The 69,195-nt window shown below is 29.2% G+C and overlaps 2 protein-coding genes across 2 annotated transcripts; both read left to right on the plus strand.

The window, feature by feature from the left end:
• The first annotated feature begins 29,082 nt into the window (after window positions 1-29,082).
• Window positions 29,083-30,312, plus strand: LOC129919229 (uncharacterized). Its single transcript, XM_056000084.1, has one exon. It carries the CDS (start codon window positions 29,083-29,085, stop codon window positions 30,310-30,312), a length of 1,230 nt encoding a protein of 409 aa, XP_055856059.1.
• A 13,089-nt stretch (window positions 30,313-43,401) lies between these two features.
• LOC129919231 (uncharacterized) lies at window positions 43,402-44,233 on the plus strand. The gene is made up of 2 exons (XM_056000085.1): window positions 43,402-43,618; window positions 43,755-44,233. The coding sequence occupies exons 1-2, from the start codon at window positions 43,402-43,404 to the stop codon at window positions 44,231-44,233; spliced, it is 696 nt and encodes a 231-aa protein (XP_055856060.1).
• The last annotated feature ends 24,962 nt before the right edge of the window (window positions 44,234-69,195 follow it).

Consider the following 69,195-nt stretch of genomic DNA (forward strand, 5'->3'; position numbering starts at 1 on the left):
TAATTTCGTTCCTCTTAAAAGTGACTAACTCCAAAGTAGACAACTGCAACAGACAATATATTTCAAGTCATTATTTGGTAAATGTATAATCTCCATGGAAATACCGCATCCATCACTATGCCAATGGCACTACTTTACATCCTTTCTAACATCCCTAGTGTTTAGAATATAATCTTAACTTGAACGCGTTTAATGTCATCTAAATCCACATAGCATCGTAGATGGTTGAAGTGAAGCATCTGTTAAGGTTGCATCATATGCATCCAACCAAACCCAAAGGCATGACAGCGCTTTTTCCGTTGCAACGTTATAAGAACTTTCAGATGAGAGAACAATTTTCAACCCATAGCGCTCGTTTCAACTTTACACGCTCTGATGGTTGCATTTATTTAAATATCTTATAGAGAATCCTTTGGGTACTTGAGTATTGCAAAGCATAAACGACTTATATTGCCAACGATGACAATAAACCCAAAACAATGACACCATGAGTGGAAAATCTGATGGCGAGGATTTAGCTCATGGTGTATTTTGCTCCTTTTGGTCTTATGAGTATTTTTGGTTGAATTTTTTAGTATACGGATAATCTAAGAAAAAAAAAACAACATTATTCACTTTAATTTTGGAGCGAACATCATTTATATATCTGAATGAAAAACACCTGAGACCTGACAGAAAAAATATAATTCATAAATTTACTTTTTAAATCATTTTTACTGGGCTCTACTCAAGAATGAAATTAATATTTAATATTTGAATGACCCTCAATACGCTTCCCATTAACAACAAGGATATCAAAACAATCGTATAGTATATATTGAACAGCACTCCCAATGTTGTTCGACAAGATGTTTCCTTATCACTTCCCAAGAACGAAAAACTCATATAACATTACGTTCCAATAAATCAACTTACATATATGAAGCTCAACATGGATATAATTTCCATTACAAAAAAATAAAAAAGACCTTCTCAAAGTACCCTCGTTAATTGAACGTATGTCCTTCATTATACGAAACAATAATTTTTACGTTGCACGAAAAAGTCATAAATAAACAAAGGACTTCCCCTTTTATTTGCTACTGGAAACGAATGCTCTCCCACCCAACCTTTTCATCAGAAAAGGGAAATTATAAAAATGAAAAGAAATAAATTTTGCAGTAACTGAACCGAAGTAATGCGAAACATAAGCGACGGAATGCATAAATAAAAGGTCAGGTTTTATGATACTCAAGCCCCCATATATTTCACTTTCGAAAAAAAAAAATTGAAAGAGTTGGAGGACAACAATATCGTGACGAATGGATGTCAGGAATTCAATGAAAAACTTGAAACACACAGGTCATTGCATTAATAAATAGTTAATTGAAAGGAATGTGTTTTGTTGAGTGAATTAGTGGAGCTTTTTAAAAAGAACGATGTATTTTTAAATGCTGCCTCTTATCATTAACTTAAAGAGTGATTTGCAAACCATCTGCAATATTTTTCCAGTACCTTTGAAGTTAAGTTTTAGTTAAGTTAATCAAGTCGGCAAAATTACCGATCGCGACGTCATTGATAAATTTCTTGAAGAAAAGTAAAGTTTACCATTAGGTAGTGTCTCAGGTCCAATTTTGAAATATAAATTTCAAAATACAAAATGCATGGACGAAAACATGGATTGAACAAAAATAAGCCTACGTGAACCTAACCTACAAGAAAAATAATGGACTGTCTTTTTGTATTAAAAGTAGAGTCATTTCGTCGGAAAAAAACAGCTTAGAAATGCAAATGAACCGAGCAGGCTAAATTTTTGATAATGTGTAGAAGGTAGAGCTGTAGCAAATCGAGTAAAGAAACGTTGTTTCGTTAGTGGGTACTAAAGTAACGAAACATACGAGATACGAAACATATGAACGAGTAACGACCCCATTCCAATTTCAATACTAAATCATCCGATACATGAGATACGAAACGAAGTGATACACTCAATTTGTCGCATTTAGCATCTTGTAGCGATATCGTTACCCTAGTCAGAATGCTAACTCCAGATAATCAGCCCTATCGAGGTATACGTTCGGAGAAATTTTTTTTTCCGAATTTTTGTTCGAATTCGGAAAATTTTCCATCGAGGTATCCGTTCCGATTGACATATCGGAGAATCTTCCTATGAAACATGGCTCCCATCAACGCATTGCGATGAAGTGTGTTCAGCAGACTTTTTAACAGTTGTCCTTTGAATTTCATCGGAAATTCTCCGACACAAAATAGGAGAATATCGGAATATTTTCTGAAAAGTTGAATTTCACAGAAAAAAAAAATTTTAAAATGTAAATATAATTTTGATTTTTTTGTGTAGATTAATAAAAAAAACAGCGACAAAGCCTCAGCAAGAGAGGTTGGTTGAAATTAAGAAGACTTGAGCATCACACTTGAGCCGCAACCAATGTGTTTATGAGCTTTGTGTAAATGGTCTTCAAATGTAGCTTAAGAATATACAAAAGTTTTTTTGTTTTTCAAAAAATTTGTTTATTTTCAGTGCAAAATTTTCAATTAAAAAAAGCAGAGAAAACAAGGTTTTTTCATTTGCTACATTTCTTTTTATACCTACTTACATTTTTTAAGTTCATGCATTTTTGATAAAATTCGAAAAATTAGAATATGAAATTATTCATTTGCTATTATACCTTTTTTCTGAATTTGCTTGAAATTCGGTACAGACTATTTTTTTTTTTTTTTTTTTTGTAACTTTCGAGGTTTTTTTTTATATTTTTAATATACTCAAACGATTTCTATTAAATTTGGTGAACGTAATGGTCTTAAGTATTCTAAAAAAATTGAGTTTTTAGTTTTTCTCAAAAAACGGACTTGCGGATTTAAGCAAAAACTGACATTTTCGTAATTTGTTAGAATATTTCTTCAGCGTCTTTGAAGTTAAGTTTTAGAATCGATCACTCACTGGTTTGGTTGATCAAGTCCACAGAATCACCGTCGGCGTCATTGAGGCTTCACACAAAGATTTAAAAAAAAAACACGGTACAACCTATACTGACACAATTTAATTACATAACTTTAAATTGAAATCAATTTCCTCCTCAAAACCTCATTTTAAAATACCAATAAATCAGCTTCATATTAAAAACGATAAAGTTCACCAACAATTTGAACCAATTTAAAAAGAAAAAATAATATTTTTATTGTCCTTGTTTAGCAAATCCACTTATCAAAATTTTTCATCAATATTCTAATCCACTTTCACCATAATTTGATGGAAGATAAATAAAAAACTCAATATTCTATCCACTTATAAAACCATTCTAAACGAATATAAAAAAACCCCATTAACTTTAAATAAACAACAACCCAACTTAACTTTGAATTTGCTTAAACCGTTCTTATGTACACACAATGTAAGTATAGAAAAACAATAATAATAAAAAAAAAATAAAGATCAATATTTTGAACTTGAAGTGTCCATGGTTTTTCCAATAAATTTAACTCACATAGCCTAGAGTCATAAATCATTAAATGAACCACAATATCCTTGGAGAACTAAAACAACTTGAGTGTTGGTTGTTGGTTATCACTTTTAACCTATAACAAGAGTGGCATTGGCACGTGTAAAAATAATAACATACTACTTTTTTGTTGGAGTCTTTTGTTTACTGGTGCGCGTTGCGGAGAAGATGTTTGTCTTTTTTCTGAAAAGGTCAATTCATTTTATTCATAAATCACATCGTTATTTCCTTTGAGGTCAGCTTGTGAAGGTTTTGAACCCACTTGTAAATTAAAAACAAATTAATTTCAAAATCATTAATATGGTCGATGAAAGGCATTTTTTAATTTTATAAGATGTCCTTATCAGCTACAGTTCTGAGTTGTAATCAACAGTCGACAAAGTAGAAGACATTGACAAATATTCCAGGGAAAACACCACAAAATTTTCGAAGTTTTATTGACAAAAAATAATTTTATGATGAGTGGGTGTAAACTATATGAACAAAGAGTAAAATCCTATAGATTTTTCAAATGATAGTGATAATTTATTGATAATATGTAATAATATTGTAATTATTTAAAATGTTAAATATAACAAAAGAAATTTGTATGATAGAAAAAATAAATGGAGGTCAGTTAAAATTTTCTTTTGAGTACTTTTTTTTATTGAAAGTTAACAAAGTTTCAATTTCAAGTTAAATGCTCTCAAAGTCATAAAGTCTAATCGAGTCACACAAAAATGCCCTCAAGGATCCTTAACATAATCATAATCCAATTAACTGTATCTTGAATTTCCTTAAAATCAAAATGATACACTTTACCCTTTGCCATTTAATTTTAATTGCCTTTCTTTCAAGTGTATTCGCTTCGGGGCTTAAATAAAAGATAACAGTAAAATTCACAAAACAATTTAATATTCATGCTCAGAGAGTATAAAAATGTTTAAGAAAATAACAGAGTATAAATTCTATTATCCATAAAATCTGATATTTATTGTAGAAAGATGGAAGGTCAAGTAATATTTTATAGACATAAATAAAAACTTTCTATATTATTTGTGTTGGTTATTAAAAATGTTTAAAAATAAAATTTATTTGACTAAAATTTTAATTCAATAAATAACCAGCCTTTATTTTGTTCCTTTTAACTCCTTAAAAAAAAAAAGGAAAAATAAACCGGAAACAAAAATTAATTAAACCTCTCTTTAATATTTTTTTTTAAATAGTAAGAACTGGAACTTTTTAATCCTAATTTTCAAGAAATTGACAAAAGTGAAACAAGGAAAAAAAGGATAACAAAAAAAAAGAGTGGATCGGTTTTGTTTTATTTATTGTTTTTTTTTTTTTTGTTGATTCCTTTAATAGCTGTCCAGTATATCTTCTTTATTCATTGTCTTGTCTGTCAAGAAACAATAAAAATAACCCAAATACGAGGAAGCACAAAATTAAAGCTATATCCTCTTGCAGAAAGAAGAGATTCTTTTCTCAATGGAACAATTTTTTTCTTGCCACACTCGCAAGCAAGTGTGCTTTTGTTTGTTGATTGTTTTTATTTTATTGCATTTTTCACATTATTGGGGTAAAATAAAAACAAAAAACGCTGTCTATATTTCATGTCTTGAGCTTTTTTAAAAGAGATATTGATTTTCTAAATTTCTTGTTCAATCAGATTTAATTTGAACCACAAAACAAACTAATATGTATGTCCCAAGGAGATTTTCACCATGACATTGCGGTAGTTTGAACTTGAAATGTTTGTATTTTTTTTTTCACTGTTATTAATTTTTTTTGTTTGATTTTTTCTTAATTTAAGCTCATAAAGACCAATTTATTTGGTAAAAACGATTGTATAGCGGCTGTGGGCCTAATGTTATCCAAGATATTCCTTTTTAAAAATCGTCCATTATTTTGAAATTCAATAGTTTTTTTTTTTAATAAATCATTTTTAGTTTATTTTCATATTTGACTTTCTCGTAAACGACAAAACCGAACAAAACAAAAATAATAAAAAAAATGTTGTGACCTTTGACCCCTTATAATGGGACTAGCGAACAAAGGAAATTCAAGACTTTTCACAGATTGTAAACCACATAAAAATCAGCCTGTTACAATTTTTTTCCTTTCTTCGACAATTTTCTAGAAAATTGAATGCATTGCAATAATTTATTTAGTATATTGAATGTACCAAAATGTTAAATATGCGGATTAAATAGAAAATTCTTAACATGGTTAAAGAATTAAATATCTATTAAATTCCGGTTGAATATAAATAGATCGTCTAATTGAATGACTTTCTTATTTAGTAACTGCACGAATTTTTCGATCTATAAACATATTTTTTTAAATTATTCTTACAATCCCAAAAATGAAAAACATACGTGATTCAATGTTTATTTGAAACAAAAATTCAAACTTGTGAACAAATTCACAGTTTTAATTAATAATAATAACAAAAATCAGTAAAAAAAAAAACATTTTACGTTGGGCGCCATTTAATTAAAATACAAATTTGATAAATATGAAAAGTCTCAATAACATTAACATTATTTATTTCAACAAATAAATCAGAAAAAATAAAATAAGTATTGGGCGCCATTTAGCAAAACAAAGCCTTCTAATCCGGTTTAAGTAATAAAGATCCATCAACTTATGTAGTACCAATATTTTACTCAATTTTCGAAAAGTTTGCAGCACATTAACGACATCTATATATTAGCTAGTTATAACATTTTGAAAAAAGGTATTTTGAAGGTAAGTTAAAAAAAAAGACCAGCAACAACTTACCTTAATATAACGGATCATTAATTTTCATCATAACAATATCGTTTATATCCTTCCATAAAAATGATTAAAGCGAAAGTAAGAAAAAAAAAGAGAGATGTAATGAAAATGATTCAGAACATCGTTAAGCTTAATGACACTCAGAGAACTCTTCCTTAACTGAAATGTTAAATTGCTTAGAAAAAAAATTAACTAGTGTCATTTTCATGTCTTAGGTGTTTATGTAATTAAAAAGGGGGTGATTTTTTTTTTCATTCAATTTCCACGGCTAACTTTAACACTCGAGGCTATCAAATCCAATAAGCGCATCCTATAGTTTGGTTATTTTAGCAATAACAAAAACAAGCCCCCAATCTCATGCTACTGCAAACGACACATAGATACATTTTCCCTCGTAACATGCTTCTAGACACGTGCAATTTCAATCAATATAAATATCGTAAATCGAACTGTTCGACCGATGCACGTAGGTAATTTAAATTACTAAAATAAACCCCTAAAACCTTGCCTTAATTGCATTTAATTTTAATTCAAATATATTTACAATTTTTACGCGATGGCAAAATAAATAATTACAACCAATAAAAATAATAACAAAACTAATAAAATGGTTGGAATAAATTAACTGAAAAATTATTTTTTTTTTTAACTTGTGTGAAATGCAAATGTAATCACTTAATACCAACATGTAAATCGATTTAAACACGAACAAATTTTAATTGAACACAAATTTTGTTGAGCTCTATAATTATTACGCTTTATTCAGCTATAAGCAGATTAAAGGGTGCATGAATAATTATGGAAATCAAGTTTCATTTTCTGTGTCTTTTTTTTTTGCTAGTCATATGAATCTATCGAATAAAATTTTACTATTAACTTTATAAATATTTTAATGTTACCAAGTTTAAACAAATTAAATTGACAAATGAACGCACGACTGCATTGGCATTTGAATATAAATCAGAACGTTATCCTAATAACATCTATCTGCCATTTTTTAAAATAAAATCTAGTCAACTGGACTGTAGTTTTAACTTTCATTAAGTACTTAGAGAAGTGTTTGATTTTGGATTTGCTTTTTATGACGGCAAGCAGGGCAAAAAGAAAAAAAAGGATAGTTGTTAGCCAACTACATTAAAAAAAAAGTTACACATACACCACAGTGAACATTTAAGTTTAAATTTTGAAAATGTAGCAAATGAGAGATTAGTTGGTTAAGTTTCCTCTGTACTTTAAATTTTTTATGAACTTTAATACCAATAAAATACTATCAACAAAGAACAAAAGTATTGTCCAAAAAGAAATAAGCTGTCATATCACTAAGTTTACAAAATTTTTTAGTCCCGCTTATAAATTTGTTCTGTTTCCTTATCCGTTTTTTTATTTATATCCAAATATGCTCAAAAATAATAAGCGTTGACAAAATGTAGCAATCCATGCCATCAAATAAAAATACAAAACAAAATATTTAAAAAATTTGAAATGGTAACGGAGTTACGAATAACAGAGTTACGCGCGACAGAGTTACGGCCGTCAAAGTTACGCGAAACCGAAGTTACGAAAAACTAGTGTAACGAATTCTTAAGTTATGTTAAGCTATGACATGTGATTTTTGGGTTGGCAACAATTGCGAGGAACGATATGGAATTATGGAAACATAAATAAGAGAATATCGATATGTAGGTGTAATATTAGTTGGACAAATAAGAAGTTAATTTCAATTATGTCCCCCAAACTTACATAAGTATACTTATGTTTTTTTTTTCTATTTCAACGTTTTTGCGATCTTCTTACAAAAACAAAACCATATATGTAGTTCTGACCAATGAGAAAAATGTTAATCTCTTGTTTGTATTTCCATAATTCCATATCGTTCATCGCAATTGTTGCCAACCCAAAAATCACATGTCATAGCTTAACATAACTTTAGATTTCGTAACTCTAGTTTTTCGTAACTTCGGTTTCGAGTAACTTTAACGCTCGTAACTCTGTCGCCCGTAATTCTGGTATTCGTAACTTCGTCGGTTTCTAAAAAAATTTCATTGTAACTTTGTCCTCAAATACTGACAATAAATGAATTCTTTTTTTTTTTTTAGTTTACTATTGTTTTTCAAAGTATAAAACCATACGATTGTGTTCAATTTTTGTTTTGTTCGTAAGTAAAATTAAAAAAATAACTCAGTGTAACATCAATAGGTCAAGAAAATAATGTAGGTACTATTTTCCTACTTCGATGGATTATAAGTTCACCAATTAGTTATGTACTCAACCTTCCCACGTGGGTAAAAAATTCATACAAAATTCTGGCCACATAAAGATGTAGTATTCAAAATTCTGCTGAATTCTCCACTTTTTAATGGCTTAACTCTCTAAATGACTTTTACTTCTAATTTCAATAACTTAACTGATTTATATGGTTGTTTTTTTTTTTTTTTTTTCTATTTTAATTTCATCATTTTAGTTAAAGCTGAGCCACTGTGACGTATACGTAACATTTTGTTCTGTGGGAAAACCTCTTAAATATTTAATATACATTTTAAAAAAATAATAATAAACATCTCCATGACTGGTTACTGAGTACATAACTTCAGCTTATTAACATATACTTATACATATTTTGTTCCCATTTCTTAGTTTCTATAAGTATGTTATATGTGTCATCGCCGTTTCCTAGTATATGAAGACCCTTTTGCTTATTTTTTTTAATCATTCCTTCTACCCTAATCCAAGGTATGCTCTATAAAAGCATCTACTATTAGTCCAGTGCATTTATGATGTTAATATATGGGCGACCCAGCAGATTGTACCACCCCCAAATTTTTTTTTGCTCATTCGATAGATCATTGGCTGAATATCATTACCCTGATTTTTCGCACTCGCGAAATTCACCTTTCGGCCGCCATCATGGATTTTAGTTTTTGCTGAATATCACGATTTCTATTTATCCTACATAAAAGTTGTATATACAAGAAACGTAGGCAATTAAATTTCGCGTCTTTTATGTTAAGAACACTTTTTCGATATTCTGAATATTAAAAAAGTTACAAGCCAACAAAGTAAAAAAAACCAGTAAAAAGTGACAATTTTAAAGTTTTGAGCACTTTTTATCAAAATTATGAAAAACGTATCGAAAAAATATTTTTCGCCTTAAAATTCTCTACAACTCTGCTAGACAACTTTTTTTTGTATCGCTATAATTAATAAAGTTATTAATACTTTTTTGTTAAAAAATACCCCTTTTTTACACAATGAAGAGACTTACATATAAAAAAATTGCAGGTCCTGAATTTTCTCTTGTAACATAAAGCTATAAAATACTCACTAATCATTTGAAATTCAAAATTTGGTAAAAAAAAAAATTAAGAAAAAAGTAAAAATAAAAAACACAAACAAAAAAGAGCATTTTTAACAAAAAAAAAGTATTAATAACTTTTGTATTTAAAGCGATAGAAAAAAGTTGTATAGCAGAGTTGTAGAGAATTTTAAGGTAAATAATCTTATTTCGGAAGGTTTTTTCATAATTTTGATGAAAAGTGCTCAAAACTTTAAATTTGTCACTTTTTTCTGGTTTTTTTACTTTGTTGGCTTGTAACTTTTTTAATATTCAGAATATCGAAAAAGTGTTCTTAACATAAAAGACGCAAAATCTAATTGCCTACGTTTCTTGTATATACAACTTTTATGTAGGATAAATAGAAATCGAGATATTCAGCAAAAACTAAAATCCAAGATGGCTACCGAAAGGTGAATTTCGCGAGTGCGAAAAATCAGGGTAATGAGCAAAAAAAAATTTGGGGGTGGTACAATCTGCTGGGTCGCCCATATATTAACATCATAAATGCACTGGACTAATAGTAGATGCTTTTATAGAGCATACCTTGGATTAGGGTAGAAGGAATGATGTCGACCGAAAGGTGAATGATGGTGACCGAAAGGTGAATGATGGTGACCGAAAGGTGAATTTCGCGAGTGCGAAAAATCAGGGTAATGATATTCAGCCAATGCTCTATCGATTGAGCAAAAAAAATTTGGGGGTGGTACTAACTGCTGGGTCGAATTATAAATGCTCTGGACTATATACCAACATCTTCAACCTTCCATAAAACTACAAGGTACTTCAGGTGAGAAGTATCTGCATAAAAGTAAATACTACAGACTACACGAAGGATTAATCCCTGTACGAATACAAGAAGAAAAGGAATCCAAACAAAGACTGAAAACACAATCCTGCACATACCTACCAACATAAAAAATAAAAACAACAAATATGAAAAAAAAGAAGGGAATAAAGAAAATATGTAGGTAGAGTAGAAGAAGGTATGTATTTTCCATATTTTTCTACCGCTATGAAAAATTTAATGGGTGCCACAAAGTTAAGAGGCTTTTGGCTTTCACACTCCCACAACTTTTCCTCCAAAATTGAATTTGAATACAAAATTTTGAGAAAATGTTCTCCAGAAGGTATTTTAGTGTTAAGTTTCTCTTAGCATTTCTATCTGACAGTCTTCACGTCCTTTTCAACAACCTGTTGCGTTCTTTGGGAAGATTATGTATGGATTTGTTTACTTAAACAAAAAACGAAAATTTAAGTTTTTGCCTCTCATCTATGAAAGTATTGATTCCTCAACATTTTTTGTGAAAAGAACGTATTACAAGAAAACTATTTTAAGTATTCGATCCTTCGTTTAAAGTTCCGCTGTGTGTCACCGAATGAATTTAAGTCGTATACAACTCACAACACTGCTTATGAAAGATTGTTGAATTTGATTTTTTTTTTTGCTTTGATGAACAATTTTCGATGAATGAGAAGAGAGTGTTCATTCAAAATGTCTTCATTTTTATATGCATTTTTTCAGTGTTTCTCTTTTGTATTTATGTTGGTACTCTTTTTCGAAAGAGAGTAGAAAAATAAATTTACTGAGCGAGCGGTATCAGCGTTACCGTCGAAAATTTTTGAAAGGTCGCTAAAAAAGTCGCTTTTAGAAAAAAAAGGTCGCTAACCTGAAAAATTGAAAAAAAGTCGCTTTTTTGTCGAAAAAGTCGCTATTTAAAAAAAAAAAGTCGCTAAATCGTTTTCATATGTTTTTACATAGAAAAATAAACATAAGTTGTCTTGAAACAAAGTTTTCATTAACAATAACGAAATTAGAAACTAAAAAAAAAACAGTCTTCATTTTAGGATCTTAATAGGCTATTGATTATGTAGTTTAGAAAGGAACTAAGACGTTCACGGGTTTTTATTGCAGGAATCGTTGAATGGGTTATAAATACGGTGACCATATTTCTGGAAGCCAAACCCGGGACACATACAAAATTCATTGGATCGTTTTGAAAATATTGATTTTTCCAAAAAAAATTCAATATTTTTTAAATAAATAATTTTTCTCCTTATTTTGATATCAAGAATGATTTTTTGGGAGCGTTTTCGTTGAAATCATTTAAGTCGTTTACGAAATCAGAAATCAAGAAAATGGTTTTATAATAATGTCTGTTAATAACTTCTAAAAAATCAATATTTAATCAAAATCGGGAGAGCTGGTGTAGCAACCAGACAAACAGAAACTAGAACTAAATAATTGACGAACATTTAAAAAAACTATAGCCTAGTCTAGAGGCGAAACGAAAATTTTCATACAAAACCAACACAACGAAATCATTAACAAAATTTTGCTTTTCGTTTCACAATACGGAGGAGCTTAGGCAACGAAATTCTTATCCATTTATTTGTCCTAGCAATTTTTCTTGCAGCAAAAGTTTTTTGACTTAGGAGACTTAGAAAAATTTTCGTTTTGCTTCAGCAGCGTACTAGGCTTAATGCTTTATCCGAAAAATTAGATAAATGTTAATTTCCAACCACTGTTTTCTTGTTCTTGTTTTCCGTACAAAGTTTTTAAAATATTGAATACAAAAATCAGAGCATGTGCAAATACGGGACAATCACGGGACAAATTACAAAATACGGGACACTTATACGTCCCGGGTTTCTTAAATAAAAACCCGGGACAAGCTGTAGAAATACGGGACAGTCCCGGGTAAACCGGGATGGATGGTCACCGTAGTTATAAAAGAAGATAAAATTGCGGAGTGCTATTAAATGAGAGGGTGGAAACTGAAGATAGGGGTGCAAAAGCCCCCTTTTTGGTTTTTTCAATATACCTCGTAAACCAAGCAAAATTTTGATATATTGCATATAAAATTTTTTATAGAGAATTAAATTTCCTATTGGAATAATGTTTTTTAAAAATTGAAAAAATTGAAAATTGAAAAAAATTCCATACCACAGTAGTCGAAACAATCATAAAAAAAATATCAAAAAAATCGAATTTTTGAGTTTTTTTGTTTTTTTAGTTATACATTTTTTTTGGGTTGAGATAGACATAAACATTGCTCCAAAGAAAAAAAGAAGATTAAATTGCCTTCAAAATGCTGTGCTCACTAAATTTTTTCATTGAAAATTAACATTTTTTTTTCATTGCATTAACATTTTCTATATCTTTTTTCAAAACTATGACCATATATAAAAAAATGTTTGCAAAAAAAAGAAAAAAATGTGAATATCAGTCCCTTTTTCGATTAACAAAAATTAAAGGTATGATATTTGACTAAATTTTTGTAATAATCCAGTAGTTTAATAATTCCATTGTTAGTATTTAAGTTTATTTCTAATGTAACCATTTAACATATTAAATAAATAAATAGGCATTATTATCTTTCAATTAAGCCATCGAAACCTAAAAAAAATATTTAATGGAATATTTTTTACGAATTTTTAAAAATATGTTACATGAGAGTAACGCTGGGTCCAAAAGGGTTGAATAAAAATAAAAAACTCAGAACGAAAAAAGAAACACAAATTTGAAGCTCTAAATGTTCAAAATTAAAAAAGAAATACAATTTTTAGAAAGAAAAAAAAAAGTCGCTATTATGAAATTAGTGAAAAAGTCGCTTTAAATAAGAAGTCGTCGCTTGGTCGCTAAGGCTTCAAAAAGGTCGCTAATAGCGACTAAAGTCGCTTAACGGTAACGCTGAGCGGTATAACATTTTGTTTTATTTTAAGCAGATTGCGTCTAGTCTGCAAACTCATATTGCAGGCTGAATGAAAATTTAGGGTGGTTAAAAATAAACAAAACAAAAAAATCATAGTACTACATATCCTGCATTTTAAGGGAGACTGCTTCCGACAGAACGTATTTATTTTAAGAGGGTAGAAAACTATAAAAAAAATTCTTTAAAAAGGAATGAATTAATTTCTAAAAATAGCAACGTTGGAAAAACAGTCCATTGAAATGTTATATTAACCTTGCATTTTGGGTAGGACAAGATTTTTTTGTTTTGTGTATATAACCTGGAATATACAATCTGAAATTTTGATAAATGATACACAAATGATATACATCCACAGTCTTTTAGTTTCTGTCCACATAAAAGAATGTTAATTAAACAAAAACTGGAGAATGTGCAAATGCGAGACAAAAACGGAACAAATAACAAAATAATATACCTTAATAGCCCCGAGTTTTTTTCGGAACCAAAATTAACGGTAAATGTCATATGATTTGAATAGAAAAGGTTATTTTTCTCAAAAACGTGTATTGTGGAAAAAAAATCAGCTTTTGAAACAAAACACAAATTTTTGAACCGTTATCAACGGTAAATGCATAGAACCGTTTTTTTTTTCGATTTTCTCATAAACTAGTCGTTTAGCTGATCATTATTGAAAAATGTTTTATAGAAGCATCTGAGTAACCGTAATATTAAAATGTCTAAAAATTTTAAAAATTCAGTTTTGGATTGAAATAAAATGCACGACTGGTGTCGCATGTACTTTCTCTGATGCTAAAAGTAACTGTATTTTTATTCAAGAAAATTATTCAGGAAAATTTAAAATTTGATAATTTTCAAGAAATTTCATAATAAAAAAATTAAATCTGTTTTTATAATTAGTTAAACACCGTTTTAAATGATCTTTTACAAAAAAACCAAGTATGACATTTTATTCCTTGTATAAAAACGAATTTTTAAAAAACAATTTTCGAATATCGTTAGAGCCGTTTTTTTTTAATAATTATTATGTATATAAATTTTCTAAAATTTTTCAAAAAAAAAATTTTGAAGAAATAAATAATTTACACATAAAAACAAAATTTCGAAATTTTTCACTAACTAGATTTTTCAAACAAAAATTTTTAAATATTTTTTAAAAATCCAAAAATGTGTTTTTTTAAAATTTTCTTAGATTTTAATATTATCTTTACTTAATGGGCTTTTGTACGAAATTTCGTTGAAATTCGAACCCTAAACTTGCAAATGAAAACGTTTTTTTTTTTTTTTGAAAAACCAATTTTTTGAAAACGGGTTGATAATTTTTTTTTAATTTTGTTTTTATGTGTGGAATAATATTTTTTTCAGAAAAGAATACAACATTTTTTCAAATTTAAATTTTGAATCTGTTCCACAATTTTCGAAAAAGAACTCTAAAAATACTTTTTGATATACATTTCTTAATCATTCAAAATGATGTTTTCGTAATTTTAATAACACTTTTTAATCTTTTTTTTACATTTCTTATAAAATGAATAACAAAAGTGCGACGCAGTCTTGCATTTGATTTTTCGTTGAAAGTATCTTCGTTCAACAAAGTTCACAATTTATTAAAAAGAAGTCAACATTTACTCAACCTAGATTATTTTTTAATTGTTATTCCGAGAATAACATTTTAAGTTTTAATTAATTCTGTATATGTGTTAAGTTTAAGACTTATCTACAAACAATTTCTTGGCAAGGTTATTTTTTTATATTCAGCATGGATTCAAGATTTGGATAACATAATAATCCTTTTTGTAATGATGATTCATTCTTTTTAACATAACTTATTTTTTTTTTTTTTTTGTAGACACGACTAAAATGAGAAAATCTGAAAATGACTAAAGTTTACAATATCTTTTCTTCTTTTTCGTCGAGCAGCAAGATGTAAAAAATTTCTACTTTTTCATCTATTTTATTTTTTGATGAAAACTTTTTAATCCTAGCTACAAAAGACAAAAACCCAAACGCGTAAAAAAAAAAAAAAAAAAATGTGTAAAAAAGAATGGACTTTAGCTAGAAAATAGTGCATATTATAATCTCAAAGTTTGAAAGGACGATAATACTTTTCTTTTGTGTGTGTCAGAAAGTCGGTCTCGGTGGTGAATGTTAAAAATTAGAATTTATAATTGAGAAAGTTTCACTCTGGCTATATTTTCCCAGCTTTTTTTTTCAAGTGATTAGCAAGTTTAGGTCCTTTTGTTAAGTTTGAATTCATTCAGATGAATTATGAATATGATCTGCATATTTTTTCAAGTGGTAATAAATCTTAAACCTTATATCCTTCAAATTCTTTAAGGACCACTACTTAAGCATGATTAAAATGGGCGAATTAAATTGGGTGAAGGTAAAATATTTTAAAAGCTAATATTCGTAAATTATGGTCAGAAACGCCATATTAAAATACAAAATTTCAACTCTATGTTAAATGCCACACCCTCTCAGCAGTAAAAGCACCTATTAAATCGATTAATCTTTCACCATTTACCACACGAATAATAATTCCAACAGAAAGTCATTAGGACCTAACCGAAACCAAAAAGGTGCGGTGAACAGCTTGGTCTGTCATTAGTCACCCTCAGTTTTGACCATTTTAGTTTCTATAAATACTTTCGGTTTGCTAAATGATTAATATCAACAAAATAATTATGTATGGTTAATGCATTTACCTGTCATTTTATAATTACTATGAATTAGTGAGGTAATCACACATCACAAGGATCACAGAGTTGACATAAAAATAATTGTGGTTAGAATTTACTTTTTTTGTCGTAAGCTCAATAAAATAAGTAGCACACTCTCATATTCATTTAATATGCAAAAAAAATAGAATTACAAAACAAAATACAGTACACGAAAGAATAATTTTAATTTAATTTTATCATGAATTTTATAAGAAACGTAAAAAAAAGTAGTAAAAGTCGATTTTAAAATTACAAAAACCCATTTTTTAACGGTTTTTATACTCAAATCAAAATATGCAGTTCAATTTCTTATGTAAAAATAAATGTTTGGATTTTTTTTTTATGAACATTTTTGAAGCCGTTCAAAAAAAAAAAGTTTTTTGTAGGTTTACAAAAATTTTCAAAAAAAAAAAAAAAAAAAATGGTATGCTATTTTCAAGACATTATTTTTTTCACATATTCAATCAAAATTTCATGTAAATTCATTGATCCGTTTTTAAAAACTAGATTTTTCAAAATAAAAATTGAAATATGTATTTTTTGTTTTAAATAACTAATAAACTAACTAAACTAAGGCTACTAAAACATTTTTTCCCAAATATTTTCATTTAAATCGGTCCTTTAATAACGGTCCAAAAAATATTTTTGAAATATTAAAAGTAGGACCTATATGCCACAGTTCAATTATTTTTTTTAAATCAAAATCATTACTTAACCATAAAATCTAAGTCAGCGACTATACAACGAATCTTTTAACTTTCTGTTTTTTTTTTTTTATGTTCAGCTTTCAAAGGGTACACTATGGCGTATACGTATTATTTTTGGTTTTTAATTTTTCACTGTTTTTGTTGTTGTTTTCAAACTATTTGAACAAATCGCAACCAAAGCTTAAAAACTTTTGTTTTTTTTAAGAATATTCCCAATATTTTAAAATATTCCTTAAAAAAGATCCAACTATTATGCATATATTAAATTAACATATCCAAGTCATGTAGACCTAAAACCATACACAACAAAAATAAAAAGGGTTAAATAAAAAAGTTATTTTAACCTGCCTACCCGACTTGTTGGTGCTGGTGGTAAACGATTGGGTTTCAGGTCAGTTTGAACAAGTTTGTTTTGAAGGAAATATTTTTTGCCTGGTCACATTCTCATGGTTTTGTGGTTGTCCTAAAAAATAAATGGAATCTGACCACAAACAAAAACAAGAATCATATGAAGGATTTAATTATACCTTAATATTTTAAAGTAAACTTCTTCAAGGTTAACTGTACTTGAAAAATCAATTTTTATTTAAAAATAAAGAAGACATTCAAATCAGTGACAAAAAACTCTGGTCATGGCACAACAATATCCTTCTAAAAAAATATCCATCTAAAAAAAAAATACAACCCACCAGTCGTATTCTCATTCAGCTTAGGTAAAAAGTAAAGTGCTGCTAGCATTGATTTGGGGGATTTTGAGAGAATTACTTGCAATCAAAACAGTCTGTTGGTGAATGGGAATCCTTTTGTGGCATTACAAGTCTGGATTTGAATCGAAAAGTTAAATAAAAAAAACCAACAATCTGTAAAAATCTATTGCTGCTGACGACACGCAGTCCTGGCTCTTTGCACATTTTTTTCACATTTTTTTTTTTTTTTTTTTACTGGAAAACTGTATCCAGTCTTTCTGCGGATTTTTGAAGGCAAAAAAAAATCTACGTAGCTTCGCGTACATTTTTCCATTAAATCGTTGATTGTTTTCGTTGCCATGGTTTACTTCTATTTTTTTTTTGTACCCGACTATCCTCCAGACCATGAGGACCCAAGGAATCATGGTTTGGACAAAAAGGTATGCATGTGAAAATGAATGTTCATATGTTCCTTCATAACTTTTCAATTTCTTACAATAATTTCACAAGTGAGGTATCATTCAAAGCGTCTTGATTGTCTGCTGGTTTTGTGACAAAATTTTCATTGAACAAATCATAATAAACCCAGTGTAATTTATAATTTGCGTTGAATGTTTTCCTTTTTAAATCATATCAGAATTTATTTTAAGAGGAATAAAAGTCTCTGAAAAGTATCTATCCATAATGCTCTAATTGGCTCATCGAAATATAACAGATACAAAATTTTACAAAAGATTCACATTTCACCATCACTATCCTGTCATAATTGTTAAGAATAAAATCAATATATTCTCCCGTTTTTCTGCATGTTTTTATTTGGAAAAACAGAAATAAAAGATAGGTATGCCACAATTTCAAAGTTCTGTCAGTTCAGTGCAAATCATGAATGAGTTGCAATTTTTGTTTTCAACGACGATTGCGGGCTTTTGATATTTTTTTTGTGTGTGTCATTTCATTTCAAAACAGATATGCTGGTTCATGATAGCACTTTTCAGGTGAATAAATAAAAATGATTGGTTGACCTTTTTTTAGGGATTTCACTGCAGAATTTTTTGATAACGAAATATAAACAACAACAAAAATTGTGAATTTTTACCTAGATTTGTATCCTTTTCAAAGGACATCAACTCAGACAGCACAAATATGTATTTTTTTATAAGTTTTGGATGCGTAGTTTTGTTTTTTTTTTTTAGAGGTTTTTGAACTCTGCAACTTTAGAGGTCTCTGTAGAGTACAAAAATGTGTCTTTTATAAATTTTAGATGCTTATAGTTTTGATTTAATGGGGTTTTAAATTTTGCAAAGTTTGACTCCATGTCTATTTTTCTGAAAACATAGCATTGTTTTATGCTATTTAATTACATTTATCAATTAATTGCAAAATGAATAAAGAAATATACTCGGGGTATTAAATTTTCAATGCGAAGTTATCACTTCGATGGTTTGATTTAGTAAATCTACAATAGTTTATAGTGATTGATTGATTGAACCTCGGTCTGCATTGAAGTGGAAACTGGCAATAATGGAAAAGATATTATCATGGTGCTTTTGCAAAAGATATAATTATGGTGATGTAGTTGAAGTTGATTGATGATTTGAAATCTATTATAATTGATGAACAAATAAAAAAAACCAATCACATATTAAAATTTGAAGTAGAAAGTTGTGTTCTAAATAGTTTTGCTCTAGTTGTAGTGGATGCTGAAAACAAATCTGATGTTGCCCAGCATTTTTTTTTTTTTTTTCATAGCAAAAATTCGCCAAAATAAGAGGAGTATGGAAAAGAGTTAGAAAAATTCAAATCGAATTTTAATAAATTAAAAATATTCTCAACTACACTTTTAGCTGAAATCGTGTAAAAAAATGTCCTTAAAAGCTTTTTAATCTACTCTGTGTTTTTTTTGTTAAAAAAAGAGGTGGTATATTGCCATTTTCCATTTACTAATAAAAACCAATGAAGCACAATAGATTTCTATTTTTTTGTGAAAAAAAGAGAAATTCCCAATTACCCTTTATCAGTTTATTTTGACAGCACAGTCATTGATGGAATTCGCTTCTAACTAAAATGTCATTTTTTTTCTGAAAGTTTCTGATGAAATAGGCATTAAACTCTTGTTTTTTTTCTTCTTTCTCTAAAATTGTTACATTTTTTTTGTTAGAAGGGGAAAAGTGTATGAAAAAAAAAATCAAACTGAAAAATTGTGTTTATTTCCATGCAATGAAAATATAAACATTTTTTTTAGGTAACTTTCAATAATAAAATGTTTTAAAGTGTTTGACTTTTTGTGTTCTTTTTCAACAAAAAAAAAAAAACAAAAACAAATCTTATTTAAAATACAATAAAATGTAATAATAGCTCAGGGAAATTAGTCAAAATATGGGCATGAAATCGCATTTTTCGCGGGACAAAATTTTTTTCATGGAATGTGTTCGGGTGGTTGTCCTTATCATAAAAGTCAATTTGTTGGGATAATTGGAGGTTGGGAACAGCCGCCATCTTGGAAAAGAGATTGGTATCGTTTTTATTGAATAGCTCCATTGTTATTCATTTTAACAAAAACTGACAAAGGTAAGACTTATTAACAATAAAATTATCTAAAAACTCAGATACAAAACAATTCCGTGAGTTGATTAAATAAAATTTTATAGTTGGTCAAAGTGCGTGTTTGTATCGCAAGGTTGGGGCAAAATGACATTTTTTCATATATCTGACGAACTTTTGATTTGTTTGGATAATTCTGCAAAAATGAATTATAGTATTTATAATTATCTATAAAATGAGACCACAATCGTTATTGTGACCATCATATTTTAGAAGTAATCTAACTCCGAAACTCTCCATGTACTAGTCAAAAGTGAGAAAAAAGCTAGTTTTTTGCTAGTAGGCCGAGCAAATTTTGGGAGTAGAGGTACAACCAAAATATAAGTACGCAGTTTTGCAGCCATACGCGTCTTAATATCGATTTCAAATGTCTGACAACTCTAATTTTGTGCTTTATACGGTTTTCGGGGGGTTAAATAACTTAACTTTTCCACTTAATGTGAATGGGCTAAATTTATACTATTTCCAATTATAAATATAAAAGCTGATGCTCTATCATTTTTCCTAAATCTGGACACCTCAATCTCTGCGATCGGATTAATAGAACTCACGATATAAGCTTTTTGAAGTTATACTTCTTATGGGAGGGTGGGTATGAAAATTTACTTTTTGACAAGAATGTCAAAGGGATTATGACGCGATCACCCTGGGTAGCAGGGCTGTCGTTTCACCTTTAGAGTAGGCAGTACTTTAGTATTTAAAAATGCAGTACGCCACAGTACGGCAAACATAAAACACACAACACGTTGCAAGTTACATGTTTCATGTGGCAAGTTGCATGTGGCAAGTTGTATGTGGCAAGTTGCGTGTGGCAAGTTGCATGTGGTAATTTCCATGTGGCAAGTTGCCAGGGTTGCAAAAAGCTCACATTTCAGCTCAGCTCAGCTAAAATTTGAGCTAGGTACCATAGCTTAGCTCATTTGAGCTGAGCTGAAAGTGAGCGCCCCAACTTCTAACGCCTATGTCTCGGAATTTTGAAGAAAATAAAAAAAAAATTTTGATGCCAAAAGGTAGCGGGGTACAACTCTCATGGTTCACGCGTTCTCAAACCGATAGAACTTAAAAGTAAAAAAAAAAAAATAGGCACGATTCTGAAAAAATAGACATGATGTGGCGGTTTAACATGGAAGGCGATTTTTTTAAAATCTGACAATGTGCAAAGCGTAGGCCCATGACACAAGCTATCATTTGGCATCACTCCTAAAAATTGTTCTCAAGCGGTTTAGCTTCCAGAAGCGTTCAAAGATTCGGGGATTTTTCGAAAAAAAAATTTACCCCAACTTTCAAACGCTATTTTCTCGGAATTTTGAAAAAAGTCGAAAAACCGGATTGTACCGGAATTTTTTTTATGATAAAAAATGAAATATATTTACTAATAAAAAAAAACCAAGAGAAAAGATCACGAAAAATTATCTGTTTTATTTATAAAAATATCCATGTGTTAAAATAATTCCATTAATAACTAGAACCAAACATCTTAAGCTATGGTGTTTTATAAAAGTTTAAAATATCTTCATATTTCATTATACTTTCCAAATAAAAATCAATGTATCCTCTCACCCATCACAGCTCAGCTCACTTTAACTTAGCTCACCCAACAGCTCAGCTCAACCATCAGCTCAGCTCACTTTCAGCTCAGCTCAAATGAGCTGAGCTATGGTACGTAGCTCAAAAGTGAGCTAGCTCAAAATTTGAGCTGAGCTGTGAGCTGAGCTCAGCTCACTTTTGAGCTTTGTAGCAACCCTGCAAGTTCCATATTGCTACTACTAGCTAGTTCTGAAGCACACACAATTCTCATAAAATTACAATATCGCACATTTTATGCGCAATTCATTTACTTTCGTTAAGCATATACCGTACGTTCTGAACCGCACAACATGAGTAAATTTCACAGAATAAATTGAAAACTACATGGACGCAAGGAGGATGAAAGAATTAATTTATTGTTCACTTGATAAAAATGTAAAAAAGCGAAGTGTGGATTAATTAATTTAATAATAGAAATTAAAAATATCAAATGAAATTCATTTACATATACTGAATGAGAAGTATAACTTCAGTCGCCTGTACATGTGTACACACACTCTTTTTTAACTAACCATATCACGCTTTTCAATTCAAATAAACAAACAAAATCTAAACAAAAAAGCCTCTAAAACCATAATCGCATCAACGGCTTATATCTTGAGTTCTATTGGTCACATCCTCAAGATTGGGGTGTCTAGATTTAGAAAAAATAATAAAGCACCAGCTTGTATATTTATAATTTCAAAAAGTATAAATTTAGCCCATTCACATTAAGTGGAAAAGTTAAGTTATTTAACCCCCCGAAAACCGTATAAAGCACAAAATTAGAGTTGTCAGACATTTGAAATCGATATTAAGACGCGTATGGCTGCAAAACTGCGTACTTATATTTTGGTTGTACCTACCTCTACTCCCAAAATTTGCTCGGCCTACTAGCAAAAAACTAGCTTTTTTCTCACTTTTGACTAGTACATGGAGAGTTTCGGAGTTAGATTACTTCTAAAATATGATGGTCACAATAACGATTGTGGTCTCATTTTATAGATAATTATAAATACTATAATTCATTTTTGCAGAATTATCCAAACAAATCAAAAGTTCGTCAGATATATGAAAAAATGTCATTTTGCCCCAACCTTGCGATACAAACACGCACTTTGACCAACTATAAAATTTTATTTAATCAACTCACGGAATTGTTTTGTATCTGAGTTTTTAGATAATTTTATTGTTAATAAGTCTTACCTTTGTCAGTTTTTGTTAAAATGAATAACAATGGAGCTATTCAATAAAAACGATACCAATCTCTTTTCCAAGATGGCGGCTGTTCCCAACCTCCAATTATCCCAACAAATTGACTTTTATGATAAGGACAACCACCCGAACACATTCCATGAAAAAAATTTTGTCCCGCGAAAAATGCGATTTAATTTACTAATTTCCCTGGGCTATAAACGAAACACTCACTTTAATTTTTCAATTGAATACATTCATAATCAAAAAAGACAAATCCCTCAGCTGAAGCCTCATACTATAGGTAAAAAAAAGTTAACTTAAAGTTAAAGACCAACATAAATGTGCATGTGTAGGTAAGATATCCTATTCTAAAAATCTTTTCACAAAACTCTTAGAACTTTTTACCTCTTCAAATATCATAAATCATTAATGTATTTTTCTCAAAATTCAAAATCAATCATGTGTTTTATGAAAATAAAAATCTTACTCTCAAGAAATGAAAATAGATATAGACTTATGAAAAGGATTTACATAAAAGCTTGCCGAAAATGTTGAGCCAATTGGTCCCAACGTTTCGCAGAAATTTTCCTCACAAACTTTATTTTGATAAAAACGCGTATAAAGTTTTGGAAACCTTTTAAACTAAGTTTACCAACACGCTAGTTTCTCCGAAACTGTTTGCTGAATCAATCTGAAATTTTCGGAAAAATTTCTTTAAATATGTTTAGGTACTGTACATTCAAAAAATGCAAAAAAAAAAAACAAAATTTGAATTTTTCAAAAAATTAACTTGTTAATACAAGGAATGATTTAAGAGTTGTTATTAAGGATGACTGGTTTAAAGTTGGGCAAGAAGTGATTCATATTTAACGTAGTTCGGCAGTAATAAAGATAAAGAGTATCCAAAAACTTTAAACGCATTTTTTTCGAAACTAGTTTTTTTCCGCGCCGTGCAATGTAACTCAAAAACTAATGAAGCTATCGACTTGAAATTTGAACTTAACTTATTGGCCACAACATGAACCTAAAAGTTGAATAAAATTTGTACAGTAAATATTTTTTTTTAACTACTTCTTTGTAAAAAAAAACATGGTTTTTTTCGTTTTTTGATTTCTAATTTTTATTTTTCATTTAAAAAAAATAAATTTAGGTTCATGCAATGCGTACTAATATCATCTAACGGAAAAAAATTTCCTTTTTGATTTAAGATGATTTCCTGGACCTGTGTATTGCACGGCGTAAACTAGAGGCGTCAACTTTGAAAGGCTCCAGAGCCGCCATTTTGTTATTTTTTCATTTCAAAAAAAATTTTTTCAATACTTAATAATGTCAGTAATATCTTGTCTTTTTCCAAATTTCAATAAGTGCTTTCAGTTTTTCATAAAAAAATATTGAAAAAGGTGTCGTCCAGAGGGATTTCCCCCCTTAATTCATAAATTCTTTCAGAAAAAGTGCTTCAAATTCCATATTTTGTTTGAACTGCTTACTTAATTTAGTCCAGGGCTGTAAAAATATCAATTAAAAAAAATGCATTTGTAATTAAAAAAAAAAAAATATTTATTGCAAGTGAAAAATATTTGCATTGAAAAAATATATTTTGCTTAAAAAAAAATTTGCATTGAAAATAAAATTTGTATTGCAAATAAAATTTAAAAAAAATTTATTGCAAATAAAAGATTTTCTGCATTGAAAAAAAAAAAACTAAAAAAAAAATATCCATTAAAAAAAATGCATTTGACATTAAAAAAAATATTAATTGCAACTAAAAAATATTTGCATTGAAAAAAATATTTATTGCAACTACAAATATTTTGACTTAGAAAAAAAATTATTGCAAATGAAAAAAATTTGCATTGAAAATAAAATTTTGATTGCAAATAAAATTAAAAAAAAAAAATATAATGCAAATAAACGGTTTTCTGCATTGAAAAAAAAATTCTGCATTGAAAAAAAATGCAAAATGTGTGCATTAAATATTTTTTTTAATACTCGTTGAATTTCTTATAATTTTGACTATTTGACCATATATTAGGTATTTCAACTAAAACATTGAACCTAATGTATGGTCAAATATTCAAAGTTGTATGAAATTTGACGAATATTAAAAAACACTTTGCATTGAATGCTATGCAGAAAATTTTGTATATGCAATATCTGTTTTTTTTTTCAATGCAAATATTTTTTTTTATTAATGAAGAGAAAATGCATTAATAATAAAATGATTTTTCACAACTTTGCTTTAGTCACAGACAATTATTATTTTTGGTTATCTGGAAAATGTCAAATGCCATCTCTAAAATACGGACTAGAAGTCGATAACCTTACTCAAATGCTGAAAAACATTAAAAATGCTGTTTTTTTTAACCAAAATGTATGCTATGTACTGTACCATTGTACATCACGAACATATCCAGCTGTTCAATAATAATTGTGGCAGTGCCAAGACTTACGAAGTGTTCAACTTTTCCAATAAAAATGTTAAGTGTAGTTGAAAAAGAAAATCGCAAATTTTTTTTACAAAACAAAAAACAGTTCGGAACAAATAAAACTCAGAAGCTACTTGTACATTTCAAATAAATATTTTAAATGCATTTATTTACTTGCACATCTACACACAGCAAGAAAACTAATTCTTTCATATTAACTTTATAAATTTGTTCAATTTTTCAATATAATTGCACAAAATTTCTGCAACAAAAATCAAAATAGCAACCAAATACGCCAATCCTATCACTACCAAAATCCATTTCAAGTCCTCCACTCTTAGCGGTTGAAAGTTCACATCCTTAGTAAAATTCAACTTTTTAATTCTTCCAATAGCAAGCAATTCATTAAATGATTTTTCCATCCAAAAATCCATCAATCCAGCTGATTGTATTTGGAAAATATGATTGTTTACCACATTTCTGTAGATTGAATTTTCATTTAAACCAAAACATGACATCATATTTTTTACAAAAAACAATTCATCATACCAACGAAACAATTGTTGATTAAAAAAAATTTGCAGATTTTAATAGATCTCCCACTTGGCACTATTTAATGCATGACCATGATTCGTATTTAAATCAGCTCTATATTTTATAAAACTAGTTTCGATTTCAAACAAATTTAAAAAGTGGTTTAAATCAGGTCTTAAATTTAACAATTAATTCAAATTTGTTTTATAAATGTAAATCTTTAAGCCAGATGATCGAAGTTCATCGAATGTTCTTATCATTTTTTCCGTTGGAGATTCAATCATAAAAGATCAAAAAAATGCATCGTATAAAGTAACTATCATAATTCCTAACAACAAAATCAGCGAATAGATGATTTTTGAACTGTGCGAAACGTTATTTGCTTCCAAAAATGACTCTCCAAGAATTCCACGAAAACAATCAATATTAATGAGGAAATCAAACAAGTTGAAGGTTAAACAAGATCCTGATCTGACGCTAGAACCTACTGCAATTAATATAGACAGCAAAATAAATACGACGATTGTAAGTACAAAAGCTTCCCAGTGGAAAATATAGGCAAATACTTTATAAATAGGTATTTTCGGTTCTATGGGAAGCATCAGACACCAATCATAATGGATAATCGGATACGAGTAAAAGATTGCTGGAATTGTTACGCGCAAAGCAAAACCACCCAATATCTCAACTGTTCCATTCACAACACGTGGATAAAAATCACGAACTGAAATTGATGTATCAATGTTTGAAGTATTCAATTGAGCATTGTGTTTTTTAACAAAAGAATTGAAAAATTGTCCAATAAAACCACCAATAACAGTGTCTCCGTTAGCATTTCTTGAGATGATCACTCCTGGTTCTGATCCAACGAACCAAATTGGCAATGTTGCGCCATGAAGATTCTGCATCCGATTTGGAAAAATATCTGATTTCTGGTTCAAAATGATTTTTTCAATTTTTAAATCTTCAAAAGGACTGTAACTAAAGCAAGCCGAAGAAGTCGAAAAATCTTGAAAAATCGCTATTACGTTGATCATTCTGTTTTGCCAGCAGAAACCAAAAATACTTTTCAGCTCGAAATTGTTTCTTGAAGAAGTTTTGAGCACGAAAACCGTCCTGGAGAATCGAAGGTGTTAAATATATTGCAAGAGTTGTTGTTTCAATAATAAATCACTTGAATCAAATTGAACAATGTTGAGGAGGTTTTCATTATATTTTTCTTTCAAGTGAAAAGTAGAATTCCCGGTTGACATCAGAATTATAGGAACACCAAGCACAATTGAAATATTTTGGATAAATTCATCATTCAAATAAATATTGGAGAAAAGTTCTCGAGATGACCTCAGCAGAAAAACACTTTCAAATTGTTCCACTTTGTTCAGATTTTCAATAAAATTTATAAACTTTGAATTAAATGATGCTTTAGCTTGGAAAATTTCCGAAGCAAAAAATGCAACAAAAAACATAAGATTTGTATTTTTATAATACATCAGGCGGGCACAGTTAAAAGACTAAAAGACACAGTCCGAAGACTAAAATGAAAACAGCTAGATGAACGGTTGGAGTACCTACTCAAGAGTCAAGTATTACAATTTGCCTACGTCAATTTTTTTCTTTCTTTGGAAAATTTAGCTTCCACGTGTCGAGCATTAATTGAATTTTATATTGTTCTGAATTACAGCTATTAAAACTAATGAAACTACTACTTTTAATTGAAACAGCAGTAAATTCATTCTCATTTAGGTAATTTTTTTCTACATTGAACAGAATTGATTAAAATTCAAAGTAAAATTTTCTTGAAACCTAAAAATTAATTTAAAAAATGAACTCTAATCTGATAGAAGAATAATGTTTATATAAAAAAAAAAAATTACGTAGGTATGTTTTTTTCAAATATTAAAATGTGTTTTTCAAAATGTTTACTTTATTTTAATATTATAGTCAATTTTTATGTTCTGACGATTTTTATATTGACTAAATGTTTTTTTTTTTTTTTTTTTTATGAAAAATCAACGGTGCCTGGTCATAACCCGCCGAAAAACCATGGTGTTCCATCGATCAAAAACGGCTCTAAAGTTTTGATTTAATTTTTTGTGCATAGTACAACACATAAGAGCCAACTTTTGAAATAAAAAAAATATTTTTTGTAACGTTATTAACGGTACCTGCCATAGAATGCTGTTTTTGGTCTCTGAATATCTCGTACAACATTAACCCGATTTTAACCAAAATTTTTATACAAAAGCGTTTAGGTTAAGGTAGGTAATATTAAAATTTTAGAAAATTTTGAAAACGGATTTTTTCGTTTTATGTGTAGAATTTACCTACACATAAAACGAAAAAATCCGTGATTTCTTTAAAATGGCATGCCAACTTTTTATTATTGAAAAATGTAAGCAAATTTGTATATAAGATTATATCAGATTAGAGTTCATTTTTAAAATAAATTTTTAGTTTTCAAGAAAGTTTTACTTTGAATTTTAATCAATTCTGTTCAATGTAGACAAAAATTACCTAAATGAGATTGAATTTATTGCTGTTTCAATTAAAAGTAGTAGTTTCATTAGTTTTAATAGCTGTAATTCAGAACAAAATAAAATTCAATTAATGCTCGACACGTTTACGCTAAGTTTTCCAAAGAAAGAAAAAAATTGACGTAGGCAAATTGTAATACTTGACTCTTGAGTAGGTACTCCAACCGTTCATCTAGCTGTTTTCATTTTAGTCTTTGGAACTGATTTTTTAACTGTGCCCGCCTGATGTATTATAAAAACACAAATCTTATGTTTTTCGTTGCATTTTTTGCTTCGGAAATTTTCCAATCTAAAGCATCATTTAATTCAAAGTTTATAAATTTTATTGAAAATCTGAACAAAATGGAACAATTTGAAAGTGTTTTTCTGCTGAGGTCATCTCGAGAACTTTTATCCGATATTTATTTGAATGATGAATTTATCCAAAATATTTCAATTGTGCTTGGTGTTCCTATAATTCTGATGTCAACCGGGAATTCTACGTTTCACTTGAAAGAAAAATATAATGAAAACCTCCTCAACATAGTTCAATTTGATTCAAGTGATTTATTACTGAAACAACAACTCTTGGAATATCTTCAACACCTTCGATTCTCCAAGACGATTTTCGTGCTCAAAACTTCTTCAAGAAACAATTTCGAGCTGAAAAGTATTTTTGATTTCTGCTGGCAAAACAGAATTATCAATGTAATAGCGATTTTTCAAGATTTTTCGACTTCTTCGGCATACTTTAGTTATAGTCCTTTTGAAGATTTCAAAATTGAAAAACTCATTTTGAACCAGAAATCAGATATTTTTCCAAATCGGATGCAGAATCTTCATGGCGTAACATTGCCAATTTGGTTCGTTGGATCAGAACCAGGAGTGATCATCTCAAAAAATGCTAACGGAGACACTGTTATTGGTGGTTTTATTGGACAATTTTTCAATTCTTTTGTTAAAAAACACAATGCTCGATTGAATACTTCAAACATTGATACATCAATTTCAGTTCGTGATTTCTATCCACGTGTTGTGAATGGAACAGTGGAGATATTGAGTGGTTTTGCTTTGCGCGTAACAATTCCAGCAATCTTTTACTCGTATCCGATTATCCATTATGATTGGTGTCTGATGCTTCCCATAGAACCGAAAATACCTATTTATAAAGTATTTGCCTTTATTTTCCATTGGGAGGCGTTCGTTCTTACAGTTTTGATATTCATTTTGCTGTCTATTTCAATGTCAGTAGCTGTTAGGATCAAATCAGGACCTCATCGAACTTTCAATTTGTTCGATTTCCTATTTAACATTGATTGTTTTCGGGGAATGCTTGGAGAATCATTATCGGAGGAACAAAACGCTTCTTGCAGTACAAAAATCATCTATTCACTGATCTTTTTGTTAGGAATCATGATATTTACTTCATACGATGCATTTCTTCAGTCCTTCATGACAGAACCACCAACGGAAAATATAATCAGATCCTTCGATCAATTACAATCATCTGGCTTAAAGATCTACATTTATGAAACAAACTTCAATCTTTTATTAAATTTACGACCTGATTTGAAGAAGTATTCAAATATATTTGATGTTGAAAGCAATTATAAAACATTTTTAAAATATAGAGATGGTCTTAGCACAAAGCATGGTCATGCATTAAATCAAGTCAAATGGGAATTTTATAAAAATCAACAAAGTTTTTTTAGTCAACAACTGTTTCGTTGGTCTGATGAATTGTTTATTGTTAGAAATATAATGTCATGTTTTGGTTTAAATGAAAATTCAATCTATAGAAATATATTGAATTCACATATTTTCCAAGTACAATCAGCTGGATTGATGGATTATTGGATGAAAAAAGCATTTAATGAATTACTTGATATTGGAAGAGTTAAAAAGTTGAACTTTACTATCAATGAGAGTCCTCATCCGCTAAGAGTTGAAGACTTAAAATGGATTTGGATACTGATAGGATTTATGTATTTGGTCGCTACTTTAAAATTTGTTGGAGAAATTTTTGTCTTTAAATTGAGAAAACGGGAACGTATTTAGACAAGAATAATTTATTTTTGTTGATGTGTGTTAACGTGTTTACAAATAAATAAATATACCTACAAAATAAAAATTTTGTTTTGTTCTGTGAAGGACTAACGATTTTTTTTATACAACACATTTTTTTAGTTGACCAAAAAGTATTTAATTTTCGAAGAACTTTTTTAAACAGAAGTTTTTGAAAAAAAATTTAACTTATTTTTTTTTTTTTCAAAGTTCAACATTTAAATATAAAGTTGTTTTTTTCTTCATTCAACAGCCCTAATTGTTGAAGGTTAAATAGTGAAAGTTTGAAGGTCTTATTTGTCAATGTCTTAGAGAAAATCAATTACTTATTTCAATACAGAAATTCAGTTTTTATCAAAAAAAAAATCCAATGAAATTGAAGTTGTTTTTATTTTTTTTTTTTTTTTTTAACTGTAAAAATGTAGTATATTATGTATACTACATTTTCCTCTTCGGAATTCAACTAATAATTTGTATGGCCAAAAAATTTTCAAAAATAAATTCATATTTTTTACGAAAAAGTTAAAAAAAAAAGTCATTTAAAATTTTGTTTTAACAAATAAAGAAAATAACATTTTTTCAAAATTCTGACCTTTTTTTAAAAAAAATTCTTCATTAAATTTCGTAGATTTAAATTTAACAGTTAGGAATGAGCTTCTAGCTTTTTAAAAATGCATTTTTAAATATTGTAGGTGTTGCCGTTCTGTCCAAAATATTTTTGAAGTTATACTTCTTATGGGAGGGTGAGTATGAAAATTTACTTTTTGACAAGAATGTCAAAGGGATTATGACGCGATCACCCTGGGTAGCAGGGCTGTCGTTTCACCTTTAGAGTAGGCAGTACTTTAGTATTTAAAAATGCAGTACGCCGCAGTACGGCAAACATAAAACACACAACACGTTGCAAGTTACATGTTTCATGTGGCAAGTTGCATGTGGCAAGTTGTATGTGGCAAGTTGTATGTGGCAAGTTGCGTGTGGCAAGTTGCATGTGGCAAGTTGCGTGTGGTAAGTTGCATGTGGCAAGTTGCCAGGGTTGCAAAAAGCTCACATTTCAGCTCAGCTCACAGCCCAAGTAACAATTTAGCTTTCATAAGGGTCAATGCAAGCTATTTTTTGGCTTTCATAACAAGAATGACAGGTCTTATGCAAATCATTTTGGCGCATTTTACCGAAATTGCATAGGACTTTCCTTCACAGGTAATCCACAAGCTAATAGCTTGTGACAAACAGCTTAAAATGGCCTTACGGAAGTCTTCCTGCAAAGGGATTACTTGCGTAGGATGTTATAATAAGGCCTTATAGAATTTGTTGAAGGTGTTGTAGAAAATGTTGAATTTCTGCATTAAAAAATAAATAATTTATTGAATTTTTTTATTTTCTTTTGATTTTTTCTGTTTTGCATTTTCTACATATTATTTTATTTATTTTAATTTTTTCCTATTTTGTTTCTTTTCCTTTTTTGGAAATTCCACTGCTTTTTCTGTTGTTCTGAAATGATGAGAATATTATTTTAATTGAAAAAGAACACATTTTTTTATTTTCATCACATGGCCCGGCCAGGGGGGTCATTCCGTATCTCGATTATCGTCAGACGTTAACGTTTGGACGATAGAGTTGCTTCACGTAAAACGAAAAACGTCAATCGTTTGGACGATCACGTTTTCGCTATATTTTTTTTGCTTCACGGAAGACGAAAATCGTCTAAACGTACACCCCAAAACGTTGACGTTTGGACGATAGCTAAATAGCTCACGTTTTCCATACGTTTATACCTTTTTTTAATTTTTTCAACGCATTTGACCAAATGCAATATAAGATTTGAGTTTGTTTAGTAGTAAACAAACTCAAATCTAATATTGCATACAAAAAACATCAAATGATGGTTAATTTTTGGGTTTACTCTAAAAAAAAATTAAATGACGAGTTAGTCCTAACAAACGCAATGGTTGTATGTTTTATATTTACATGTCCATATAAAACATTTAAAATAGTTGTTTTTGCATAACAAATTCAAATAAGAAACAAAAAAATTAAAACAAATTTATTTTGCATTTTTCTTCAATTAATTCCACAACCCACCACCGAAAAAATGACAGGACACAATAAAAAAAAAACAACACAAAAAATAACAAAACAGCAACGCACCTTCTCTCCTCTAATTCTTAATGACAGATGACATTAAAAGCAGTTTGAGAATTTCTGAAACGTCTCAAACTGCATGAAGAAATAAACGTAGACGAAACGTATTTCGCTGAGTTACGTGAAGCAAAATGTGGACGATAACGTCCACGATAAACGTTTTGACGATAAACGTTTTGAAAATTACGGAATGACCCCCCAGGAATCGATCCCACGTACCTCTGCATACCAAGCCAGCACCTTACCAGTAGACCATGCTCGAATATTAAAGATGAATGGAAAATTGGGAGCTAATTGAAGCCTCACATTGAAATGCAATGTTTTTTTTTAATGCGTTACAAACATTGCATATCTGCAGGATAAAAACTTTGCATACTTACAGGTGAAAACATTGCATACTTACAAGAACCTCTTGGAACAGGTCTTATAGAGGCCTTCTGTCACTTGAATATACAAGGCTTCTTTAGAACGGTTCAAACAGGTCTTATAAAGGTCTTCTTTAACTAATATTTACAAGGCTTCTTCTTAACACTTCTAGATAGCCTTAAGGAGACCTCCTTTCTTTCCAAAATGGATGACTTGCGTAAGTAAGCCTTAAACTAAACGTATACAAACTATAGCTTGTCGAATCGAACAAAATGGACCTTATGCAAGTTAAATTGTTACTTGGGAGCTCAGCTCAAATTTGAGCTAGCTCACTTTTGAGCTCGGTACCACAGCTCAGCTCATTTGAGCTGAGCTGAAAGTGAGCGCCCCCAACTTCCAACGCCTATATCTCGAAATTTTGAAGAAAATGGAAAAAAAATTGATGCCAAAAGGTAGCGGGGACTCTAACCTATATTTGGGTACAACTCTCATCCCTGTAGGTCCACGCGTTCTCAAATCGGGAGAACTTAAAAGTAAAACAAAAAATTGGCACGATTCTGAAAAAATAGGCATGATGTGGCGGTTTAACATGGAAGGCGATTTTTTTTAAATCTGAAAATGTGCAAAGCGTAGGCCCATGACACAAGCTATCATTTGGCATCATTCCCAAAAATTGCTTTCAAGCGGTTTAGCTTCTAGGAGTGTTCAAAGATTCGGGGATTTTTCGAAAAAAAATTTTACCCCAACTTTCAAAGGCGATTTTTTCGGAATTTTGAAAAAAATCGAAAAACCGGATTATACCACTATCGGGTAGCTGAGAATATAAGCTTTCATATGGCACCACTCCCCTGTCTCTAGATCAAAGCGTTCAGCTCCCAGAAGTTTTTTCGCGCCCCCAACTTCCAACGCCTATATCGCGGAATTTTGAAGAAAATGAAAATAAAATTTTTGATGCCAAAAGGTGGCGGGAACTCTAACCTACATTTGGGTACAACTCCCATCCCTGTAGGTCTACGCGTTCTCAAACCGGGAGAACTTAAAAGTAAAAAAAAATTAGGCACGATTCTGATAAAATAGGCATGATGTGGCGGTTTAACATGGAAGGCGATTTTTTTAAAAATCTGATAATGTGCAAAGCGTAGGCCCATGACACAAGCTATCATTTGGCATCACTCCCAAAAATTGCTCTCAAGCGGTTTAGCTTCTAGGAGCGTTCAAAGATTCGGGGATTTTTCGAAAAAAAAATTTACCCCAATTTTCAAAGGCGATTTTCACGGAATTTTGAAAAAAGTCGAAAAACCGGATTGTACCGGAATTTTTTTTTATGATAAAAAAAGAAATATTTTACTAAAAAAATAGAAATATATTTACTATTAAAAAAACCAAGAAAAAAGATCACGAAAAATTATCTGTTATATTCTTATAAAATTACCATATCGCGCACATTTTATGCGCAATTCATTTACTTTTGTTAACCATATATCGTACGTTCTGAACCACACAACATGAGTAAATTTCACAGAATAAATTGAAAACTACATGGACGCAAGGAGGATGAAAGAATTAATTTATTGTTCACTTGATAAAAATGTAAAAAAAACTAAGTGTGGATTATTTACTTCATATTAGAAATTAAAAATATCAAATGAAATTCATTTACATATACTGAATGAGAAGTATAACTTCAGTCGCGTGTACATGTGTACACACACTCTTTTTTTTTTTTAAGTTAGTTTGTGAAGAATCTATTTTCTTAAATTACCTGGAGAATCTTTTGGTATCATATTGGTTTCAAAAAAAATTTAGTTTTAATTTTAAAAAACAATGCGGCAACATCAGCGATTTTTAATCTATAGAGGTTAAAGTATTTTTAATTACCGACTTTTGAAAATAAAGATCATGAAAGTCGAAGCTTGGGCGGATTCTTTAATAATTTGCTTTATTTAATCCACTAATAGAATTTAGTTTTTTTCAAAAAATACTTTTGTTTTAGTAAACATTTTCTAAAATTTTTCAAGACTAAGTAGGTAGGTATTCCATTTTGAAAAAAAAATTATTAGATACTATCAAGATAATTTATTTCATGCCTATTTTACCTATTCTAATAACGAACAAATTTTTTTGCAAGTTGACATAGAAATTGATATTAATTAATCAACATTTCATTCAATTCCACTGATTACTGTCTTTGTCTTAAAATATTTCCTTCTGCTGACAGTTTCTTAATTATTGCCTTCGATATTTCAATTAATTCTCTTTTTCTTTGTTATTGATTGTTATTCACAACCGCAGTGGACTTTTCAATTAATATTGTGAATTGCAAACCACAATTTGTGATCAAAACAAAAAGTTTCCCGTCTCCAAGTGTTAGTTTTATTGCTTTCTAATAACTTGAGCGCATATTAAAAAACTTTTTATTTTCAATTTTGCACCCACCTAAGACTGCATTTTTGCAATCCTTTTCGTTGTTGCAATTAAAATGTCAAAGTTTCGCAAAAATTCCAGACACTTCCTTTTGTTAATTCCACCCATTCCATTATAAGAGGAGCAGTTGGAAGTTTTATCCTGTTTTGCAAAGTTCGTTGTTCGTTTTTAGATTTTTAGAGCTTGTCTGTTGAATTTTTGTTTTTTGAGTGAGAGGAAAACGGATGCAATCACCAGACGGAAGAACTAGGAAAATTATTTTCACAGGAAAATAGAGAAATTGTTTGGGAAATGACACTATAAGAGTGTCCGTCTTTTTTCTTTCTTTCTATTTTCCTCTTGCACACACTTATTTAAGCACTCAGACATATACAATAATTAAAACGAAGTGTCAGTCCCGTCCCGACAAAAGTGGTGCTTTTATAGTAAAGGATTTAATAGCAACAACAACAATTTAATTCAACTACAACCTTGAGTTTAAAATTTAAACAGCAATATATCGTAGCTAACGGCAAGGACGACGAAGTTGAAGATAATTTTTTTGTAATTCAAAATAATTTTGTGGAACTTAATGAAAATAATTAAATTTTTAATAATTTGCTGTATTTGAATTTTGTATAATAGTTTAATCCTGAACGGTTGGTTGTTGGATCTTCTAATTCGAATGAACATAACTTATTTCTTATTTCAGAAAAGGATATAAAATAATCTCAAAGTTTTTATATTCCTCTTCTAAAGAAAACCATTAAAATGGTTCTTGACGGACACTTAACCAAACTCAACCAAGACTTTTGCTTGGGTACAACTACAATGAAGAATATCCTGTTGTTTGATATTTATGGTCGAGAGAAAATGCATTTCCAAATAACTTTCTTGTTACCAAATGGATCAGGACATAATCTGCCAACAAAACCAATTCCGCATAAAAAACAAACTAAATGGAATGACATTTAAAATTTTTATTCTGGATTGCTTTCGAGCAGATTTGTTTGTATAAATTGTTTGTCTCTCTTTCAGATTTTTGATATTTTGACTGATGGATTTCAAATACTTATACGTTTTACTTTAATAATTTCGTATTAAATAGTTTAATTTTTTGTATATACCTTCAAAAAAAAAAGAGCAATTTTTTAATAAAAGATGAAAAAAAAATTAACATTCTAAAAGTTTTCAAAGTAAGCATTATTTTAAAAAACACAAGAATAAACTGTATTGACATTTTTATCCAAAATTTGAATTATTTTCTCAAAAAAATCTAAAGTCAATAATTATTCTGGTGTATTCTGAGATTCTGACCATATGTAGTAAAATATTTATAGCGTAAATAGTGTCAAATATTTGAAAACTGAAGATATTGACAGGTTAACAAAACATTATTTACAACATTAATTAACAACCTAATATATTAGGTGTTGAAGCTATTTAATAAATAATTAAGTGAATAGTACGCAGGCCAGGAACAAAAAATGCAGAAACTACGTCACACCCGTTACAATGAAAATACCCTGTTGTGTTTTTGGTTTGCTTTTAAAATTCTTAGAATACACGAGCAGTAGGAACGTATTTGTAAATGTTGGTCAATTAGTTGGTAAAGCTTCAAGACTTTCAAACCGATGGATCTCCTTTGAAAAATATTCAATAAAAAAATCATACAACGTTAATGGGTATCCTTAAAGGAATTTAATTGATATTATTCATTAAAACTACATCCATCACTTGCAGACAGTAACTATCCTCAAACCCTAAATAAACGTTCAAAGTCTGAATGAGCAATTAAGTATCTGCAATTTTTTATCCTTTTTCTTCTGTTCATATTTCTCATTTTTTTATTCTGCAAAAAAATTCTTCTTCGTTTGTAAATCAGAGTGCTTTAAAATAACCAAACCTTAATGGATTTTTTTTTTTTTTTTTTGTCGACAGAACAGCCACCTATTACAATATCAAGGAACCGCACTCAACTGCCCTATTCATCCAATTACTGAGCATAACTCCAGTACTTTTTTTTCTGTCTGACCAACAAGAAGAGAAATGGGGAAGCGAAGTGGAAAGATACTTTTTGCGGAAATGGCAGGATAATGATTATAAAAAAAAATTCTTTTTCCACTGCATTAGATTTCTCAATTTAAAAATTTCATAAAAAGAAAAAAAAAGATAGAAACTGAATTTGATGCACATTCAACAAAAATTGCAAAACTATTTATTCACCTGGGGTTTTTCATGCTGATGGTTTATTTTCGTAATCAAAAGATAAAAAAAAAGTTTAAGTGTTCTGCAGAAAATAATTGTGTGGGGGCACGAGGAATAAAGTTCAAACTCACAAGTCTAACAATTTGATAGATAATTCCGTTATTAAAGTACCTACACATAAATTTAATATTAAAGTGGTAAATGTAAGCTGTAAAAGTACATAAACATTATCCTATTGAGTTCTTATATGCATTTGGTATATCTGAGTGTACAAAGAAAAATTAATAAAGGCTTACATAGTTTCTGGTTAATTTCGCTGATATAGTTTAGCTTATAATATTTATATTAGGCCCAGAGTGAATTATTTGCTATTTTCCCTTCATTCGGAAAAAGATATTTTCGAATCAAAGTTCCGAAACAAGTTTTGGTTTACAGATATGAGATCACAGTGAACAGGCCTATCCACTCAGCTAAAAAATTAAAAATTAATTTTTTTAACTTTTTCGCAAATTATCCTTGTCTAAAAATTCGGAATTTTCAAAAATTTTCTCCAAATCCAATGAATGAGACATCAAAAGAAAGCACTCTCTAGCCTCTATAGCCCAGGGAAATTAGTAATTTAAATCGCATTTTTCGCGGGACAAAATTTTTTTCATGGAATGTGTTCGGGTGGTTGTCCTTATCATAAAAGTCAATTTGTTGGGAAAATTGGAGGTTGGGAACAGCCGCCATCTTGGAAAAGAGATTGGTAGCGTTTTTATTGAATAGCTCCATTGTTATTCATTTTAACAGAAAATGACAAAGGTAGGACTTATTAACAATAAAATTATCTAAACAATGATATACAAAACAATTCCGTGAGTTGATTAAATAAAATTTTATAGTTGGTCAAAGTGCGGGTTTGTTTCGCAAGGTTGGGACAAAATGACATTTTTTCATATATCTGACGAACTTTTGATTTGTTTGGATAATTCTTCAAGAATGAATTATAGTACTTATAATTACCTATAAAATGAGCCCACAATCGTTATTGTAACCATCGTATTGTAGAAGTAATCTAACTCCGAAACTCTCCATGTACTAGTCAAAAGTGAGAAAAAAGCTAGTTTTTTGCTAGTAGGCCGAGAAAATTTTGGGAGTAGAGGTATAACCAAAATATAAGTACGCAGTTTTGTTGCCATACTCGTGTTAATGTCGATTTCAAAGGTCAGACAACTCTAATTTTGGGCTTTATACGGTTTTTGGGGGGTTAAATAACGTAAGGTTTCTAGTTAACGTGAATGGGCTAAATTTATACTATTTGAAATTATAAATATACAAGCTGATTCCCTATTATTTTTCCTAAATCTAGACACCCCAATCTTGAGGATGTGACCAATAGAACTCAAGATATAAGCCGTTTATACGATTATGTTTTAGAGGCTTTTTTGTTTCGATTTTTGTTTGTTTATTTGAATTGAAAAGCCTGATATGGTTAGTTAAAAAACCTTACATCGTGAGTTCTATTAACCCCATAGCCGAGATTAAGGTGTCCAGATTTAGGAAAAATAATAGAGCATCAGCTTGTATATTTATAATTTCAAATAGTATAAATTTAGCCCATTCACGTTAACTGGAAAACTTACGTTATTTAACCCCCCAAAAACCGTATAAAGCCCAAAATTAGAGTTGTCAGACCTTTGAAATCGACATTAACACGAGTATGGCAGCAAAACTGCGTACTTATATTTTGGTTATACCTCTACTCCTAAAATTTTCTCGGCCTACTAGCAAAAAACTAGCTTTTTTCTCACTTTTGACTAGTACATGGAGAGTTTCGGAGTTAGATTACTTCTACAATACGATGGTTACAATAACGATTGTGGGCTCATTTTATAGGTAATTATAAGTAATATAATTCATTCTTGAAGAATTATCCAAACAAATCAAAAGTTCGTCAGATATATGAAAAAATGTCATTTTGTCCCAACCTTGCGAAACAAACCCGCACTTTGACCAACTATAAAATTTTATTTAATCAACTCACGGAATTGTTTTGTATATCATTGTTTAGATAATTTTATTGTTAATAAGTCCTACCTTTGTCATTTTCTGTTAAAATGAATAACAATGGAGCTATTCAATAAAAACGCTACCAATCTCTTTTCCAAGATGGCGGCTGTTCCCAACCTCCAATTTTCCCAACAAATTGACTTTTATGATAAGGACAACCACCCGAACACATTCCATGAAAAAAATTTTGTCCCGCGAAAAATGCGATTTCATGCCCATATTTTGACTAATTGCCCTGAGCTACTATTCATAACTAAAAACCAAAAGTTTGTAGGAGTTCGAGTTGCTGAATTATTTGCAATCAAAATTGTATTGTTTTTTTCATTCGGAAATAGATAATTTTGGATCAAAGTTCCGAAACAAGTTTTGATTTACAGATATGAGATCACAGTGAACAGGCCTATCCACTCAGCTAAAAAATTAAAAACTATTTTTTTTAAGTTTTTCGAAAATTATCCAAGGGTTACCCCTTGTCTAAAAATTTGGAATTTTCAAAAATTTTCTCCAAATCCATTGAATGAGATATCAAAAGACAGGACTCTTTAGGCTCTATTAATAACTAAAAACCAAAAGTTTGTAGGAGTTTGGGTTGCTGAATTATTTGCAATCGAATTTTTTTTTTTTTTTTTTTCTTTCGGAAGCAGATATTTTCGGATCAAAGTTCCGAATTAAGTTTTGGTTTACAGATACGAAATCACAGTGAACAGGCCTATCCACTCAGATAAAAAAAAAAAATCATATGTGCAATTCACACGTGGTAGAAGTGAAACCTTAAAAAATCATTTTTCTTGCAAAAAAAAAAATTGAAAAAATCTACCTATTTTTATTCTATCACCTTCAAATTCATGTTTTTTATATGACAACCTAGATAAATTTTATATCATCTGAAAGCTTATTGTCTTAGCTCAAAATATATATATCAATCAAGTCTATGAGACATCTATAAAAAGCTAAAAAGCGAAAAAACACGTATTTTTATCTTCTCACACTATTAAATCCATTTTTTTTCCCTAACAACCTATACAAATTAACACCATCTGAAAGCTTTTTGTCTTAGCTCAAAATATAAATATATATCGATCAGTTGTATGAGACATCTACAGTTTTTTTAAACTCGATGAAATTTCATCCAAAAAGCAAAAAAAACATTTATTTTTATGTTCTCATGCTATTAAACCAATTTTTTTGTTTGACAACCTATAAAAAATTTTATACCATGTGAAAGCTTATTGTTTCACCTTGTATAATGATGCATAAATCTTATTTCAAAGATGTCTACAAGAGAAGTTAGAATTTTTTAAAGTCAACCATGTCGAATTTCCAGACTGAGATTACGGTACTTCCTACACTGGTAGCTGGTCATCGCCAACAGATCTCCACAGGTGTTTTGAGGTATTTTTAAATTTTTTTCAATTTAAGATTGTGTAACTTGTAGAGCACGTAACGTTATGTGTGATATATCAAACAAAAGGTTATGTTATCAGCATGCGTATTAAAGTTAAACCAATTTTGTATGTGCACTAGATCAAAAGATATAACGTGTGTTGGAAAAGAACATCTTTTGACCGTTATCTCCGAATTTTGAATATGAAATTAATTGAAATTTTGTACAATTATAATTTATTTAATTACCTATCTCCAGTAAAAATTTCATTCATCTATCTATTAAAACAAAAAAGTTATAACAAGTTGAAGTCGTGTCGCGTTTTCGTTTCATCTTGTTTCAAATCACTACGATACTAAAGAAGTTTTCACTTCAAAAAATCAAAATTAATGTTTTTAAGATTTTCGAAAATTATCCAAGGGGTACCCATTGTCTAAAAATTCTGAATTTTCAAAAATTTTCTCCAAATCCATCGAATGAGACATCAAAAGAAAGCACTCTTTAGGCTCTATTCATAACTAAAAACCAAAAGTTTATAGGAGTTCGAGTTGCTGAATTATTTGCAATCAAAATTGTATTTTTTTTTTTTTCATTCTGAAATCGATAATTTCGGATCAAAGTTCCGAAACAAGTTTTGGTTTACAGATATGAGATCACAGTGAACAGGCCTATCCACTCAACTAAAAAAAATAAAAATTAATATTTTTAAGATTTTCGAAAATTATCCAAGGGGTACCCCTTGTCTGAAAATTCGGAATTTTCAAAAATTTTCTCCAAATCCAGTGAATAAGATATCAAAAGACAGGACTCTTTAGACTCTATTCATAACTGTTATAACTGAAACCCAAATGTTTGTAGGAGTTCGAGTTGCTGAATTATTTGCAATCGAAATTGTATTGTTTTTTTCATTCGGAAATCGATAATTTCGGATCAAAGTTCCGAAACAAGTTTTGGTTTACAGATATGAGATCACAGTGAACAGGCCTATCCAAATCCATTGAATGAGATATCAAAAGACAGAACTCTTTAGGCTCTATTAATAACTAAAAACCAAAAGTTTGTAGTAGTTTGGGTTGCTGAATTATTTGCAATCGAGTTTTTTTTTTTTTTCTTTCGGAAGCAGATATTTTCGGATCAAAGTTCCGAAACAAGTTTTGGTTTACAGATATGAGATCACAGTGAACAGGCCTATCCACTCAACTAAAAAAAATAAAAATTAATATTTTTAAGATTTTCGAAAATTATCCAAGGGTACCCCTTGTCTAAAAATTTGGAATTTTCAAAAATTTTCTCCAAATCCATTGAATGAGATATCAAAAGACAGAACTCTTTAGGCTCTATTAATAACTAAAAACCAAAAGTTTGTAGTAGTTTGGGTTGCTGAATTATTTGCAATCGAGTTTTTTTTTTTTTTCTTTCGGAAGCAGATATTTTCGGATCAAAGTTCCGAAACAAGTTTTGGTTTACAGATATGAGATCACAGTGAACAGGCCTAAAAAATGTTTTTTTAAAGATTTTCGAAAATCATTCAAATCGACAACACTGGGAAGGCAGCTTAATGATGGACTAAGAGCCTGAAACTGTAAGAATCTGGCTAAGGATAGGTCTCGCTGAAGAATCTCTCTAGTTGAGACCCGATCCACACAATCACAATGGATTATAGTGCTGCTTTAAGGTAAGGCACCGGTCACCCTAAGCAAAACAGCAAATAATTATTATATTTAACAAAGTGAATAACCGTTAAAGATCTGCTGATAAATAAATAAACTATTGTAATTTATTTAAATTGTTCAACAATTAAAGGCAATTAAAACACTTCAATCGATGAATTTAAAATTAGTAGGAAAGAAAAATTTTGCGTAAAATTAAAAATACATCAGGACTAAATATTAAGAAAACGTGCTGCATAAATAATGCCAAAAAAGTCCAATAAAACTACCTTCTATTTTGATATATCCTCAAACAAATTTATTAAACTAGTAGCAAATACTTTGTAGGTTAGGAAAATTAATTGACTCAACACGTGCTTGTACAATTAACCATCGTACCATTCTCGAAAAGTGAATGCGTCCTTCCAGGAAATATCAGTCATGAATTTACCTGCTGCAAGTTTTGTTGCCTTTGTTGCGGTGGTTGCTGGTAAAATTGTAATACCAGAAACCAGATTTAACTTAAAGTTTTTAGAATTTATCAAAGATGTTCACAAAGTTGAAGAATTTGAAAGTTTTTTTCTGTTGAGATCAACAAAAAACTCTTCTTTTAATGATGAATTCATACGTGACCTTACAACTTTACTTGTTACTCCAGTGATTCTATCAACTTCTGAGGGTTCATCATTTTACTTAAAAGAAGCATTCAATGAAAACATCCTAACCATTGTTCAATTTGATTCAAGTGAGTTATTATTTCAGAAACTTTCGGAATACCTTCAACACCTTCGATTTTGTAAAACGATTTTTATACTGAAGAGTTCTTCAAGAAATGATATCGAAATGAAAACAGTTTTCAATTTCTGTTGGAAGCATAAAATGATCAATGTTATAGCAGTTTTTCAAGATTTCGGAACTTCTTCGACTATCTACAGTTATAGCAATTTTGGTGAATTTAAAATCGAAGAAGTTATCTGGAGTCAAAAAACAACAGTGCCGTATTTTCGAGATCACATGCAGGATCTTAATGGATCTAGTTTGCCAATTTTATTTGGAGGATCTGAACCAGCATTGATAATTTCAGAAAACTCGAAAGGTGATTTAATAAATTGGTGGTTACGTTGGACATATTTTCAATGGCCTTGCTAAGAAACACAATGCTAAATTGAACACTTCCAACGTTAATACTTCACTTTCATCCAATGACATTCATAATCTTGTTGTAAATGAAGAAATTGAGATATCAGGTGCTGGTGTGAAAGTTCCAGTGAAATGGTTTTCATATCCATACACGGTCTTCGATTGGAGTGTTATGCTGCCTGTGGAACCAAAAGTCCCAATTTTTAAACTTTTTGCCTTTATATTTCATTGGAATGCTTTTCTGATAACAATTCTGACTTTCATATTACTTTCTGTTTTACTTGAGGCAGCTAAAACTTTCCAAGAATCATATCGGACATTTACGATGCATGTTGATTTCTTCTTTAACATGGATTGTTTCCGTGGAATCCTCGGAAAGTCCTTCACAGAAGCACCAAAAGCTTTTTTCACAACAAAAATCATCTATTTGTTGATCTTTTTGCTTGGAATAATGATTGTAACTTCTTACGATGCATTTCTTCAATCTTTCATGACCAAATTACCAAGAGAAAACATTATAAAATCTTGGGATGATTTACAATCTTCTGGCTTGAAAGTCTACCAAAGTTAGACCAAATTTCATGAGAAAATATTCAAATCTATTCAAAGGTGAACCTAATTTTGAGACTTTTATAAAATTCCGCGATACTCTAAATCCAAAATATGCCTACACTATAACACAACCGAAATGGAAAATTTATGAAAATCAACAAAAATTTTTTGGTCAACAATTGTTTCGAAGGTCTGACGAATTGTATCTGTTGGCAAATATGTTGCCGGCAATTTCAATAAATGAAAATTCAATTTATAAGAAGATATTGAATTTTCATATTTTGGAAACACAATCTAGTGGATTGTTGGATTTTTGGATGAATAGAGCATTTTATGAATTAACTGGTGCGGGAAAAATTAATAAATTACATTTTGGATTTGATTCGAAATTAAAACCACTAAAAGTTGAAGATTTGAAATGGATTTGGATATCAATGGGATTGTTGTTGAAGATTGCTACAGTGTGTTTTGTTGGAGAAGTTTGTGTTTTTAAATGGAAAAACTTTTGATATGTTGGATAGTTTAAAATTTTTGTTCGTGATAGTAAATAGAATTACAAAAATTTAGTATTTTTTTTTTCTAAAAAATTTTTTTTTTCTAAAAAAATTACTTAATTTGGAAAAATAAAATTATAAAACATCAACGGTTAAACCAAGAATAACGTGCTGCATCTTTTTGTTAAGCTAAAAATCTATGTCTTTTAATATGTTTTTAAATAAAGCTGTTAAATGGACTACACTGAGGGAAAAAATAAATTGAAGTTGAAACGTCGATGTTTTAAAGATGAACTACTTTCATTTATGTGACTTTAAGATACGAAACCATCAAAAATTACCTTTTTTTCCACATTGATTTTAAAATGTTCATCTTCAACGCAAAATCATTCCGAATAATAGTTAAATCAATGTGGTTTTCATTGATTTCACGTTGTTTTATGGTGGCTTTTCCCTCAGTGTAGTTTTTGAAAAATAAGTTTTTAAAATATAAATTTTGAAAAAAAGTGAAAAAAAAAATTTAAACATTTATTTACCGACTTCCAAAAAGGAGGAGGTATTCAATTCGGCTGTATTTTTTTGTGTGTTTGTTACGTCATAACTTTGGACTGAGTGAACCAATTTTGATAATTCTTTTTGTGTTTCAATTCGTTCAGTTCTTGCCATAGAAACTATTAGAAATAAAACCTAGTTTTGATCCATTGAAGTCGGTTTTGTTTTTTGATAAAAATGATTATTTCAAAATTTTATGTAATTAAGTACCTACTAAATAAGTTTTTAAAATTCAATTACCTTATTTGTTTTTAAACAAAAACAGAAAACTAGGTGTCAATTCCCGATCTGTGAAACTGTAAAGTGATAAAAAATTTATCATTTTAGTTTTCATATGAACAATTTTTGAAGTTTGTTTTAATTTTTTTTTATTAAATTTTTGAAGTTTGTTTTAATTTTTTTATAAATCCAGAATCGAATTTATTATGAAAACGTGATAAAACTTATCACTTCACAGCTTCATAGATCGGGAAATGACCCCCTGGATCCAAAAACGTATTGTACTTTTAGATAAATAAAAAAAAAAAAAAAAAACAAAACAAAACTACTTTTTTAAGAAAGCCATATATTTTTCGACACGAAACCAATATTTGCCCTATAATGGAAGTAAAACACTGAAAAACTGTAACCTTACACAGTTGTGGAAACAATCCGTCCCAAAACCAGAAGAATTTTCAACTCGAATTATGAAAGAAAATTTCTTAAAAAGACTCTTTTGACAAGGGTCCTCTTTGTGAATTCTAAACAGTTTTTTTTTTAGATTGATTACCAAGGACATCAGGGTTTTTTGAAAATGCCTTAGAATTCTATACCAAGAAGAGTTCTTTCTCTAAAGCGCCGTCCTTCTGTTGTCTAAAACCTGTTTTGACATCAAAGGTATCGATGAGGTCTTTGCAAACCCTGACGGAGCAGCATGTATTCTTCATATCGTCATCCTGCAAAGGAAGACGAGCCTAAAAGGGTTTGGCAAAACTAAACTTTGGACTGTCTCCTGTCTCTCAAAATGTAGTCCGATACAGCAGTTTATAATACACGAAATTTACTTTCACTACAAAAACAATGAATTTAATAGATTTTAAATAAAAACCTTGTAAAATGCTCTGGGGCTTACACGGAAGCTCTTGTGAACATTTCATATCCATAACATATTACCACATCTGTCAAGCACTGACATCCTTATATAACCTTCGGGAATAATGCAATTGGAAGAAGTACAAGGATATAAGCAACAACAAAAAAAAGAGGAAGCAAAGCAAAGAAAATTCTCCTCACTCTTACTGATAGGAGTGAGCATAAATCCTTCCATTGCAGCCATATTCAATTGCCATACCCACAGTTATTTTGTCTTTTCAAGGATACTTCTGCCATGAAGAGCTCCAAGCAACAGTTTCGTAATACTGATATAGAAATCTTGGTTGAAATGATTTAAAAGAGTTGAAAGGATTTATGCATTCGTAACACTGGATTTTGAAACTAAACACATTCATTCTTCGCACTTTTGTAAGGATTTTTCAATTTTGAGTAGTTCTTTAATCAAATTCATATTTTTCATTATTAACCTAAAGCTTATTTAATCAGAGACCTTGAAGGCTGAAATCTATTGTTCATATTGAATGGCTTGAATAACAGCTTGTTAATTTAAGCTTTAACCGTTCAAGGTTTTCCATCTTATGTAAATGTATACGAACATGGTTGAAATGCATCATTTTATTTTTTTTCCATTTCAACGCATCATTTTATAGCGCGTAGAATATTCTACTACTTCTGACACTTAAAAAGGTTTTTTTTTTTCAAACTTTTGAATGAAAGAGTTTCTATAGAAACACATTCATCAGCATTCAAAACAAAAGACCACTCTTGTCAGGAAAGAGTGGATGAGTAGAAAAAACAAACATTCATCCAGCATCCATTATCCTTGAAAAAATGTTTTTTTTTTTTGTTCATATGTATGCATTCGTATACTTTCTTGATTTGTTTTTACTGGATATTATTTCGTTGAATAAGTACGTACATACTCTCAATACAAAAACCTAAGTTTAAAAATAAAATACTCTTCAGAAGGATTGGTATCAACGAAGGTCCTTTTTTCACATTTATTTTCATATTCGGTTTGTTATAATATATCCGAATGTGAATTCGATTTTTATACAAAAATTAGTGTTTTGTCTCTCATTCATTTGAAAAAACCGCCAAATTGAAAGCAAATTTTTAAATAATTGTTATTTCAATTAATCGCAATTAAAATCGTATCAAATTCCCATTTCGATTGCGCGGATAAAATGTGTTTTTTATTTTGAAAATATTAATTTATTTACTATACAAAGATTGCTAAGGCAATAAAACGAAATTCTATACCAATTTTTATCGTTAATTCCGGAGGTGTGAATTCTCTTTAATTAAAAATTTAACTACCGAAACATAGAACTTGAAAAAAAAAAAATCGTTCATTCGAAGAAAAATTACATCACACTAAATTAAACGAATTTATAGCCATTGTCAGGCAATGGATTTAAGGACTACATGAAATCCATTAAATTAAGTTCTCAGGAGTGTCTGTTTTTTTTTTTTTTTTTTTTTTGAGAAAATTCTTATGAAGCTTAAGTTTACAAAGACCCTTTACCTACATCCATGATAAATTCAACCCACAAGATTCAAGTTTTGTGGGTTGTGGCTGATGGAAAAAGCGTCTTAAAAATTTTGTATTTAGCCCAGAGAGAAAGCGCTTAGTGAAATACCTTGATGGTGGATAAAATAAATTTTAAATTGTTCACGGAAATAAGATTTTCTTTTATGGAGAATGAGTCTTGAATTGAAAAATCAATTGAAAAGAACATTTCTGGTCTTTTGTCAACGTTGCAAAATGTTTTTTCTTATTTTAGAACTTAACCAAAAATTCAAATTATTTATTAATAGATTATAGAGATAATCTATAATATTTCAAAATCTTAGCATTAAGAAAATTCATTAATAAAATTCATTGAAATTTTGTTATAATTTGGAGTAAATAAAATAAGGTAAACCCTGTTTGAGCTTAATTTTAACTCTAAAAAGTCTATATTGGTACCACCTGACCAGAAAAAAAAGGTTTAATTTTAATGAAATTTGTGGATAACAATAACTTTAAAATAGAACTAAAAAACTGCGTTACCAATAAAACAAATACTTTAGTTCTTTATAGTAACGCAGTTGTAAATTATATAATTAAGTTGTAAAAAATATGAAATAAATCAATTAGCAAAACTGAAAAACTCTGTACAAAAATAACAATAATACTTCTCTCAAATTCGGTAACGCTGTGGTCATGCATTAAATACTCGCACCTCACTCAATTAAGTTACTAATTTTCTAGCTCATTTCGCCTAACCAATGGCTATCATTTATTTTAAACGTTAAAACAAGTCGAATTAAATGAGATATGTATTTTAAATTTAACTACAGTGATTTTTAGTTTTCTTGCACATGGTAACTCAAGGTTATTAAGATTTTATTCCTTGCTTAATATTATATTTATTATTTATTTATATATTAGTTGAAATAAATATCAATATTATGACATATTATGTGAAATAGCCTCTTATATCATGAGACTGATGCTCTAGGACTGTTATATTCTGCATGTAAAACAATAACGTTACTAAAGTAGAACTCAATTTTATCGTAAGTTATGAAAAATTTAAATAAAATTTGGCTTAAATTCTATTTTGTTGAACATATAAATATTGTTATGTTTATGTATGTTTAAAAAATATTTTATGTGTTAAATTTGATACACAAAGCAAGAGTTAGAAATTACATTTGAGTAAAAGTCTTCTTTTTTCAGGGGAAAATGGATGGGGACTTTTTACAAAAAAAAATAGGAAAGTGTTACATTTTTGAATTGTCGTAATAATGTTAAATTGAGATAGGATCCAAGAATCTAATGATGTTGACAATTTTCCTGTAAAAGCACTATGCAAAACTGATTTGAAATCTCAAGTAGGTATGTTAAATTTATTCGTACTCAAGCAATCGTTAATTTTAAGGCCAAGTTTAAACATGGTTTAGTAAAATCTGTCATTGAATTGAAATACATTTTTAGTAATTAACATTTGAATCTATTTGCTGGACTGACATTAACACACAATGTGACAACAAAAAATAAGGACGTAATTGTCCTTACATACTATATACCATGAAACACCCAAAACTAGTATTTTGTCACACGAAATAAAATCGTGCTAAATGAATATTTCCGTGACAGAAAAATAATGAACTAGTGCAATGTGTTATTATCAAAAAACATGAACCACTAATGTTAGGCACTTTAATTATGGTCTTTTTTCAGCAAAACGGTATTTCCTTTTAACAGGTACACACCTAGCATTTTAAATATTTCGTTTTTTACCGCACAAAACTTAAAGAATTGAACTTAAATCTTACTTTAAAAGGGATCAAGTAACAAAATATTATTTAAATTCGAATCCGAAATCATTTCTTTTTGTATACAATTTATTTTTCAACAAAGTCACTTTCAATCTGTTAAAAGTGTATTCCATTTTAATGGTTTTTAATCGAGCTTTTTTCAGCTTGCTTATCTGCAAAAGTAATAATATGTACAAGTACATATACCTACTCTAAACAGCAACGGTTATTAACCTAAAACTTAAATCTTTTTATTCTTTTCATATTTCTTTGGCTTTCAAAAAAAATTCTTTACATATTTAAGCGTATTTTTTGTCTACTTCTAACCCAGCAGCCGTTACTAATAGCTTTTAAATGTAAAAATAACAACAACAACAGATTTAAACCCTCTAAAACATACCAATCTACTTTCAAAGAACGAACATTTGAATATCTCTCCTCAGAATCATACTCATCCTTGAGGATTATTATTGTTTAGGGAATTATTTCGGTTGGCTTCTCATCCCATCCACAATCCAATGTGAATTGTGGTTTTTCCTTTATCTACGAAAATATGTGCACAGAGAAATAAAACCACATTTTCTTTTCACTTGAAGGATTTTTTCTTCAAACTTGAAAGCATACACATATTCAACATAAACCTTTTATGACATTTTCTTGATTCAATTAAGTCATGCATTAAGAATGTAGACATGGGAATTTTTTATGAATTGGATACAAAAAGTATTTAATATAAACTACCAAACCGAATCAAATACATTTTATGAATTTTTAATAAAAAAAAAAAATGGCAAGGCGTTCACTGTGGCGTATGAGTGATTAAAATTAAACCAAAACAAAATTTAAGAATAAATAAATAAATATCAATCAAGAAACTGGTGTAAGCAATTTATTATTAAAGACCGACACAAAACTGGCATTATAATTTGTTTTTCGTTTTGTTTCTTGGCAAATTTTCAAATACCATTCTATATACACTGAGGGAAAAGCCACCATAAAACAACGTGAAAGCAATGAAAACCACATTGATTTAACTATTATTCGGAATGATTTTTCGTTGAAGATGGACATTTTAAAATCAATAACGTGGAAAATAGGTTAATTTTTGATGGTTTCTTATCTTAAAGTCACATAAATCAAAGTAGTTCAACTTTGAAACAACGACGATTCAACTTCAATTTATTTTTTCCCTCAGTGTACGCTTTCATGTTTTATGCACAAAAAAAAAAGAACTATTCAAATGCATACATTTAATGAACCGAAAAATTGGTTTCCTTTGTTGTAGTAGTTTCCAGTTAGTCGTAGTTTCCGATTACAAAGTGAATTTCTGATTGCCTGTTCTCGGCTTAGGTAAATTCAATTCAAATTTATTTTATGTTCAGTTCAAAGGGTAGTGATTTTTTTATTTAATTTATAAGTGCATAACTGAATAAAATTGCATATTTTGCTTAAATTAAAATAATTCACGAACTATTTCACAACAAAAATGTTGGTAGTTAAATAGATCTAACTCAATTTTTACTCAGGTCTTTAATTAAATCAAAGCAAAAGAGCGAATCATGGTTCTATTATGGTTCTAGGATTAGTAAATGCATGAAAAATACGTTGTATTTGCCAAAAAAATTGCGAAGGAAATACCAATGCCGCCACAAGAATTGAGAGCGCTTGTTTTACATTCCATGTTGCGATCGGAAACAAACAATGAACCACAAAGAAGTGGTCCGTTTCGACAACATCAAACATTATGTCAACAAAGCGTTTCATTTCTTCATAAAAATATTCAAATAAAATTGATTCATACTTCATGTGAAAAAAAAATTTATTTAAAAAATTTTGATATCCTCTTCCGCGAACGTTGTGAAAACGCAAAGTAATGCTTTTATCTAACCTAAAATGCAGGCAAATCATATAAATTACTAGCTGACCCGGCGGACTTCGTTCCTCCTTTCCTAGTATTTATCTTCAAATTTTAGCCCTGTAATGTGTAAAACTTTTCCAATACAAAAGAAAAATCGGTGCACTCGGTTCGGTTGATGTGTGAAGCACTAAAGTTTGATACATTTTGGCTATTTAGGAAATTCAATTAGTAGTAATTTTTTTTTGTAAATTTATGTGTGTCCCAGTGACAGATCAAACAAAATATTTTTTACTATTTTGAAATGATTTCATGTTTTAAATTTCTATATTTTTATCCAATAAAGGCTCTGGTTTATTAAATTTAGTTTTGTCTCAAATTATAGCTTGGTTTGACGTTTTGCAACTGTATATTGTGAAAATGTATGTGAATCCGTCTCAAAAAGAGATTTGAAAAGATCGAATCTTGCGGAATCTTCCTGAAAAGTAGCAAATTTTTTTCAATGCAGATCACATACTTACTTATGTAAGTATATGATTGTAAAATGCTCACTTCTGTAGTGCACCACAAAAAGTAGCACAATTAGTTTTCAATTCCTTCAAACTTTTTTTCATAAATATTTCAAAATTACCTTTTAAAAATTCGGCACTTCAAAAATAAGGCTCTTAAAAAATACGGCAATTTGCCAATACACTTGTGGCGACATACATCTCAAATTTTATCGCTGAATTTTCAATTTATTTGACATAACTTTAAGCCACTCATTCTTTTCAATTTCATTCATTTTTTATAATTTCTTTTATTTCCTTTTTCTATCAAAATGTAAAATGTATAAATTGAAGGCTTAACCTAAAATCTTTCTTCTTGATAATCATCTACGCCTCCTGGCTACAATCGAAATTTGTATACTTTTATTATTTTGAAATGAATGTTCTAATCTTTTTATTTAATTAAACGACTCCATACAATTAAAAATACGACTCTTTACAAATTTTAATAATGCGTAGCTATATGTTAAATTTTTAATAAAGCTGATGAATTGGGCAGTCAAATTTGGTTTTGTTGTTTTTTTTTTTTTTTTTTGAAATGATAACGTCTAATAAATCGATGAAACTCGGCTGCATACACGAAAAATATGACGCATTCTCCCGTTGCATTACAGGTTAGCAGTGTGCTTAAGATTATAATTTCATCTTAAAAGCCAAGTAACATGAAGTCAAGTCCAACTTAAGACAGTTGAAGCCCCAAATATTGAATTTGCTTATAACTTGACAACAGCGCCACCTACCGTGTCCAATTATAACACGAAACCAGTCTCGGATGTACCTTATCGCACAAAAATCAGAACCTGTCTCGAATGAACCTTCTCAAACACAAAATTTCACAAAAATATGTCCAGTCATTCGACCCCAAATATGGAATTTGCATATAACTTGACAACAGCGCCACCTACCGGGTCCAATTATGAAACAAAACATATTTCGAATGAACCTTATCACACATACAAAATTTCACAAAAATCTGTCCAATCATTCGACCATAAATACGGAATTTGCCTATAACTAAAACCTGTCTGACTCAAATTTTGAAATCCTTCATAAAGCAGAAAAAAATCGATTTACAAAAAAATCCAACAAAAGGTCGATTAGATAAAATTTAACTATCTCTCAATCAATTTTTAGTTTAATTCACCTGCCTCGTGTCACAGCCCAAATTTATTCAGTCTCCATAAAATTTAAAGTCCCCAATAAAAATGAGAAATCTGTCAAATTGCATATAAACTTTAAAGTTTAAATCCCTTTTCAATGGCGACTTTAAAATTAATGGAGTGTGAATAATTTTTTGAGTTTTGAATATTTTAATATCAATATAGTATTTTCTGGTTTAATTCTCTACTTTAAGATGGTGTAGAAAAAAATTTGCTGTTCATTACATGGCATATTGATATTACCCAAAAAAGGTCAAAATACAAGGAGTTTTCGAACTCACAATAAGGGGAAAATAAAATTCAATTCAATACTTCTTCAAATTTTCTGACCGTTTCTCACCCGATACATTTTCTTTAAAACTAAATTTTAAAATCCTGTTATTTCTCTATTTCAAAGCATATTCTTCTTCATTTTGATCATTTGTTGGACATAAAACTCTTATTCAGCCCTTGGACAAGCTCAATTCTAATCAAATGTGTTGACTCAATCTCCCTAGACTCAGTAAAATACACACAAATCAAGTATATTTTTCTATGCTAACAAGAACAGCAATCTATTGGTAGAATTCTTTTAAAATATACGGTAGAACCGAGTAAAATACATAAATTGAACGAAGGTAGGTGTAGCTTCACATTATACCTACTCTTTTTAACGCAACAATTTTCAATATCATCATTAATTTCTATCTAGAATCTAATGCGTCTAGGATTCTATTTTATTTTACTCCCTTATTCATCCTTTGACATATACAAATACATGTATATTTACGTGCTTCTATCCTTTTTATGTACATTTGGAATAGAACAAAAATCATATTGCACAGGGACCAGAACTAGACTATTCTACTCCTTGAGTATAACTAAATTGGAGATATATTACTCAACAATTTTCTTTTATTACTTTGCTCTTAAGCCCTTTTCAGCTCTATAAAACCAATGTGTTTTTCTATTGAATTTTGAAAAATGGACTCTAGGCAAAATATACAATAACAGCAGGTAGCAGAAGCGTAGCTCCAACAGTTTGCTTTTACCAATGTTTGTACAGGAAATATGAAATTGATCAGGAGAGTTTGACGATGGTCGATTTTACGTTCGTGCATGATTCAAGTGAAAAATAGTAGAAAATATTTTTTCTCTCTTTTGGATAGGAACATAGGTAAATGAATAAATCGATATACATTGGCTAATGGAAATTGCACTTTGAAAGGGATACATTTTTCGAGAAAACTCTTGAAGGTTTAAAAAAAAATTAAAATGAATAGATTTTTGTTTTCAATTTCGTTAAGCACTTAGATGGCATTAATATAAAAATTAAAAATAGATTTAAAAAATGCAACTTATAGAGGAAATGAATTCCAAAACATTTTCTTGTCAAATACCGTCAATTTTGTTAGAATCGAATATGTTTTTGTTTTCAATACTGTTTTTAGTAAAAAAAAAAAAGTAAGTTGGTAATTTATCCTTTAAAATTGTGCATTCATTACAATTTATGTAGAAGTTATTTAGGGGAAATGGGGGCAAGACCGCCCCTTCAGTGTTTAACCGTCCTGAAAACCAATCAAAAACATCTTTTAATTAAAATAAAGTGTTTATTCATTACCTTTAATTTTTTTTTTGTAGGAAATCTCATCATTAAAAAAAAATTTAAAAATACTGAACAAAAGACAATACGTTATGAAAAAACATTTAACAAAAAACCGTCTTGCCCCCACATGGGGGCAAGACCGCCCTATCAACTTCTGTTGATAATAAAACGGTTTCTATCTTAAAATTTGGAATCTTTTTGCAATAATCACAAACGTATGCTATATTTGCATCGGTTCCCAACTTTTATTACAAAAAAAGAAAAAGTTAAGACTTTTAAATATTTCATTTAAAAAAGTACAAATTTCTTTTCACACAAAACATGACGATTTGATGAAAAATCACAAAATTTGCTATAACTTTTCGAGATTTCAACCAAACTTGCTCATACTTACAGACATAATCGATCTTACCATAAGCCATTTATTTTATATTAAAAGTCCTGCCAATTTAATATTTTTTCATACAACATAGTACAAAAACCGTCTTGCCCCCATAGGCGATCTTGCCCCCACTTCCCCTATATATTGACTCTTTTAAAAACTGGCAAAAGGCATAAAATAAATTGTTTGAGATGGAAAATCAATTTAACGAAAATTGGTACAGTGTTATAAATTTGCACAGTTGCCAAGCTTAAATTTAAATATATTAAAACAATAAAATAATTCAACAAATTGGGTAGTCCCAAAACTATTTGTTTTCATTTTTACCACATCGTTTCTTTCTGTCAATGCAACTTTAATAATACCTACACATTGCGGTTATAATGCCTTTGATGTTCTTGAGGTGAGAAGTATCTGCATAAAAGTCGACAAAGTCCTCTAGATTGTCCTTTGTGTTGAAAGAAAATCTAAGTAAAGGCAAGGAAAAATAAGAATATCTAGAAAACAATAGAAACAAACCAGGCAACAAAAAAAAAGTATTATGCAACCTCGGAAGATTTGTATAATACACTCCTAAAGTTGTTTTATTTTGTTAAAATTTTTTAAATACAAATTTGATAAAATGTATTATGTATATGAAAAAAACCACAATTCGTCCTTCAAGGAAAAAAAAACTAAAACTAAAAACAAATGTGGTTAAAGAATAAATAAATTATAAAATGATATGCAATGCATATATGTATTTGTATACCATTTATGCACACTATGCACTCTATAGTTTAATAAGTATGCCGTAGTTTTTTGTATTATCATTATTTTTTTTTCTATATTGAGTTTTTATACTTATACATAGGAGATTTTAGAATTCGGAAAAAAAATCAGACATGATATTGCGATGATAGGGAATGCGAAAAAAGTGGGGCTGTCGGGATGTACAAAAAATTAAGCTGAAATGGAAAAAATTAGATTGTGCAATTTTTTTTCATAAGACGGTAGACGGAATCACTAAGAGCTTAAAACCAGTTTTTCGGTTAAATCGACCTTGGGCCGAAGCCGCCATCTTGGATTAAAGGTAAATCACGTTTTACTGAATAACTCGGCCATTTTTGATTTTTGACAAAAATTATTAAGGTACAACTTATAGAAAACTTTATTTTCTATAACTTTTATCTTAATAAATTTTTTTGTATGACCCATATTTTTCCAGTTAATTTGAAAAAACTATACCCCTACTCAGCTTAAACTTTATACCCGCTTTGAGTATAGATTTTAAGATCAAAGCAATATGGGAGTATTTTTAAATGTTTTTGGGGATGAGAAATCTAGTTGCAATGTTAGTTTTTACAAATTGCTGAAATTTTATAAACAAAAAGAACTATCTCAAAATCGGTAATTGTCATTTTAAACAAAATGATTAAATATTATAATTGAAGTCTAGCAAGACAATTAAATCTTTGAATTTTTCAAATCGGTTCATTAATGCCTGAGATATGACCAATTGTTTATAATAAAAGAGTAAAAGAGAAAGTGAGTTATAAATGGCCGAGTTATTCACTAAAACGTGATTTACCTTTAATCCAAGATGGCGGCCTTGGCTCAAGGTTGATTTGACCGAAAAACTGGTTTTAAGCTCTCAGTGATCCCCTCTACCGTTCTATGAAAAAAAATTGCGCGATCTAATTTTTTTTTCATTTGAAATGTTTAATTCGACTGGGCTACTTGAACTATAGCCTAAACTACTCAAGTAATTTCCTTCAAACTTTTAACTTGCAAGTTATAAGTTCTGTGAGATTTCCTAGGGGCCAAATCGAAATTTAATTTTAAAGAATAAAATTATTAACGGTACCTGTCATATAACCAAACGAAAAAACTTAGTTTTCTGAACAATAGCACATACGAATTTGTTTTTACCGACTTCCAAAAAGGAGGAGGTATTCAATTCGTCTGTATTTTTTTTTTTTTTTTTTTTTTTTATGTTTGTTACCGCATAACTTTGGACTGAGTGAACCAATTTTGATAATTCTTTTTGTATTGGAAAGCTGGTGACTGCAGTGTGGTCCCATTTCAATTTCGTTAACTTTAAGCCATAGGAACTATTTTAAAAGCCATAAAACCCAGTTTTGATCCATGGAAGTCGGTTTTGTTTTTTGCTAAAAATGATTATTTTAAATGTTTTTAGGTCTACTATGACAAATAATGAAGTTCTTTTACGAAGAATGAAAACATATTTTTTGAACCTTAGATATCGGTGGTGTCTTCATGTCTGACTTAATGGTAAAGGAATCAACCGATTTTAACAAAAAAATTTGATACAAATGCATTTTAATAATCGTTAAATCAGAAATATGTAGATAAAGACACATAATGTAAAATTTTCGAAAAACACATTTTTGGACTTATAAAAAAATGGATTTTTTTGAAAACGGATCCATAAGATTTGTTGAAACTTGGTAAAAACGGTAAATAAAAAAAATAAAAAATGGCGTATCGAGTATTTATTCAGACAAAGCGATTGCCGTTAAGTTTCTGAAAAACAGTTGAGTTTTACGGCAGTGGCGAATTTTTATTTTCACACCTCAAAATTGATTCTCCCGTGGGCAAAATTTTTTTTCCGCTTCGCGTTTGGGTTCCAAAAATTAAATAGATTCTCATGTAAGAAATTTTTTTCCGCTTTGCTTTCCACCAATTAAAACAGGTGGGATCTATTTGTTTCTTATCATTATCTTATTCAAAGTTTCTTTTGCATTTAAAGAATCTGGAACAAAACGCGAATAAAATATAACAAGAGTTATAATTGTTCATTATTGTTTTATATTTCGAAAAGCGTGGGGCTTATGTCCCACTTAAATGAAAAATATATGGAGCTTATGTCCCACTCAAGTGGGATATAATTCTTAAATTAAATGTCAACCCACTCAAGTGGAACATAACTCCCATAAATAAAAAGTGGATGCTATATCCCTGGGCCTTTTGTCCCTGCGACATGTTTTTGTACCTTCTTGAGACTAATCTGTTAATGTATAAATAAGAGGCACATAAGATAAAAAACTTTTTTGGAACCTATACCTCGATTGGATGGACATAAGTCCCAAATTGGTATTGGGGCCATTCTGCCTTAATAAATTAGGGCCTTATATGCCTTTGAAAATAAAAAAGGTTAGCATTTTAATATACGGGTTAACTTAGGTCCACTTCTATGCTCACTTTTCTAGCATTCGGCCTTATTTCTCACTTGGGACTCGGCGTTATTTCACTTTGACAAAGCGCAATAAGGCCGAATGTTGAAATTCGGCGTTATTTCGCTTTTGTTAAGTGAAATAACTCCGAATTTTGGAATTCGGCGTTATTTCGCTCGGCGTTATTTCACGGCACCGATTTTGATTTTTTATTTTTTTAAAAATGTTTTATTATGCAAGAAATCAAATGGCATGCTTCATTTGGACAATTCTTAAACGATGATTTCACAATATAAAGAAAATTTTATGATTTTTAAATTACTTTTTAATGATTAAATTAAAATCATTCTTTTACAAAGTTCACATAAAAAGCAGCTGCATTCTAAGCAACTGTTACAATAAAAGCAAGTACGAGCGACCGGGTCGATCATTTTATTTTATATGGTTTTGTTTTGACCCAATCAACACGCGGTGTGGGTTATGCCGTTTGTTTAACAAAACACATAATTCTATGTATTTGTTAAAAGTTAAAATAAATATTTTATTTTTCCCAACTCATACATTTTCTGATGATAAAAGAACTGAGTAGATTACAACAAAAATCATCCAGCATCAAAAGGAAATTCATAGTTGATTCGACTACCACCTCTACCCCAACCTATTATTTAAATTATGTATCTTCGAAACTACGTAATTGTACTTTAACCATAATGATGATTTTTAAAAAAGAAAACAGCTACGTTTACTTTTGATATTACATATTGTTGTCATTCCAAATTTGTATTTTTCCTGAAAATTAGACTTCACTTGTTACTTTAGATGGAACTGCAGAAAACACAAAAAAAATCCTTAAATGCATGAACGTGTGTGTTATAAAGCGGATGTGTTAAATTGCATTTTACATTTCACCAAGATATCAAAATGTCGTATAGAGATTTACACCAGAAGTGTCAGTGTAAGACACATGTCCAAAGCATACATAAATGTAAAGTGTAAAGGCACAAATTAATGTGTCTTTTTGTCCATCCAACTGTCACGTTCAAATGTTTTTTGTAAATCTCTCTGGAATTTAAAAATGTTAACTTTTTGTCCAAGAGTCCTCTTTTAGATGACACATCTTTTATTACTCTTGTTTCTTGTTTTTTTTTTTTTCATAAAGAAAAAAATATTTGTTGTCATTTCCTTGAAATAACATTCCAAAAAAAGGAAAAACCATTTTTGTAAAATCCTATATAAGCACAGAGAAAAAGGAAACCTTTATAATCTACCTTTTGTTATGAGAAGGGTTGAAAAAAAAATTCACTCGTCTAACCTTTGAGTGATTGTGATTTAATAGCCCAAAAACGTCTTTTGTGGCACACACAAGAGCAGCAAATGTAAATCCATCAATTCTTTCTCAAAGAAGTACTTTTGTTATTTTTTTTTTTTTTCTTTAAAACTCTTTCACTATTAAGTGAACTACATTTTTCTGCTTTTGATGTTAAAAATGATTATTTTTCTGTGAATAAAAACGTTTGGAAAAAAACACGTACCACTTTTCCTTCTGTGTGAAGCAAGAAAGCAGGACTTTTGTAGTAATAAAATACATTGCTTTATTCGAAAAGTAAATAAAAGTACCAAAACCGTTTGAATGAAAAATGCCCTCGTGGTAATTTCCATTTGAAATTGAAATTTTTAGATTTTTTTTCCTTTTTACTGGATATATAAAATTTCAAAAGTACGTTGGCAGAAAAAAAGTTATCAGAAATCCCAAACTTGAACGAATTCTAAATTATATCCTGCTACATCCTTAGATTTTTTTGTGAGACTAGTATTTTTTGGTCCGAATTGTTTTATTTCAATTTAATGCAAACAGCAAATCTACAAAACAAAATAAATATCACTTCAAATTAATGTTTTATGTCCTTAAAAAGAAAATTACATTATCAACTCAATTCCATTCAATTTCAAAATTGTTAAGTGTTTCTCACTAATATTTTAACAATGCTTGTTAGAGAAACTGAATAAGTAGTTAGGTACTCAACTTCAAACTTAGTTATTTGCACGCACATTTTGTTTTGAAATATCAAACTCTCAAAAAACAAAAGATGATGACAATTTTCTATAGCAAAATAAACGTAATAATTTTTTTTTTTTATGTAAAGTTGTTTGAGAACTTTCTAACTGCAAGTATCTATGCGTTTTATTCATTATTTCTCTATGAAACTTCAATTACTTTGTTATTGTTTTGAAAAAAAAAATAAAAGAGAAAACAACACGACTGAAAACTTATCATGGAAATTGTTTCTATTTTCCTCTCTGCAAAGTTGAAATACCATCAAAAGAATAAGTTTTTCAAATTACACAAATAAACAAAAGAGGATTCTCTACCATTTTAAAATTAAAACTGAATGCGTTTTATGTTGTTTTTATGAAATTCTAGGAAATAGTTTTATCAGCAATTAATGTTGCATTCGTCATTTTTAAAGTGGAAAATGTGTTTGTAACTTTTGACTTTTAAAACTGTTGAACAAAATTAAATGATTTTTTAGAATAAATATGAACAAACTGAGGACAAAAGTATTAAAAATTTACGAAAACCACTTTGATGTTACTATTTTTCTGAATGATTTATTATTTTTAATTTATTTTGAATTTAAAGTAAACAACGGTCAATTTTAGTAATTTTTGAAATACCTATGGGTACTTTTATTCAGGCGCGGATCTAGAAATTTGGTTTGGGGGGGAAGGGGTCACAGGATTAAAAAAAACATTCTTCCAAAATAGTCCAAAAAATGGTCAAGTGCTCAAAATAGATGCTAAATTTTACCTAACATACAAAATTCTATCCAAAATCTTAGATCAAATGTATTTTCGAGAGGATTTTGTATCGGAGCTTAAATTAAGCTGTGCATGCTTATAAGTAGCCTACTTGATATAATTCAATATTATATTATTATTTTTGTTATTTTTTTCTTAGTTACTACTTGATATATTTTATTATGAAGAGTTTTTTGAAACATACAAAAAAATCATACATTTAAAAATCACGATTCAAAATATAGTGAATATGCCATTTACTGTAATTGTTTACACACTAATATAAGGCCGTGTATGAATTGGTTAAATATTTAGCCGAGGCAAAATTTTCGACAATATTTTTTTGAATACAAAAATTTTCAGCTGTCAAAAATTTACCCTGTTCGACCCGGTTAAATTTTTATGCTCAGAGGATAAATTTTTTGCAGAAGGAAAAAAATTGTAAGTTAATGTAAACGCAAAAATAAAATTCACAGGTCAACGCTTGGTGGAAGTTTGTAAATTGTAAATATTTATAAAAGTTTTAAACACCATTAATTCTATTGTTTTGCAACTAAAAAAATATTAAGGGTTGGGGTCAAAATTCTGCCGGGATGAGAATTTTTTTTTTAAAGCTCTGCTTTCAAAATTCTGCTTTTCAAAATTCTGTTTTACTAAACTCTTCAAACTATTTGAAAAGAGTTTGAAAAATGTTCTTAATTCAAAAAATTAATTTTTCTATATTTAATTTTTAATAAATACAAGCTTTTCTTTAAAAAAAATTGTGATTTTAAACAAAGTTAGAATTTAATAGACGTTCAAAACTGTGTGAATCTTTAACCTAGTTAAAATAAACGGAAACCACTTTGATTTAACTGTTTTTCGGAATGATTTTGGGTTGAAGACCATCATTTTAAAATGTATTTTTTTCAAAATCGAATCAACGTTGACCATATCTACTATATCTTACATTGCGGTTGCAGTTGAATATTTTTAACAAAATCGAAGGGACCGATTTGCAGAAAATTACCTATATTTTTACAAAATTCTTACGTTGAAGGTACCTTAATTTATGGTTCAACTATCAACTGTACTAAAAGTAGGAAAATAATTCAGAAATTCAGTGCTGATGAGGTCTTGTTTTTCGGTACTAAGATTTTAAATAAAGAAGGGAATCCACAAAGTTCTTAAAAATATTTTTGATGAAAGGATGTTTTTTTTTATATAAGGAAATCCGTGATAAGTCCGTAAAATTCAATGGTATAAATACGAAATTTATTATAAATTTTTTCTTTTCCATGGGAATTACTAATAAAAAAAGTCTATAATTTTTTTTCAAGTGAAAGGCGATTTTTTACCTGCGATATACATAATGTAGGTAGGTAGTATAAAATTATCTAGTCATGCATTCGTACGAAAAAAAAAGTTAATATAGTAATAAGACATTACATAACGATGATAGAGAATGCCAAAAAAAAAAAGGATCCTGCAAGTCCATCTGTCTGCCTGTCTGTCTGTAAACGAAGGTACAGCCTAAACGGATGGACCGATTAATGTCAAACTCTTTATGCAGCGTTATTTGGCGACTCTCCAGAGGGGTTTTTGGAATTGATTTTTTGAACAAAAATAGCGGTAGGTACTTGTCATATACCGATTTTAGTAAAATTGAAATTTCTCGACAGCGGCTCAAACGATTTTGTTAAACAAATTCAAATGTAAGTTTTAAGACAAGGTCTATCTTTTTATGAAAACAACATTTTTGAAAATCATTATTAATTTCTTCAAAATGGCATCCAAATTTATATTTATTGATGTTTGGACTTAAATGATCAGTTTTGTGGATGCAATTAATTAAATAAAAAATTAATTCATATTTTTCCCAACACTAGTATTTTATAGCTTCTTCAGGGGTAAATATTTATTATCTTTAAAAACAAATTATAAAAGTTTTGGTTTTAGTACTATGTCTATTGTTATACAATCAATTGAAAAAAATTTTTATATTTTAATTATTTAACTTATTAATTATTTGGTCTATTGCACTTACTTTTTTGAATGAATTTTGAAATTTACATTATTTTATTTTTTTTTTTATTTTAAATAAATTAACAATTAATAAACAACACATTAATAAATTAACACTTATTGGACAACAAAACTTAAGCCTAATACCAAATTTAATTTAATTTTTTTTTTTTTTCAAAAAATGATTTATAAACATTAGTTTTTTAAAAAACAGCTCTAACGATTTTGAAAGTTGGTTTTATAAAAATTCTTCTTAAAAAAAAAAAAAAAATGAAATTGCGTACTTGTTTTGGAGCTTAAGATTTTGGTGATTTCAGATTTTGTTTTTTTTACTTTGAAAAACGAATTTTAAGTTTTTTCTTAATTAATTTTCTACTCAGCAATTACATACATATATTACTTTTGAGATTGGAAACAAGAATCTAAACTGTTTAAAAGAATACCATGGTTATTGGCCAATCTAATGAAATTTGATAAAAATGTTACATTTTTGGGATAGAAAGCATGAATAAATTGTTTTCATTAAAAAAAATGTGTGAAAGGTTGTTGTTTTTTTCGAAGAGACAGTAAAATCTGTAGTTTTTGTGTTTATCAATGGAAAACAATAAATTCTTAATAGAAACGTTTTAAAATTGAACTAACATATTTGCCTTGTTTTATTTTAATAAAATAAAAACTATTTTACATGGATTAAAAGGACTAGGTATTCTATACCAGAATTTGAAACTTATTTTATTTTTTCTAACTCAAGCAAAAACACATAAAAATTAAAAAAAAAAGAAAACTATTAAATCCAGGAAGTAAAAGATCCCATCTACCTTGTAAGAAAGAAGGATATAACTTTCTATATATTTTATGTTATCTATAGTTCCTTGACAGGCACAAGAAGATAGATAGTTGGAAGCGATAAGAAAGGAAGCTAATGAAATAAATTGAATTGAAAAACAAGTAGAAAAAAAAAATATATAAAATTAACAGATTCCATCGTCTTTTGTTTTTCTGTGTATCCTTATTTCACTGTTAATTTCTTAGAAATCAACCTTAAAAGGATTCTTTGTAGTTTAGAACCAATATTCTATAAGGGAATTGCAGTTTAATTAATTTTGTTTTCGCGCTTTAACATTTTTTGAAAAGAAACACAATGTTGCTTTTCAGTAAAAGGATAACGAACAAAAAGGGTATTTAACTTTGAACTTTAAAGACTTCTTATTTTTATGTTTGAAAAAAAGCTAATGATGCGGAAAATTAGTTGCGATTAGGATTTGAGTCTGTTTTTCTTTCATTATATATTGTATTCTGTTTAAAACATACTTCCTTTAACGTAACGACTTTATTCTATTTTTTCCTTAATTCAATGAAAAATTCTCCATTTTTGTTTGCAAGGAAGATTATTATTAAATACCTATCATCATAAGGCAAAGTTTAAGACACTTTTCACTGACACTATACTTTACCATTCCCTTATCCTCTATAATCGCCTATTTTATCCAACGATTCGAAACATTGTTTAAGGAGGTTGACATTTTAAGTGGTTGTAAATTACGTTGATGGCATAAGGATCCTTGATGGTTTTGACCGTCGGGATGGAGAGATAATGTCATGGTGTCTTCCTTTCGACATTCTACCGAAAATTTAGCCTCCATTTTGGCCATATACGGGTGGTGATGGTCTTTAAAGGTATTTTAAGTATTACCTCGAGGCATGCACAAGCACATTCGTAGATGACAGGATAATGGTCATTTGGATATATGTATAGGACATTATGTATGTATAAATTTATATATGAAAACCATTCACCATCATGGTGACAAATTGCTTGGAAAATTAAGTTAATTGATTCTTTTGAGCAATTTACATGCATTCAGGTTTAATTAATTGTTATTGCTTAAACGGTTTTTGCGACATTAATTTGAGAAAGATAACCAGGCTATACCACCGAAGGTATTTTGTATGGAATGACGTCAATTAGGAATTTTCTAATATATGTATACGTTATTTTATGTGATTTATAAATGTGTAATATTAAGATGACCAAACTAATCTAAATTACAAACATGAATTCATTCAGATTTATTTTCGTAATAAATTCTTTTCTTAATCGTAACATGCTATATATTCGAAACCAAAGTGAGCAGAACTCAAGCAGAAATATTTTTTCTATTTTTTTTTTTTTTATTAATTTTACTTGCTCTCTAGGGAAACTAGTTTATTTTTCGCAAAAAACTTACAGTGCTTTTATCATTGCATACCAGCATTTAAAAAAAATAACTGAAAATAAGCATGGAGCATGCGCCGAACACTATACTGGTAAAGCGATTTTCTTCAAACCTGGTAGTTAGCAGTTTTGGGTAATTACCTAGAGGAGAAATTGAATTTTTTTAAGGCGATTTTAATTAAAATTTGTATGTGTAATTTTATAAAGAAGACTCAACATTTGAAATAAAAAAATACTTTTTGCACCGTTGCAATAGAACCGTTTTTTTTTTTATTTCTGAATATCTCTTAGACGAATATCTCTAGAATGCAAAGGCGTTTAAGTAATTGTAATATTAAAGTTTTAGAAAATTTTCAAAAAAGCCCGTTTTAAGATTTTTAAAAAATATTTAAAATTTTTTGTTTTGAAAATTAAATTTTTTAAAAACGGCTTAGTGAAATATTTCGAAATTTTGTTTTTAACTGTTATTTAATTATTTCTTCGAAATGGCATGCCATCTTTTTTTTGAAAAATGTTTGAAAATTTTTGTATACAAATAATCAATTTTTATTTGCGATAGGTATAGGTACTATAATATCAAGTTATGCATTCGTACAAAAAAAAAGTTGAGATAACATTTTTCCATGACATTACGGTTATAGAGAATGCTAAAAAAGTGGGTCCCGGAAGTCTGTCTGTCTGTCTGTATATGAAGCTACAGCCTAAACTCATGGACCGATTGATGTCAAACTTGGTATGTAGCGTTATTTGGCGACTCTCCAGAGGGGTTTTTGGAATTATTTTTTTGACCAAAAATAACGGTACTTGTCATATACCGATATTAGTAAAATGGAAATTTCTCGAAAACAAGGTCTATCTTTTAATAAAAAAATTTTATTTAAAAAATCATTATTAACGGTACCTGCCATAGAACGGTTTTTTTTAAATCCGATTTACTCCGAAACTACTTATTCCATTTCAACGAAACTTTTTGTGAAGAAGCACTTATATGACTTTAATATATAAGCCAAAAATTTCAAAAAAATAATTTTTGGATTTTTAAAAAAACTTTGAAAATTTTTTTTTGGAAAAATCAAATTTTCGAAAACGGGGCATTGAATTTTTTTGAAATTTTGTTTTTGGGTTTTGATTAGTGATTTCTACAAAATGGCATACCAAATTTATTTTAAAACTTTTTTTCCAAAAAATTATTTATAAAAAATTAGTTTAAAAAAAACGGCTCTAACGAATTTGAAAATTTTTTTTTTTTTTTTTCTTAAAATGCACCTTAATATATCAAATAAAACTGCATACTTGTTTTGGAGGGCAATTTGATTTCAGATTTTTTTTTATTTTTTCTTAAAACGAATTTTATTTTTATTTTTTTTATTTCTATTTTTGTTTTCATGTAGGTAACTACATTTCCCAAATTTCAATATAAAAAGTCTTAAAAATTTAAGCAACTTAAACTTTAAGAGCAAGTTCGTGCGACCCAGTCGTGCATTTTATTTAAATGGCTTTCCCGATTTTTAAAATTTGTGTTCTAAAAATTCCTTCTTTTACAAGAAATTAGATGGCATACTTTTGTGATCAAAATCATTAAAAACGGTGTTTCATTAATTATAAAAACAGATTTTATGTATTTTTTACAATATCAAAAATGCTTTAAAAAATCAATTTTTTTCTTTTACTTTTAACATAAGTCGTGCATTTTTAAATTACTTAGCAATTTGTGAGAAAAATTTTTTCATTAGAAGTGTATTGTTTCTTTCAAACAAAAGAGTTGAGCAGCGAACTTTATTTGTGATTACTTTTTTCAATCTTCTTTTTCCATTTTATATGAATTTACCAAAAGTTTATTTAGTAAAATAGAAACTAGTTTCCAGTCTGTGTAAATATCCTGGAACATTTTCCATTCCCATTACTTTAATCTTAGACCAACTTAATAAACATTTCTAGAACTATAATTTTTCTAGTCTCAACATTTTCATCTTTCCTCTAAAAATCCACAGGAAATGAATATTTTTTCATTTATGTCAGACCAAAGGATTCGTGCATTTATACCATAATTTGAAATTGTAATTTAATGTAACTGGATCTACTGCGGCAGTAGTGAAGTGACACTGTTACTACATCAGAAATGAATACACTTTTGCATACCATGTTTCACAGAGATGAGGTTGAACCTCTGTTCAGTGTGGAATTGTGAAATTGGAGTAAAAGGACCCTTGCCAGGAAAATGTCGTTTAATTACAACATAGTCTGTTGCGTTGATAATTTACTATTCTGCCATGAGAATACTGAGAATTTCTCATTTCCGTTGGATGTTGGATGTAAAATTGTGTCTGTGTATGTCTGAAGGATTGCAATTGGATACACTTGCAACAAAGGAAGAGACAAGAGAGATACGAGTACATTTTTGCAGGTTATTAATTTTGATTAAGGTTCGGTGTGTTTTTTTTTTTTTTTTTTTTTTTGCTTGTATCTCACTCTTCTGTGTTATATTATATTTTAATTGGCGGGGTCATGGAAACTGTCATATCATTTATCAATGAAGTGGGTGGAAATGCGTGCATATGTTTAATATATGTTAACAAAATTGCGAACAAAAAGGGAAAAATAAATTATTTAAATGAAAATTAATTCAATATCATGCTTTTGATACTCGATTTAAAAACAAAAACAAAGAAGGTTAATTAAGGGTTTTTTCAATTTTAAAATGTTAAAAATAAAGAAACTATGATACTGCTTCTTAATTTAAATATTAAACTTGAATACAAAATACGCAATTTATTAATTTATTTAAACAGATTTTTGTTAATAAAACATGCAAATTTATTTATCTCAAGGAGAGGTATGTATATCAAGTGTTTAAACCTTAATGCGTTTTAAAATACCATAGGCCCAGTCTTGTCTGATGGGTATAGCCTTTTTTTGTTTTTTATATGTTTTGTATGGTGTCTGTTACAAGGATATTCTTTTCGGTTTTGGTTAAGACCAACCCTACAAAACCATGAAGCACATCAATGTTGTCCAACTTCCATCCTACATCCTCCAAGAGCAGCCGTATGATAAAGGAAAAGAATTTGGTTAGATCATGCCTCGGTTACACGCCCAAGTGACCCAACAAATTCAGACATTTTGCGGATTCATTTCCATTTTCCATGAATTGTTTATGTAGGTAGCAGATGAACATATATGCAAAAGTTGTCCACCGTAAAAAAAAAACTGGAATTGAACTTGTGTCCTTATGTGTTTAAGGAGCTGGTGGCAGTTAGTTGTCCCTAGTTGACTAATCTGGAAAATTATAAGGCGAACTTTGATAAGCAGTGTCAGGTCAAATGAAATAAATAAATAAACTTAGTGATCAAAAATTTGGATCCAGTAAATACAACGAAAAAATCGCAAAAAATAGCTAAAAATCTGACAGATTAAAAGTAAACTTAAAAATCTAGCTTCATTTTCCTTAATTTACTGAATGCTTGGTAATAACTCCCCAACAAACACACTTATTATTATTTCACCAACTTTTTATAATAAAACTCCTAAATGTCAACAGCTCCTTTACGATGAAGGATTGATGCAATGCTAAGATTGCTTTTTCTGATATATTTTTGTAGGTACGAACTTCGTTGGTCCTTCGGATTTTGTGGTTTTGGTGTTTTCAAACTTGATTGAGTGAAATTTAAGACACATCTTTAAAAAAACATTTCTTACTCAAAGAAAAATTCAAAATCTTTCCAACCCTCGTAGTTTTTAAATTTTGTATGGGCAAAGATTATAAAATACTTTTCTTAAAAAATCTACGAATAAGTTCTATTATAAAGATTT

The sequence above is a fragment of the Episyrphus balteatus genome, chromosome 4 (genome assembly GCF_945859705.1).
Source record: "Episyrphus balteatus chromosome 4, idEpiBalt1.1, whole genome shotgun sequence".
Classification (NCBI taxonomy): domain Eukaryota; kingdom Metazoa; phylum Arthropoda; class Insecta; order Diptera; family Syrphidae; genus Episyrphus; species Episyrphus balteatus.

What these genes read in the sequence shown, in the direction of transcription:
- LOC129919229 (XM_056000084.1), top strand. Translation starts at nt 29,083, where the DNA reads ATGCAGAATCTTCATGGCGTAACATTGCCAATTTGGTTCGTTGGATCA.
- LOC129919231 (XM_056000085.1), top strand. Translation starts at nt 43,402, where the DNA reads ATGATCAATGTTATAGCAGTTTTTCAAGATTTCGGAACTTCTTCGACT. An exon ending in AATTTCAGAAAACTCGAAAG is followed by an intron (nt 43,619 to 43,754) that starts GTGATTTAATAA and finishes TTGTAAATGAAG; the next exon opens with AAATTGAGATATCAGGTGCT.